At 47.5% G+C, this 70,395-nt stretch overlaps 1 protein-coding gene across 1 annotated transcript; it reads right to left on the minus strand.

Annotated features, from left to right (window-relative positions):
• Positions 1-21,183: 21,183 nt before the first annotated feature.
• On the minus strand, positions 21,184-48,710 carry LOC129551497 (solute carrier family 2, facilitated glucose transporter member 5). Its single transcript, XM_055419496.2, has 12 exons — positions 48,481-48,710; positions 37,167-37,265; positions 36,368-36,528; positions 32,122-32,246; positions 27,505-27,657; positions 24,240-24,365; positions 23,930-24,117; positions 23,702-23,812; positions 22,978-23,079; positions 22,626-22,701; positions 22,034-22,161; positions 21,184-21,943 (listed from the first exon to the last, which is right to left on the minus strand). The coding sequence occupies exons 1-12, from the start codon at positions 48,511-48,513 to the stop codon at positions 21,740-21,742; spliced, it is 1,506 nt and encodes a 501-aa protein (XP_055275471.1). The 5' UTR covers positions 48,514-48,710; the 3' UTR covers positions 21,184-21,739.
• Positions 48,711-70,395: the final 21,685 nt, after the last annotated feature.

The raw sequence follows: 70,395 nt of genomic DNA on the forward strand, positions 1-70,395 counted from the left end.
GGCCATCCTACGTATTTTCAAAAGTTTTGTAGAACACAGATAATAAATATATGCTAAGAAAATGATAAAGTGATATATTTCTTGCTTGGAAGCCCTTCTCCAGGGGATCTTCCTGACCCAGGGATTGAACCGGCGTCTCTTACATTTCCCGAGTTGGCAGGTGGGTTCTTTACCACTAGTGTCACCTGAGAAGCCCCAGTTTTATTCTTATTTTGATACTATTCCCAGTTACTCCATAGTTTCTCACTGTTTCTTTTTCCACTTCTTTCTCATCTGGGCTCCACGATATTTTTATACTAGACACTGACCTACATCTTGACACGTGGTAGGATTTCAAATAAGAGCTCTGCCCCATTTATAACCTGGGGGTTTATTTATTTATTTATTGACTGCACTGCTTGCAGTATCCTAGTTCCCTGACCAGGGATCAAACCCGGGCTCTGGTGGTGAGAGTGCCGAGTTCTAATCACTGGACCGCCAGGGAATTTCCCCTTTAAATTTTTAAAAAAATTTTTATCTATTTTTTAACCTGGGGGGTTATTTTATTTTTTAATCTTCGGCTGTGGCGGGTCTTAGTTGTGGAGTGTGCCGCGCTGCACATGCCGTGGCCGGCCAGCAGGCGGCGCCGCCGCTCCGGTCGCTCGCCAGTGCCGGCTTGCAAGGGAAGAAGAGAGGGCGGTGCTGGCACGGGGTGGGGGCGGAGGGCGCCCCGAATTCTTGGGCTTGGGCCCCCCACTCCCTCCTCAGTCCCTCCTTAAGTGCTCTCTCTCCCCTGCTGCTTTCTCGGTGGGACAGAGGCCCGTATCCCAACGTGCACTTGACGTCGGTGGCATAGACTCGGCACCCTTCCCTGCCTCTGGCATCCACAGACCGCGGATCTCAGCTCCGTGCCCCGCCCCACCGTAATTACTAAGTTTTCTAGTTTCCGCGTTTGAAGCTTTGGCGTCTGAAGGCTCGCTGACGCTGGAGGGACTGCCCTCCTACCGTTAGCCAGTTTCTAGAGACAGCAAACAACTCAACCTGTGTATGCACCTTTCACATGAAACCAGAGCACCCGCTCCGCTCCATCAGGCTCTCGCCGCCACTCCCAGCCCCAGCCAGTGCCCCCTGCCTGATACCCAGGGCAGGTGCCAGACAGCCAGGAACAGCCCAGCACTGATGCCCTGGAAATCTCTGAAATCCTTCAAACTAGCCAGTCCTAAACCTGCGTATCCTACCTTGCCCGTTCCTTGCCACGGAGTCCACCATAAAGGCTCTTGCCCAGGTGTCCACCCACTGCCTCCTGACCCCCACCCCCACCCCAGGTGCTTCTCCGTGTGGCCCTGTGTGCCCCTCTCTCCCTTGGGAGCAGTGAGCAACAAACTGTCTTTTCAGTGGCAACCATCTCACAACCCCCCCAAAATAATAAAACCTACATTTAAAAATAGCCCCCTCCTATAACCTGCAGCTTCAGTTCACACCAAAACCACCCAGAATCTGGGCTCCCAACATAAGGGTCTTATTCACTCCATGTACTTCCTTTTCCACTGCCAGGACATGCACCTCCTGCTCAGCCTATACCTTGTCGAATATTCTGAGCCTGGGCCATGCTCCAGCCTAGCAGCCTGCCTCACTTCCTTCTTGTTCTAATGCTCTTATCGTTCTACTCCATCCCCACCAGCAGCATCCAGCGCCGTCATCCGAGCATCACCATCTCCATCATCATCATCACGTCAGGTCCTGTGCTGTCACTTTGCACGTGTCCCTTCCATCCTCCCAAAAACCCTACAGACAGGGATTATCACTGCCATTCAGCAAGGGCCCAACAAGAGCAAAACAGCCATCCTGGAGGAAAACTGTATAAACAAGTTACAAGTAAGACCAGCTTCACTTCCTATGCTTAGTACCCAGACGCTGCTCCTCAGGGAGAGAGAGGGGGGTGCCCTTTCTTTCTTTCTAATTGCTTTTATTTTATTAACTTACTTATTTTGGCCTCGACTGAGGCATGTGGGATCCTTGTTCACCTGACGGGGATTGAATCAGCACCCCTTGCACTGGAAGCTGGGAGTCTTAAACACTGGACCACCAGGTAAGTACCATGCACCCTGTCTTTCTGGCTTGGGTTTCTCCAGGTGGGATGATGGGGAGAGGGTTCTAGTCATGATGTACCCTGGAGGAAGGGGGCTATGAGGACAGAGGGTGGACCCTGCCCTAAAGGCAGGAGGAGGAGGGGGTGGACATACTCCAGGAAGAGTGGAGAATTGGGCCTGGAGGTCTCCCAGCTCCTCCAGTAATCCTCCCATTTCCTGCTCTTTCCCTTCACTTGGTCCTTGCCATCAGGCTAAATATTCTGAAAGTTGATTGGGGCTTAAACTGGCTCTGGGGGAAATATAGATAAGTATCAAATAATTTTCTAAAACACCTCCAAGGTAACTCAAGAAACAGGAACCAAAATCATAGTGAGATAACCTGGAAAAGTTCTAGAGAAAGGGCCATCATGGTCACTTGACCTTGCAGATGAGCACACCTCTGTCCATTCACTTTTTTAAATACAGGCAAAAGTAGTTCAGATTTTAAATATGCAACTCTGAAATAGGAGTTTTATGCCAACAATAAATAATGCCTGTGTCAGTATGCTAGGTATTATAGTCACCATAGCCGTTGTACAAAGGAAGAAACATGAATTTCAAGGCACTTAAGTGGCCTTGTTGGGCTCCCCTGTGGCTCAGACGGTAAAGCATCCGCCTGCAATGCAGGAGACTCGGGTTCAGTCCCCAGGTCAGGAAGATCTCCTGGAGAAGAGAATGGCTACCCACTCCAGTATTCTTGCCTGGAGAATCCCATGGACAGAGGAGCCTGGCGGGCTACAGTCCATGCGGTCGCAGAGAGTCGGACATGACTGAGCAACTGTCACTTCACTTCAAGTGGCCTGGTCAAGTCAGACGAGTGGTAAGTATGCGCACATCTGAAAGTCTGTGTCCCCCTCCCCCAAGACCAGAATCTCTCAGTGGACTCTAGGGGGCTCTTGTCTGCCTCGGGGTGACTGGCTCAGAGATGCCCACTGGGAAGGACACTTTGGGGTTTCTCACCGAGATGCTGATAATCACTATGTTGACCACAGCAGCACCTACTGTTACACGCTGGGAGTGAGCAGCCTCAACACCAGTGGATGCATAGAACGTGTCCCCATAGTAGTTGACCTAAAACAAAAGCACGAGGGCTGTAAAAAGAGGCTCAAAGGCCCAGGCCATTTCCTGACTGAAACACACAGTCCTGAAAGCCCAGGGGAGCCCTTGAGCAGGAAGGAGGCAGCAGGTGGGAACACAGAGCTGGGACCTGAGGTCAGGAGACCAGGATGGAGCCTGGCTCTGCTGGAGCCCAGGTTACAGCTCCTCCCCTCTCTGGGCATCTGGTTCTGCATCTGTGAAATGGAGCTGGACTAGCTGACCCCGAGAGGTTTCCCTCTGTCGCTTTGTTAGTCTGTGATCTCAGGTCCCATCTTTATTCTGGGCCTCGCCAACCCCAAGTTCAGCTTCTCTTCTGGCCCAGCCGTAAGGACATGGGCAATGGAGCACTTCCCAAAGCAACACATGCCGTGGTTCCTGCCTGTGCTGCGTGTCACTCAGTGTCTCCTGCTGGGCATCCCTGAGTCCCCGAGGACTGGATGCCACCTCTTTCCGACACTTTCCTTGAGCACCATCTGGGTTACCTAGCCAGCCTCGGATGTTTCTGGAAGCTGCCCCTCGTCTCTGTTTTGGGAGATGTCCACTCATCCTCCCACACCATTGACAGATGCAGTCACAGCAAAAGACCCACATTCCCTGAGAGTGATGCCACCAATGGTCACGCCAGAGTAAGACTGGCAGGCTCCTGACCTGAGCTGTGTCCCCCAACTGCCTTCCCTGGGAACTGGAAATTTGTCCAGAGATCTTCAGCTCCTCTCAGAGGAGAAAGGACTAGTGGCACCTTCTTCCGTGGATGACCCTGAGAATGGGCCAGGGCTTCAGCCCTCTCTGGAGGTACCTGCATGGACTCCCAGCACCGCTCGAGAAAAGATGATCAGCCTGAAAGCTCTGGCCACTTTGCTGACTCCCATCAGGATGGCAGGGATGATGGTGAAGACACTGTTGATCTCCAGGGTCCCTGTCTGCAAGGACAGCAGAGCCCAGAGGGCAGGGGGCTGGGGTGGCAGAAGCTCTTCTGACACTAACTCCTATTCTCCAGGGCAGCTATTATACAATAGAAGTGTCGAGAATGTGCTGGAGAAGGGCTGATGGCTGGGAAGGACAGAAAGCAAAGACAGTGGTCAGAGGTCCTAGAGAGGGAGGTTTGGGGTCAGCGGGAGTTGGGTGGGGAGTGGGAGCATGCTAACAATTGGAGCTGGTTGAAAATAGTAAGGAAGGAAAGAGAATGGGCTGTTTTTAGTGGTAGGGAGTTTCCTGTCACTGGTGGTAATCAAGCAGAGATAAGACTAGACAAGGAAGAGTGTCAGGAATGTTGAAAAGGCGAGCCCCACGACAGGTGGGAGACAGAGGTGGATTAGATGATGTCTATGATTCCTCCCACAGAGAAGGCAATGGCACCCCACTCCAGTACTCTTGTCTGGAAAATCCCATGGATGGAGGAAACTGGTAGGCTGCAGTCCATGGGGTCGCGAAGAGTCGGACACAACTGAGCGCCTTCACTTTCACTTTTCACTTTCATGCATTGGAGAAGGAAATGGCAGCCCACTCCAGTGTTCTTGCCTGGAGAATCCCAGGGACGGGGGAGCCTGGTGGGCTGCCGTCTATGGGGTCACATAGAGTCGAACACGACTGAAACGACTTAGCAGCAGCAGCAGCATGACTCCTCCCAAGGCTGAATACCCATGAGTCCATGAAGGAAAGGAGGGAGTGTCTGAAAAATAGAACGATGCTGGATGTCCCCTGCTGGCCCCCCAGGACCCCGCCCTGGCTTCCCTACTGTGCTCTGTGCCTCTTGCTGACTTGTGTCAGTGGCTCCCTTGCCGCCTCACACTCACATTTGGCTTTGGTTTTGCCAAGGAAGAAGACAGCAGTGGATCAGGAAGGAAGATGGTGCCCCGCTATAGGGGTGGCCACTGGCTGCGCCACCCTTGGTGATGTCTTCATACACTGCCCACCTCTGAGGACTGTCAGGACCCTTACTGACACAGGTGCATCAGCCAGGGGGGTGGGGCTCTGATGCCAGGAGTAGGGGAGCAGAGAACTCTAAACAGAGCCCCAGACACCCCTTCTGGGGTGATGGTGGGGTTAGTTGTAAGAGTTCTACCAAAGTCCCCTGCCAGGCAACACTGATGACTCATCAGATACACAGACTGGTTTTCTCAGGCCACTTTTCTCATCCTGGGGCGGCTGTACCCCTGAGACAGCTGCCACTAGAGCTGTAATTCAGAGCAGAGGATCAGCTGGCCCAGAGACCTGAGGCCCAGAGAGGAAAAAGAGCCCACGTGAGCCCCTTCCTGATGACAGGAGGGCTTAGCTTAGCTCGGGGCTTGTCCACACCCTGCTCGGACAAGACCAGCTCCTTTACACCAGCTGGTCTCAGGGTCGTCATCTGCAGAACGAGGGCAATGATAAAGCCATCTCTGAAGTCCCAAGTTCTGTGACACTGGGTTCAGACAAGGAGGAGGGGGCCAAGCTTCTAGAACAATCCAGTCACTCCTGGTATAGCTGAGAACAGCACATTCTGAATTCCCAAAAAAGCCTGGATTATGGCATGATTGCAATATAGTGAATGCTTCCTGCATTCAAGTATACAACAAATGGAAAATTAGTTGTTGTTTTTTTTCTGTTTTATTTGTTGTTTTGGCTGTATCACGTGGCATGTGGGATCTTCATTCCCCTACCAGGGATTGAACCCATGCCCCCTGCAATGGAAGTCAGGAGTCGTAACCACTGGACTGTTAGGGAAGTCCCGAAAATTAATTGTTAATCAAGTAACTATAAGAAGAGGTAATATAAGTCCTGTTTCCATAAATGACTTTCAATTGCTAATATTTTCTCTTTGTTGTTTTTGGCCACACCTTGTCGCTTGTGGGATCTTAGTTCCCCAACCAGGGATTGAACCCTGGTCACTTGGCAGTGAGAGGAAGGAGTCTTAACCACTGGACTGCTGGGAATTCCCCGATATTTTCTTTCATGCATGAAAACTGAATTGATATGGTTCTTTAAAATCTAGTTTTCTTTAGAGGACTTCCTACCCTTCCCTTCAAAATGCCAACATGTCAACTCCAAGTGTAACTGTGAATGCCAAAGAGTGAGACCTGGTCAAATGGAATTCCATGGGACCTGACCCTGAGACCTTGGCTCACTTCCCTTCTGGGAACCTTGACCCCATGTATCCCTCCTTACCTGCTGAATCACGTCTTTGCAGCAACTGGGCTTAGGCGTAAAGATCAGTGAGTCCCTGTAAACCAAGCAAAGGTTTGCTTCATCCTCAAACAAGACACGAGTCAGGGGCATGCGGAGTGACCCAATCTGAACCCCACACCTCAGAGAACAACATGACTGAGGCTGCACAGAGAGAGGCTGCAGCTGCTATAACTTGGAGCCACGGTTCACCTGACCTTGAATTAAACCCAATCAACAAGCACTTATTGAACACCTGCTAGAAGCGCTAATGAGGCCCCTCTGCTGAGTATTGTCCAGACTTTGCTCTCAAAGGCTGAATCACCTCCACGAGGTGGACGACAGAGGGGCTGCTGTTCCTGTGCAGCTGGACAAGGGGGAGAAATCCCAAGAAATTCAAGGACTTCCTTTAAGGTTATGATATCTATGGCAAAGTGGGGGCTGGACTTCAGGCCTCCTGATTTTCAAGGTCACACAGCTCCCCACCACATGCATGATCACCAGAACATCATGGTTTACTGATGTGAATTTTGAGTGAGAGCAGCCCCTCCCCCTCAACCTACCACATTTGTCAACCAGCAGGCCAAAAACTAGTGCTGACCCCACCAAGCCACCCAGAGGAAACATAGATACAGTGCAGAACCCCTGCAGTAGCATGACTTTCCTGTCCATGAAGGCTCCATGTTGCTTGAACTAGGTTTCATTATAAAAGGACTTGAAGACCTGGAAGACATTGCCCCATCCACAGCCAAGAATACTGGGCAACTCATGAGAGACCAAGAGGTGATATTCTTAATTGCCTCCAGTCATTGTACTAAAGAATGTTTCTGCCAGTACTCTTAGGACACAGTTGATTCTTTGTTGTTTCCTGGAGATTTAAAAACCCTACTGTACAGTGGGGTGAGATGAGGAACCAGACTGCACAAAATGCTGTTAAAAATTCACTATTGCGATTTCCCTGGTGGTTCAGTGGTCAGGACTCCACTCTTCCACCGCAGGGGACCTGGATTCAGTACCTGCTGGGGAACTAAGATCCTGCAAGCTGTACATTATGGTCAAAAAAAAAAAAAATACAATGATATGTCTTGGTGTAGAGTTTATTTTTTAAAAAAACAAATTTACTGTTAAGATTCACTTCACAGAGCCTTACTGTACAAGAGGCAACATAAGAAATAGTTACTAATAGTATGACTGTGTGAGCTCTATTTTTATAAGCCTTAGTTTCCTAACTAATTATAGCAATAATATGTGTTTAATAGAGAATTTGTGAGCAATCACTGTGATATATATAGTGATGGTACATTGCTTGACTGAGAAAAAGTGTTCCTTCAATGGTAATAATATTAATATAATATATATAATCCATGAGCAACTATTGCAGTAGCTCCTATAAAGCAGAATAAACTGTAACTAGAAACTAATAACAGTGATTTTTTTTTTTTTTTTGCCATACTGAGTGGCTTACGAGATCCTAGTTCCCCAACAAAGGATAGAACTCATGCCCCCTGTACCGGAAGGACAGGGTCCTAACCACTGGACCACCAAGGAATTCCTGTAATGACAGTGATGTTTAAAGTACTGCAGGACTCATATACCCAAATGAATGGGAACAGACACTGGTTCCTGTTCTTGCCCTTTCGGGGACATATTCCCTATCTGTCCTACATCACTGGTCCATCTTTACTGCATCCTTCTCATCACAATAAGGGCGTCCCAGGTGGCTCAGTGGTAAAGAATCTGCCTGCCAATTCAAGACACTCAGGAAATGTGGATTTGATCCCTGGATTGGGAAGCTCCCCTGGAGGAGGAAATGGCAACCCAGTCTAGGATTCTGGCCTGGAAAATTCCAAGGACAGAGGAGCCTGGCAATCTCAGTCTAAAGTGTCGGCCATGACTTAGCAACTGAGTGCACACACGCATGTGCACACACACACACATCGCAATACATGCATGACCCTTGCCCTACAAAAAGCCAACATAACCCACTCCTCTCTCTTCACTAAGCTTCATTTCTTGCTCCCTTGTACAGCAGAACGCTTTCTAAAAGCTGTCTATCCTTCACCCCCCTGAATCCAGTCCAGTCAAGCTTTTGTCTCCAGGTCTCCCCTTGGCTGCTCGTGTCAAGGTCAGTCATGCCCTCCACAAGGTCAAAGCCAGTGGCCAACGCCTGGTCCTTGACCCCTCATCAGGCCCTGTCCCTCTCTCCTGACTCACACGCTTTACCAGGCCTCGGAGACGCTTTCCTCTGCTTCTTCTCACGGCAAGCCCAGCCCCTAAGGGTTTAGTCTCTGACTCCATTCTCTTTGTCATCTGCAAGTGACCTTTCCAGCAGGAAGAGCGGTGGGACTAAGGTCCAAAGCGACTGGGCGGGGAATCCATGGCCGTCCACCCCACCCCCTTCCTAATGTGTCTGTAAAGGATGACATTCCTGTGGTCGGGGGTCGGAGGGCGGAGTGGAGGTGTGTTGAGGGGGACAACTCTAGTCATCCCCTGGTCTTCAGAGGCCAGCCTCCAGGGAGTATCAGAGGAAGACAGCAGCTTCTGGAAAAAAAGAGGGCGACTTCCAGAAGGAAGACGGCAGCTTCCACAGAGCAAGATGGCAGTTTCCTCCTGCCCACCTTGTGTGGCCTGTTGACCACTCATTGTTGTAGCTGTCCCGCAAGGCGGAACCAAAGCCTGCGCCCAGTGTGTCCAGCACCAGCATGGGTTGCAGTCGCTGCCAGAGAGGAGGTTTATGGTCAGGGCCTCTGGGGTTGGTCCTGGGAACTTCCGGAAGTGGAGAGGGGGAAACTTCAGAAAAAAGGTCCACCGTGCTCTGCCCGTGTGGAGCTTACATTCTTGAGTGGGGCCCGGGGAGGCGGGGCAAAAACAAACAAAAGACTAACCTTCACCCCAACCCCCGCCTCCCCCTGGCCCTCAAACCACAAACAAATAGGAGACTTCCAAATAATCACAATGAAGACAATAAAACAGGGGACAGGGCCGAGGGGAGAGGGACAGCTCTCTGAGGAGGTGGTGTTGAACTGAGACCTGAATGAATGAAATGGGCCTGTGAGCATCTGGGGAAAGGGTATTCAGCAAACAGAGTCCCTGAAGGAGGCACATGGCTTGTCGGGAAAACCAAGGCAGTCACATTTCCATGGCTACCCCAACACCTAGGGCAGTTCCGGGGACCTGGCCCCAGGGCCAAAGTCTAAGCAGGTGGTGGCAGAACTGGGGCAGGGTTTGTGGCTGGCTCCCTGAATCATCACTGCCCAGGGCTCCAAGAAGCCAGGTAGTGCTGAGTCACTTCCCCAGACCACCCCCACCCCATGCCTCTGCGCCTCTGCTTGCTTGTTACCTCTGACCCCAACCCCCACCATCAGCTGCCTGACTGCGACAGTCCTCAACCCTGGCAGCTCATAAACAGAACTCGGGCAACTTCAGAGGCTGGGGGACAGGATCGGGACACACTTCCCAACAGCTGGACTCACCCTCCACCCCACTTCATCTTGTTTCTGAGTCAGGAAGCTGCATCTCCCTACTGCTCTCCCAGGCTGATGGCTCCCCAGGAAAGGCACGGCCAGTGTTGTCCTCATCTTCCCTCCACAGTCCCCTCACCTGGTGGCAAAGGGACAATGAGTGACAGTTTCCTAGACTTGGCACTAACCCCTTCCCTGTGTGGAGTGGGCAGAGGAGTCCCTGCCTCTTTTTTTCTCCATAGTTGTTCAGCAGAAAAACGGGTGCACTCTGCCTCCTTAGCGACACCTGGGTCCTGCTCTGTGCTGACCGCCTGGGGCCTGTGAGGTTTTTTTACTCCTTTGGTCTCTGAACTCTGCTGAGTTTCGCCAGGAGAACAATTTTCCTTGGATGTGTTGATAAGATAAAGGGTCACAGTGTGAATTTTGTCTTTGCCTCCACCAAGCCTCAAATCAGAAACTCTCCCTTGCACTAAGGAGACGAAAAACACCACCTGCCGTGAGTCCCTTGAAACAAGGCATCTTGGAAACCAAGTCAGGCCAGATTTTCTGGATCTTTTATGTGTCTCTTGTGTTATCTCTCCATATGTGCTTTCTCTTAGGAATTTGGACTAATTGTTCATTTTGGGGAAGTTCAGTTCAGTTCAGTTCAGTCGCTCAGTTGTGTCCGACTCTTTGCGACCCCATGAATCACAGCACATCAGGCCTCCCTGTCCATCACCAACTCCCGGAGTTCACTCAAACTCATGTCCATCGAGTCGGTGATGCCATCCAGCCATCTCATTCTCTGTCATCCCCGTCTTCTCCCACCCCCAATCCCTCCTAGCATCAGACTCTTTTCCAGTGAGTCAACTCGTCGCATGAAGTGGCCAAAGTATTGCAGTTTCAGCTTTAGCATCAGTCCTTCCAATGAACACCCAGGATTGATCTCCTTTAGAATGGACTGGTTGGATCTCCTTGCAGTCCAAGGAACTCTCAAGAGTCTTCTCCAACACCACAGTTCAAAAGCATCAATTCTTCGGCACTCAGCTTTCTTTATAGTCCAACTCTCACATCCATACATGACCACTGGAAAAACCATAGCCTTGACTAGATGGACCTTGGTTGGCAAAGTAATGTCTCTGCTTTTTAATATGCTGTCTAGCTTGGTCATAACTTTCCTTCCAAGGAGTATGCGTCTTTTAATTTCATGGCTGCAATCAGCATCCACAGTGATTTTGGAGCCCCAAAAATAAAGTCTGACACTGTTTCCACTGTTTCCCCATCTATTTCCCATGAAGTGATGGGACCAGATGCCATGATCTTAGTTTTCTGAATGTTGAGCCTTAAGCCAACTTTTTCACTCTCCTCTTTCACTTTCATCAAGAGGCTTTTTAGTTCCTCTTCACTTTCTGCCATAAGGGTGGTATCACCTGCATATCTGAGGTTATTAATATTTCTCCCAGCGATCTTGATTCCAGCTGGTGTTTCTTCCAGCCCAGCGTTCCTCATGATGTACTCTGCATATAAGTTAAATAAGCAGGGTAACAATATACAGCCTTGACGTACTCCTTTTCCTATTTGGAACCAGTCTGTTGTTCCATGTCCAGTTTAGGGAAACTGAATAACTTATGACAAATAGACTGATTGGAATGCCAGGCTGCCGTTTCAAGGGATAATTATGAAAATTACATAGGGACATGGAGACATGTTATGAAAGCCATGTTAGGTGACTAAAGCAAAATACACTCGTATGCCTGGGTAAAAACATGTTGGCACATGGAAAGTAGCGTGATGGCCATAGGGAGAGGAGAATGTGGGGTCCTTATTTCTCTTAAAGGTCTGCTCATGACAGTTTAGGTATTCTCCCAAGTGCTATTAAATCTAAATGTTTTGTCTGCTGTGCCCTTCATCCGTTCTCAGGCCTCCCTGGCAGAGTGTTAACTCTTGGGACAGGCCTGGGCCTGGGACACATCCTGCCAAGATGTGAAGGGCCTACACAGCCTGTGCTGGGCTTTTCACCCTGGGAGGGAGTATCTTTTCAGCTTAAGCTCAGAATGTGCTCCTGGGTTCTGCTTTAAGCACATGCGGCAGTGACCCAGAGGCAGGCCCCCAGCTTCTGTATTTGAGCCCCCATGGGGGAAGAGGTGGGATCCTCCCACACAGCACAGAGTGGGGTCTGTGCAGCCACACCACCCTCCAGGGGGGTGGACACCTTGCCAGGGGCTGCATCTGGCATACTCCCTCTCTCCTGTCTTGCAGTAAGTCGACGCTGTACCATTTGTGTTTGGTGTGAGAGGTTTGTCCTCAGTGACCTTGAATCTTACATTCATCTCCCCCCTGGGGGGGCACTTCCCTGCCATAAAAAAATTATTTATTTATATATTTGTCTGTACTGGTCTTCATTGCTGCATGCATGCAGGCTTTCTCTAGTTGTGGTGAGTGGGGGGCTACTCTCTAGTGTGGTGATGGGCTTCTTATTGCGGTGGCTTCTCTTGTTGCAGCTCCTGGCTCAGTAGTTGTGGCACCCAGACTTACTTGCCCCATGGCACACGGAATCTTCCTGTACCAGGGATCGAACCCAAGTCCCCTGCACTGGCAGGTGGATTCTTAATCACTGAGCCACCAGGGGAACCCTTACCTACCTTTTAACGTTGGTGGCACAGCCTGGTCTCTCAATGAGCAGTGAAATCTTAACATTTCTATTTCTACAAGGTCTGTCCAAGGCAATCTAGGCTTTTTCTGTCACAGTCCTGAGAGCACTTCCAGCTTCTTTATACTGCCCAAGGCCAAAGCCATTTCCACGTTTTTCGGTATTTGTTATACTTTCCCCCACTTGTCAGTACTGTATCAAGATCTACTGAAGGCAGGAGAAGGGGATAACAGAGGATGAGATGGTTGGATGGCATCACTGACTTGATGGACATGAGTTTGAGCAAGCTTCAGGAGCTGGTGATAGACAGGGAAGCCTGGCGTGCTGCAGTCCATGGGATTGCAAAGAGTCGGACATGACTGAGTGACTGAACTGAACTGAACTGATTAATTTCTGTTGCTGCTGTAACAAATTACCACAAATTTATTGGATTAAAACCACACAAATGTATTAACTTAAAATTCTGAAGGCCATGAGTCTGATAAGGGTCTCAGTGGGTTAAAATCAGGTGTCAGCAGAGCTGTATTCCTCTCTGGAGGCTATCAGGGAGAATCCGCTTCTCTGCTTTTTCCAGCTTCTAGAAGCTTTTCTCCATCCTCAAGGCCAACAGCGTCAGACTGTTTCTCATGCTGCTGTCGACTAAAAAAGATGCTCAACTTGAGAGTTGCTTGAAGTTTTATTTGGGGCAAAATAAGGACTGCAGCCCGGGAGATAGCATCTCAAATATCTGAGAGACTGCTCCAAAGCGGCAGTGGGCGGAGGTCAATACATAAGGTTTTGGTGAAGGGGGAGTTCAATACCATGAAGCACTCATTTTACAAAAGGTTTTTTGTTAGTCATGAGGATCTGATGTCACCCTGAAGGGATTTAGTGCTTCTCTCTATATATATGAGGAGATGCAAGGATTAAGATCATTAAATCTTTTCCTAAAAACATCCAACTATCTAAAGACCTGTCCCACCAGATTCCCTGGAGCACAGAGTGCCTCATTCCACCCTGAACTCCCTCTGGGGTTGTTGAAGGTCAACAGCTATAGCAGGATGGGGTTCAATCTCCGTAGAGGCAGATGGCAAATGCTTTTGTTGCTCACTCGTTTGAGATGCCCTTGGTAAGTGCCAATTTGTAGTTGACACTGCCATCTTTCTGGTTCTTCCTGTCCCTTGTGTTACATTAATTGCACTTGAATAATCCACAACAATCTCCCATCTCAGGGTTATTTGACTGGACGTGGAACAACAGACTGGTTCCAAATAGGAAAAGGAGTACGTCAAGGCTGTATATTGTTACCCTGCTTATTTAACTTATATGCAGAGTACATCATGAGAAACGCTGGGCTGGAAGAAGCACAAGCTGGAATCAAGATTGCAGGGAGAAATATTAATAACCTCAGATATGCAGATGACACTACCCTTATGGCAGAAAGAGAAGAGGAACTAAAAAGCCTCTTGATGAAAGTGAAAGAGGAGAGTGAAAAAGTTGGCTTAAGGCTCAACATTCAGAAAACTAAGATCATGGCATCTGGTCCCATCACTTCATGGGAAATAGATGGGGAAACAGTGGAAACAGTGTCAGACTTTATTTTTGGGGCTCCAAAATCACTGTGGATGCTGATTGCAGCCATGAAATTAAAAGACGCTTACTCCTTGGAAGGAAAGTTATGACCAACCTAGAAAGCATATTCAAAAGCAGAGACGTTACTTTGCCAACCAAGGTCCATCTAGTCAAGGCTATGGTCTTTCCAGTGGTCATGAATGGATGTGAGAGTTGGACTATAAAGAAAGCTGAGTGCCAAAGAATTGGTGCTTTTGAACTGTGGTGTTGGAGAAGACTCTTGAGAGTTCCTTGGACTGCAAGGAGATCCAACCAGGCTATGGTCTTTCCAGTGGTCATGAATGGATGTGAGAGTTGGACTATAAAGAAAGCTGAGTGCCAAAGAATTGGTGCTTTTGAACTGTGGTGTTGGAGAAGACTCTTGAGAGTTCCTTGGACTGCAAGGAGATCCAACCAGCCCATTCTAAAGGAGATCAGTCCTGGGTGTTCATTGGAAGGACTGATACTAAAGCTGAAACTCCAATACTTTGGCCACCTCATGTGAAGGGTTGACTCATTGGAAAAGGCTCTGATGCTGGGAGGGATTGAGGGCAGGAGGAGAAGGGGACGACAGAGAATGAGATGGCTGAATGGCATCACTGACTCGATGGACATGAGTTTGAGTGAACTCCGGGAGTTGTGATGGACAGGGAGGCCTGGCGTGCTGTGATTCATGGGGTTGCAGAGAGTCGGACACGACTGAGCGACTGACCTGACCTGATCTCTCCGTTTGTTCCTCAAATGCTAGTCTACTCGGTTTTGTTTTGTTTGTTTTGCTTTATCACCTGAATTCTGTATTCTTTGGGCAGAAATCACAATGTCTAGTCACAATGCCCCTAGTCTAATAAAATTGATTAAACACTGTAGGTTCTCCTCCTTTTCAATGAGTCAACTGCGATAGCAAGGTCAAACTGATGGCAAAACCAAGCTTCTTCCTGCTGTTTCTTCTGCTTGAAACATACCTCTCGCAGGTCTCAAGTCGAATGGCATGTCCTTGGAGAGGTCCTCACTGGGCCCACCCTTTTGAAAGGAACTGCTGCCCCTTGCCCTGCACTCTCCACCACTTTATCCTGAACACTGTCTAAAATGACCATAAGTGTTTATTTGTATTTTTTACCATTAGATCCATTACATCCACTGCTCATGGTAGGTGCTTAACAAATATTTGTTGAATGAATGAATGTCCTTGATGCATGATGCTCCCTCCTCCATGACCCTCCAAACATCTTATGCTCCCTTCCTGTACAAATCTTACCTTTTTTTTTAAAATTGGAGGATAATTGCTTTACAATATGGTGTTGGTTTCTGCCATAAATCAACATGAATCAACCATAGGTTTACATATGTCCCCTGCTTCTTGAACCTCCCTCCCACTTCCCACCCTATACCATCCTTCTAGGTTGTCACAGAGCACTGGACTTGAGCTCCCTGTGTCATACAGCAAATTTCCACTGGCTATCTAAATTTACATATGGTACTGTATATGTTTCAATGCTACTCTCTCAGTTCATCCGTCCTCTCCTTCCCCGTGTCCACAAGTCTGTTCCCTACATCCGTGTCTCTGTTGTTGCCCTGTAGACGGGTTCATCATGTGTGTGTGCTAAGTTGCTTCAGTCATATCTGACTTTGTGTGATCCCATATACTGTATGTAGCCTGCCAGGCTATTTTGTCCATGGGATTCTCCAGGCAAGAATACTGGAGTGGGTTGCCATGCCCTCTTCCAGGGGATCTATCCAACTTAGGGACTGAATCTGCATCTCTTACATCTAATGCAGAGTACATCATGAGGAATGCTGGGCTGGAAGAAGCACCAACTGGAATCAAGATTGCCGGGAGAAATATCAATAACCTCAGATATGCAGATGACACCACCCTTATGGCAGAAAGTGAAGAGGAACTCAAAAGCCTCTTGATGAAAGTGAAAGAGGAGAGTGAAAAGTTTGGCTTGAAGCTCAACATTCAGAAAATGAAGATCATGGCATCTGGTCCCATCACTTCATGGGAAATAGATGGGGAAACAGTGGAAACAGTGTCAGACTTTATTTTGGGGGGCTCCAAAATCACTGCAGATGCTGATTGCAGCCATGAAATTAAAAGACACATACTCCTTGGAAGGAAAGTTATGACCAAGCTAGATAGCATATTAAAAAGCAGAGACATTACTTTGCCAACAAAGGTCCGTCTAGTCAAGGCTATGGTTTTTCCCGTGGTCATGTATGGATGTGAGAGTTGGACTGTGAAGAAAGCTGATCACCAAAGAATTGATGTTTCTGAACTGTGGTGCTGGAGAAGACTCTTGAGAGTCCCTTGGACTGCAAGGAGATCCAACCAGTCCATTCTAAAGGAGATCAATCCTGGTGATGCTAAAGCTGAAACTCCATTCTTTGGCCACCTCATGCGACGAGTTGACTCACTGGAAAAGAGTCTGATGCTGGGAGGGATTGGGGGTGGGAGGAGAAGGGGATGACAGAGAATGAGATGGCTGGATGGCATCACCGACTTGATGGACATGAGTTTGAGTGAACTCTGGGAGTTGGTGATGGACAGGGAGGCCTGGCGTGCTGTGATTCATGGTGTCGCAAAGAGTCGGACACGACTGAGTGACTGAACTGAACTGAACTGAACTGGCAGGCATATTCTTTACTACTAGCACCACCTGGGAAGCCCTCTAGATTCCATATACATGTGTTGCTGCTGTTGCTACTAAGTCACTTCAGTCATGTTCGACTCTGTGCGACCCCATAGATGGCAGTCCACCAAGCTCCCCTGTCCCTGGGATTCTCCAGGCAAGAACACTGGAGCGGTTTGTCATTTCCTTCTCCAATGTGTGAAAGTGAAAAGTGAAAGTGAAGTCGCTCAGTCGTGTCCAACCCCTAGCAACCCCACGGACCACAGCCTACCAGGCTCCTCCATCCATGGGATTTTTCTAGGCAAGAGTACTGGAGTGGCTTGCCATTGCCTTCTCCGGTACATGTGTTGGTGTACGATATTTGTCTTTCTCTTTCTGACTTACTTCACTCTGTCTAATAGACTCTAGATTTAACCACCTCATTAGAACTGAGTCAAATGTGTTCCTTTTTATAGTTGAGTAATATTCCAATGTGTATACGTACTATAACTTCTTTATCCATTCGTCTGTTGATGGACATCTAGGTTGCCTCCATGTCCTAGCTATTGTAAATAGTGCTGTGATGAACACTGGGGTACATGTGTCTTTTTCCATTTTGGTTTCTTCAGGGTATATACCCAGTATTGGGATTGTTGGGTCATATGGTAGCTTTATTCCTAGTTTTTAAAGGAATCTCCATACCGTTCTCAATAATGGCTGTATCAATCACACATTATTTTTTTAATTATTTTTAATTGGAGGATAGTTGCTTTATAGTGTTGTGTTGGTTTTTGCCATACAGCAATGTGAATCAGCCATAATTGTACGTATATCCCTTCCCTCCTGAGGCTCTCTCCCACCCCTCCACCCCCATTCTGCCCCTCTAGATAATCACAGAGAACCAGGCTGAGCTCCCTGTTACTCAGCAACTTGCCACTAGCTAGCTGTTTTACACATGGTAGTGTATATAAGTCAATGCTGCTCTCTCAATTTGCCCCACCCTTTCTCCCCCCATGGTACATTTATATGGTACAATATTACTCAGCCGTAAAAAGGAATGAATGTGTTAGGTGGAACTGAGGTGAGTGAAACCAGAACCTGTTATACAGAGAAAAAGAAGTCAGAAAGAGAAAATATATATAGTGTATTAACACATATATGTGGAATCTAGGAAAAATCTCACCCATTCTTGGAGGCTCAGCTTAAGGCAGGAGATAGATGGGTTCCAGACATTTATAACTGGCCTCCTATTGCATTTCATGGTGCAGGAAGAAGTGGGCTTCAGGGTGGATACTTAACAATTAGCCTCCTGTTTGCATTTCCTGAGACAGGAGCTAGGTGGGCTCCAGGTAAGGCATTTACAATCAGCCTCCTGTTTGCCTTGTGAAATAGAAGTAACAACAGAAATGGGGTAAGCAGCCAGGCTTTATCTCTTGTAAACACCTTAAGATAACAGCCATGGCAGGAACAAAGAGGGGAAAAATCCTGTTTGAGTAAAGGATTAAGTGATCTTCACTCCCTCTCTCCCACTCTCCCACCCCCTACCCCCACTTTCTGGGGACACTACGCTTGTGCACAAAGGCTTCTTAGGGGTCAAAAAGTCAGCTGATAATGCCAGACCATGAGGAGTCTTGCTCCTCCCAGAAACCTTCACTTCAAGATACATCTTGGCTGAGGAGTGTACACCTCACACCTTGGGTGGGGATGTGCATGCACATCCAGGGAGGTAGAAGACCTCCTTGAGTGACAGAGGTGGCCAGCCATGAGAGAACCTGCACAAGCACCAGCCTGATGCAAACTTCCTGAAGTGAGAGAGGGCCGACCATGGTTTGGGGAGTGACGAGAGGTCGGTGGAGTCGGAGCAGAAAGGGAGAGGAAGGAGGCAGCAGGCACACAGACACGGAGCGGGCTGAGAGGCCTGGGGATTTTGTTCTGAACGTAATGGGAAGTCATTGGCTGACTTGAGTCAGACTGTTCTGGGCTAATCTGCAATTTAAAGAGTCATTACTTGAGAAAATATCAGGAGAAGGGAGGTCTTCCTTCTTGGCATCTTTCGTGTGAGATGAGCTCCCCATATCAACAGGTCCAAAAATGTTAACTGTCTTCTCCCCAAAGTTGCAACTCAGTTCCCCAAGCCACTCCCTATTGGTCCCAGTTAGAAGCCTGGCAGGGACACCAGACCGATGGTGGCCGAGTAGCTCCTAAATCCCACCAAGTCTCGCTGAATTCTTACTCACAAACGCCCCACCCCCACCCCCTGCACGGCTGGCTTGCAGAGCCCTCATTATTTCTCACCAGTAGGCCCCCCTCCCCAAGTCCCACCCGTCTTGTTACTGCCGTGGGCCTCTCTGAAACTCAACGGTCATCTAAAGCCAGATTTGTCTTGAGGACAAGGTTCAGGCTCAGTTTGGCTCACAAGGACCCACAGAATCTTGTTCAGGCTTTTAAACCAAGCAATCTAGCCGTCCCCTCAACCCCTCCGCATCCCTCTGTGCCCTTCCTCACCTGGAGCAACCACCCTTCTCCCTCCTATTGTATCTTCTCCACTGGGAGAAATCTTTATATCTTTCCTAAGTCCCCATCTTTCTTCTGTGCAGCCATAGTATCAGGCCCATACCTTTCTTCTGTTGTATTTTACTAACCCATAGAAATCCACAGATCTGTAAATATTCCTATGTGTAGCCATCTGTGTCTATATTCAGCTAAACCACATCTCCAACTCTAGTCTATTACCATGTGGATCATCCTAAACTCTCTCTTGGCTTATCTGTAATTTCCCACTGCAACAGTGAGGTAGTTCCCAGCACCTGCCATTCATTTACTTGTTAAATCCATTTATATGTATAGTGATCTCTCACTGTATTTTATCTGTGGGTTTATTTGTCTTCCAGATCAATGCTTATTCCCAAGCACTGAAAAATAACTAAATGCTTAACACAAGTCAGGCACTGGCTTCCCTAGTGGCTCAGCAGTAAAGAATATGTCTGCAAGGTAGGAGACATGTATTCAATCCCTGGGTTGGTAAGATCCCCTGGAAAAGGAAAGGGCAACCCACTCCAGTATTCTTGCCTGGAAAATCCCATGGAAGAGGAACCTGGTGGGCTATGATCCATGAGGTTGCCAAAGAGTTGGACATGATTTAGTGACTAAACTACAACTGATTTAAACACTACAAGCATATTATGTACTTCTCGCAACCAGCCGTATGAGACATTTATGATTAGCTCAACAGAACAAAGTGTTAGTTGCTCAGTCATGTCTCACTCTTTTGAGACCCCATGGATTATAGTTCGGCAGGCTCCTCTGTCCATGGGATTCTCCAGAAAGAATACAGGAATAGGTAACCATTTCCTTCTCCAGGGGATCTTCCAGACCCAGGGATCAAACCCAGATCTCCTGCATTAGACAGATTCCTTACCATCTGAGCCACCAGGATTTCCCAGGTGGCATTATTGGTAACGAACCCACCTGCCAATGCAGGAAACACAAGAGACTCCGGTTCAATCCCTGGGTTGGGAAGTTCCCTGGAGAAGGAAATGGCAACCCACTCCAGTATTCTTGCCTAGAGCATCCCATGGACAGAGAAGACTGGCAGAGTGTTGGACATGACTGAAGTGACTTAGCATGCACCAGAAGAGAATATCAAGGTACAGAAAAACCAAGGTGGTTGCCCAAGGTGCACGATTACCAAATGGCAGAACCAGGGTTGACTCCAGAGAATAGATCCACAGAATCATGAACTCCAGAGCCTCTCCTGGGTTAGGGGTCCTCCAGGAGCTGAATTAATAATGTCATAGTTCCTTAGCTTCTGACATTCCAACCTTACTGCTCCTGAGTGTTGAGAGCTGCTATCTACGGTTGTTTTCTGTGCCCCCTCACACTGTAGGTCCCTGCAGCAGAAGGTAAGGATGGTTCAATCACAGCATTGTGCTTTTTAGTTCGTTTGGGCCCTCACTACTTTTGTAAGTCATGGAACGTACCACCTGGGGAATCCCCATTTCACCCTCAAGAAAGTTGCTCCCAACTCCAAGTCTGTCCCACCCTGCCCCTGGTCTCTGCCTCCCGACTCCTGGGAGATTTCACATCCTGCCAGAGACCTTTCAGTAGGTGGCCCCTCCACTGTCCTTTCATGCCTTGGTTTTATCCACCTTTTTGTACACACCCTCTTCACACACGCACACCTCTAAGAAAAGCCTCCAGCTCTGCTGTGTTTGGGGGCACTCCCTCCTTCTCCCTACACTCTTCTCATCTTCAGGACCCCTCAGTGCTCGCTAGGCACCTGAAGACATGCAGAGGTTTCCTCAATCTTAAATTTTAAAAATCACAACTTTGTAACCACCTCATCTCTCACATTTTCCCTTCTTTCAGCAAGTATTGTTCGAGCCATGCCAGGCTCTTCAAGGCAGTGGGGATTCCAGGATAAACAAAACTGGTCAAACCCCTGCCTTCAAGGGGCTGACACTCCAGTGCAACCAAGCTACTTGGAGGAGCAGGGAATGCCCCCACCTTCTACCTGCTCACAGAAACACAGCACATCTTGGTGAAAAGTGATTATATTTGTTTTATTGAGTATACAGAGGCAATGCCGTGGTCCTGTAATAATATAATTTGGGATCAGTAATCTCTGACTTGGTTAAAGTCTCCATGGGGACCTGCTTCCTAGATTCCTAGACATTATTTGTGACATCACACTTTCCAAGACTACTGTTTCTGGAGATGGATCTGATGAGAGGAGGGATTCCACTCTGAACGCATGCCCGTGGCTCCTAGAAGACAATGGGATTGGAGGAGAGATAGCTTCTTTGGCCACATTTGATTCCTTCTGTCTTGACATTATAGTAATGATTTTTGTGATAGGAGTTGGTCTTACCAGGAGCCACACAATGGCTGAACCAGTACGGTTGAGGGACAGCTGCCCACCATGCCTCAGGGTTGGTGGTGGGTCAATCTGGAAAGAGAGAGCCTGGCTTTAAGAACTGCACAGAAGCCCTTTGGACAATCCCAGCAGTGCCTGCATTCCACACCGAACTTGTCCTTATTCTGGATTCTAAGCCTAGGAGAGAAGTTCTACACAGATCCTATTGATGGGCTCCTCCTCTCAAGTTACTGCCTTGCAGTCGAGGGTGGAATCTCCTTTAGCTCCTCCTTTTCTGGGTGCACTCCTGGCACTTTGTTCATCTTGATGAAGATCTGATTGATTTCTATGAAGGTCTTGGACTTGGTTTCAGGGATGATCAGGAAGATGAAGATGGTGGTGAGAAGACATATCACAGCAAAAATGACGAAGCTGTAAGCTCCGAGGCCCACCTGTGGGAGGGGAGAGGGTCCAATTTTTGAAAAGGTTCTCAATTTACTGCTTGAGTATCTTGTGCCTCTGGGGCCCTGGGTCACACTTACTTGGATGAATGGGAAGACCAAGCCCACAGTGAAGTTGGAGAGCCAGTGAACAGTACCTGCCACCATGTAGGCAGCTGGCCGGGAGGACTGCAGGAAGATCTCGGTGACGAGCAGTGCGGGGATGGGACCTGGGGAGGAACAGGAATAGCTGACTTCTCTGTTGGCCAAGCAAGCCCACCATGGGTCTTGGATCCCTGCCCATGTAAGGTTCCAGAGGCATCCAGCTCAAGGCAGAGCAAGTGTGTCTCCAGGTCTCCTGATCTTGTGGAGAAGCAGTGTGAGAAGGCATCTACCAAGAGTCGGGCACAACAGGTGACATCTGTGATGTCCCCAAAAGGGGTCCATGACCATCCATAAAGATCTCTGCCCACCCCATGGGCACTGTGTTCCAGCCTACACAGGGTGCCTTACTGTCCTCCCTCTTGTCATGCTCTGCCCAAACCCCTCAGCCACAAGAATGTAGCACAGAAGCCATTCAGGGCCGAATCTAGCCCTCCCTGGAGCCTCTCTAAGGAGCTCAGACCAGAAGTTTCTAGGCTGGTGGTACAGAAGAGGGGCAGTGAAACCACTGAATCAGCTCTGGGGTACATACTGGGCCCAAGGGCATGCCCTATGACGTAGGAGATGACACAGGCGATGCTGACGTAGGGCATCCAGGATATTACGTCCTGTGGAGAGGAAACAGAGTTGAATCACACCCAAAGCAGAGACAACTTGGGTTGGGACCATCAGGACTCTTGTCTCCCAGAGGGCCAGTCGCTCTGCCCTGGCACCTTCTTCAACAGGCAGTGCCACCTGCATGCCTCTGGAATATCCACTGTAAATGAACAGTGGGTTGTTGGGGCAGGTGGAGGGCTGACCCCAAGCAGCTGACTCATCATGATGATAAGCTTGCACAGGAGGGCCCAGGTGGATGGCTGCACCCCAGGCCCTGCCTTCCTCACCTGCAGAGCCAAGGCACCCGTCAGCACGCAGCAGGAGGTGAAACAGACAGAGAAGCCCAGGAGGAGTAGGAATCTCCTCCCCATAAGTTCCACCACGAAAACCTGGAGGGAAAGGGCAAGGAAAAGTGGGAGGCTCAGCAGGCTGTGGTGCCCCCCCGCCCCGCCACATCCCTGCCCAGACCCGCCTTGCTGGGCAGCCCCGGTTCCATGTTCCACACAACACCTTTCTAAAGGGGCAGCTACACTCCAGTATTCTTGCCTGGAGAATCCCATGGATAGAGGAGCCTGGTGGGCTACAGTCCATGGGGTCGCGAAGAATCAGACACGACTGAGTGAGCACAGCACAATGAGAGCTGGGTGGGCTGTGCACCCACCTTCTTGTGTGTGTGTGTGTGTGTCCTTGAATGGCCAGTCCAGGGGCCCTGTTAATTACACTGCGACCCTGGCACAGGTAGTGACTCCCAAGTATGAGACCAGAGAAGAGCCACCTCTCATGGTGGTGGTTTCCAGACTGGTGGGTGGGGTCTCCATCTTTGGGAGTCATAGGCTACCCGTCAGGAGAGACAGGCTCTCATCTGAGGATAGCCCAGAAGGTAGAGATGAAGGGACCAAGGGGCACATTGTCACCTAGATCTTGGCTCCTTCCTGGGCTGAGACCACCCGCCCCCCCAAAGTGCCCTCCATCCCTGGTGGCAGACGGGGACTTGGCTCCCAGGATACTCACAGCACAGACAGTTATCAGCACGTTGACAGCACCTGTGCCCGCCGTCACGTACTGGACATCGTCCTCATTCACCCCGGCGCTCAGGTAAATCTGGTCTGCGTAGTAGTAGATCTAGAAGGAAACTGAGGTGAGGCCTGCCAGGCCACCACCTGGACCTCTCGGAGTGTCCCCTGCACCTGCTGTTGTCCACGTCGAGCTCTGCCCCCCACCCCGACACCTGCTGCCTACCGCGTTCACTCCAGAGAGCTGCTGGCCAGCCATGAGAACGATGATGGAGATGACCTGCCACCGCAGGGACCGCATCTTGAACAGCTTCAGCACGGAGATGAAGCCCACAGCCTTCTCAGCCTTGTCCTCCTCCATGATCTCCTCTATCTCCGCGTCCACGTCGTGCCAGCCACGCAGCCTCCTCAGAGCTGCAGGGAAGGAGCAGAGGGCGAGTCGCAGGCTGGACCACGGTGACCCCCCCGCCCCCCGCCCCTCCTGAAAAGATGCTGGAACCTCAGTCCCTTTTCCTCGTCTCAAGGGAAAGCCTCACCGCGTTTGGCAGCTGCTTCATCTTTCTTCTGAATCAGCAGGTACCTGGGGCTCTCGGGGAAGAAGGGCAGGAAGAGGAGCTGCAGCACGGCAGGGATCCCGGTCAATCCGAGGAGGATGGGCCAGCCTGCAAGGAAACCAGTGTGACCTGAGAGCTGATCCCAGAGCCCCAGACCAGGCCTCGGCTCCAGCTTGCCTCTGCCTCCGGCCAGGTGGAGCCCTGTTGGCCGCTCTGGCCTTTTATCCTGATTGGGTATCTTTGGGTCTGGAACACAGTGGGTGGTGGGGGTGGGGATGGGGACAAGATCTTTGTCTTTCTCATCCCTGTGTCTGCCAACCCCTAGGATGGTACCTAATGAACAGTGGCCACTCTAAACACTTAGAGAATGGATAATGATGAATAACTACTGCCCACCTACCCTGGGGCCGCAAAGAGTCAGACACGACCTGAGCAAATGAGCACAGAGCATACCCACCAGCTGAACAGTGACAAATTCAGATGATACGGAGCTTTGGTGAGAATGCGGGCAGATGGGAAGTCTCCACATGCTGTGTGGACACGTGGCGTCGTTAGGAGATAGTCTAGCAGGAGCTAGTGATGCTGGACACCACACAGGCTCTAACCCAGCACTCGTGCTCAGGAGTGTGCCTGGGCCACCAGGATACCGGAAGGAGAATGGGCCAAGCAGCACTGATTATAGAAGGGAAACCCAGAAACAAGGCAAACCATCGTCCATAAATGATGGTTCACTCATCAGGTGGAATTTTATACTGTGATGAAAATGAAGCAGGTCAGCACAGGAGCCTGTCACACCAACGCGGTGCTTGGTGCAGCATGGATCCACACCATGTGGTTCCCCTGTATTAAATCCAGCAACAGGGATTAGCTCTATCTTCTAGAAAAGTGGTGACACCACAGGGAAGAACAGGGACACAGTGATAAGTGTTGGCACAACGGCTCCCTTTGGGGGTGAGAAGGCCATGATTGAGGGGTGCACAAGAGGCCAGCCCAGTTCTAGTTCTGGATCCACATATATGTTATATCTCACAATAAAAATGGTTAAATAGGGCTTCCCTGGTGGCTTAATGGTGGACAGTCTGCCTGCCAATGCAGGAGACACAGGTTCCCTCCCTGGATGGGCGGATTCCACATACTGTGCAGCCCGTGGGTCACAACGGCTGAGCCTGTGCTCTAGAGCCCAGGAGCTGCAACTACTGAAGCCCACGCACCCTATATAGCCCATGCTCCGCAACAAGAGAAGCCACCGCAATGAGAAGCCAGTACATCGCAACAAGAGAGGAATTTCTGCTCACTGCAACGAGAGAAAAGCCCGAGCGCAATGAAGACCCAGCACAGCCAAAAATAAATATAGAAATAAAACTAAAATAAGTGAATGAGTGGTTCAGGCTCCTTCTAGGAGCTGTGAATACCCGACTCACTCCCTTTTCTCCTAGGATTTGCAGAAGGTGATAACCGTGGAGATCTGTGTGCCAGGCACTAGTCTGATGGCTTTTCACCTGTAGCCCACTCCCTGTCAACAATGTCAGGAGGCAGGCACCAGAGTCAACCCCATTTTACACCTGCAAACACTGAGGCATGGAGAGTGCAGCTCCCTCGCCCCGAGGTCAGTTATTTGGGAGAAAAGCTGAGATAGGAACTCAGGCACGTTGAAACCTGAATCACCATCCTCCCAAGCTCCTCCCACATCTTGGCTCCGAATCCAGGGCCTAGCTGATCTGAGTTCTGCTTCCATCATCCTTGCATAGATTACAGCAAGTGTGGAAGTGCCTGCCATTCGGGCTGCTGCTGTCTGCCCTCTGGCCCCCCTCCTACCCACTACGTGAAATTCTTCTCACAAGGTCTTAGTGTCCCTAACTGCCACATCCAGACACCTGGTTCTGATCTTGACCTACCCCGGACTTCTTTGCAGCCTTTGTGCTATGGCTGCTCACCTCCTATGCCCCTCACTTCGATAAACTCTGACACTCTTCTCTTCTGGCCTTCCCTCCTTCCTTCCTTCTGCACTGAGCACCTATTATGTGCCATGAATTGTGCTGGAGATTCTAAGATGAGTCAGGCCAAGCCCTACCCTCCACGCTTTGCCGAGAGGAAGGTGCCAATGGCTGAAGGACGGAGGGACAAAGTGAGAGGTCACCAGGCTATCTGCAGCTCCCCTGGTTGCATAAAGAACTCCACACTCCTGGCCCCTCTGCTCACAACTGGAATGCTGGTCCTACTTCTCCCAGGCCAGGCCCTCTCTGAGCCCCTCTCCCTGGGTGGACCTACAGCTCTTTCCCCACATACCACAGAGTACTTGAAAGGTGCCAGGGGTTTTCTGTGGCTGGTTATGTGCCATCACTGGGAGACAGGAACCTAGCTGCTTCACTCCTGGTCCCAGATCCTTACAAGGGTGATTGTAAGGTGGGAGAGAGGATAGTTAAAACTCCAACCCAGGCCTGCACTGTCTGCATTTGTGTCCCAGTGACACCTCGGACATGTGAAACAACCTCTCCTGGCCTCAGGGTCTACAGCTGTAAAATGGGTACAGTAACAGTACATGCTCATAGATTGTTTGGAAGATTAAATGAATTAATATAAAAGGCTTTGTGTCTGACCCATGACAAGTACTTTATATGTTTTGACTGGTGCTTTATTAGTTGGTGATTTCCCTTCAGAGTTTTGAGACCTAAGACAAAGAAAGGGGAAGTCATGCAAAAACAGTGACAGTTATGAGTTACTATGCATCTACTATGTGCCAGGCCCCAGGCTCGTGGGGCAGGGGGTGCGGCTCTGGAGTCCAGGTCTGGGGTGGATGCTGGCTCTGAAACTCACCACCACCTCCACGGAGGCTGGGTCTTGTGACCCTCTTTCCTGGTCTGCAATGGGATGACCACAAGTCCCCGGGCAGCCGAGTTGCTGGGAGGCCCCAGTGCAGGGGTGCTGCAAGCCTTAAACATAAGAGTCTGGCACCCTGACTGCCTTCATTACCGAGCCCTGGGTCTAGCAGCCGCTCAGACAGCAGCTCATCCTGCTCCCTCAAAGTCCCCTCCTACGTGTCCCAAGAGGGACTAGAGAACATCGATCTATGTGTCCCCACCAACTTGTTCAGGCCTGCTCGGCACAACCACCACCTCCGCACTGTGGGGTCAGGGCTCTGCAGTGCTGAGCCCTACAGAGATCCCCTCTCCACTGCAGGGGCCTCATGGTTTACAGAAAAGACCAGCTCATAGGGTGGGCTAGTGGTCTGGAGGCATCCCGAACTCACCTTCTTCGTTTGCCAGGAAACTCCGAAGACCAAAGATCTGGGCCACAAGGATTCCGATGGTGATGAAGAGCTGGGGTACCACCCCGATGGCCCCCCTCCAGTTCTTAGGGGCCAGCTCTCCTAAGTACATGGGGACAACATTGGAAGACAGACCTGGGAGAGGGGGTGGAAGTAAAGACATGATCTGGAAACAGTAGTCTGGCAGGGACAAGCTGTGTCTTCAAACACATTTATTTTCCTTAGCAATCACATCATTGTGCTCAGTCGCTAAGTCGAGTCCGACTCTTTGCAACCCCATGGACTGCAGCTGGCCAGGCATCTCTGTCCATGGGATTTTCAAGAATACTGGAGTGGGCTGCCATTTCCTTCTCCAGGGGACCTTCCCCACCCAGGGATCAAACCCATGTCTCCTACATTGCAGGTGGATTCTTTACCAATATGCCACCTGGGAAGCCCTTAGCAATCATATTAGTTGGGCTGAAACTTTCTCAAAACTACAAAAGTAAGCAAACATCACCTTTTGCAATTCTTAGTCTTTTAGACATTAAGAGAAAATGGCCTGATAGAAGAAGTTCAGTGTCCTTGCTTCCAGACTGGTATCACCTGAGGACACAGGCCAGCAGGACCTCAAGAATTCCCTCCCTATTGGTGTGGATTCAGAGAGGAAAAGCCCAGGTGTGTTCTGGACACTGTCTCTTCTCTTGCTCCTTGTGGGGGAAAACCTGTTAATAAAAGGCCTGCCCGCCAGCTTTACATTCTTATTTATACAATAAGCTGATGCATAGACACTGAAGCACAAGCTTTATTTTTCAATAAGGGGTGATAGTGGTAAAGAATCTTCCTATCAATGCAGGAGACCTAGGTTTGATCCCTGGGTTGGGAAGATCCCCTGGAGAAGGGAATAGCAAACCACTCCATGGGGTCGCAAAGAGTCAGACACGACTGAGCATAATACTCCATTAACCATTAAAAAAAAAAATTAAATATTTATTGTGGACCAATATCTATTGTGGCTTTCTTGGTGGCTCAACGTAAAGAATCTGCCTGCAATGCAGGCGACCCAAGTTTGATCCCGGGGTGGGGAAGATCCCCTGGAGAAGGAAATGGCAACTCTCTCCAGTATTCTGGCCTGGAAAATCCCATGGACGGAGGAGCCTGGTGGGCTACAGTCCATGAGGTTGCAAAGAGCTGGACCTGAGAGCGACTAATACCCAATACCAACTGTATTTTGGGATTTGCATAAGGTCTGAACTGCTTCTGAATCCTCAGTATTTGAACTTGTCCATTTTCCTGTCTTACTACAGTTTGATTCCCTTATGAATAGGTGGAATTTAATTTTATAGACTCCAAAGTATTTTCACATGTATTACCTCATTTAATTCTCAGAGAAGCCCAATGAGAGGGTGAGGATCTGGGAAGATCAGATGGGTTGTTGTTGTTCAGTCACTAAGTCATGTCTGACTCCTGCAGCACTCCAGGCTTCCTTGCCCTTCACTATTTCCCAGAGTCTACTCAAGCTCATGTCCATTTAGTTGGTGATGCCATCTAACCATCTCATCCTCTGTTGCCCCCCTCTCCTCCTGCCCTCAATCTTTCCCAGAACCTGGGTCTTTTCCGAAGAGTCAGCTCTTCATATTAGGTGGCCAAAGTATTGGAGCTTCAGCTTGAGCATCAGTCCTTCCAATGAATATTCAGGACTGATTTCCTTTAGGAGGGACTGGTTGGATCTCCTTGGTGGGTTGTCACTGTTCCAAGTACTGCACACAGAGCCAGAGGCAAGCTCAGCAAGATGTGAGGTCTGAGAGGGAGGCTCTGACCACAGGGAGACCAAGGGAAACAGTGTGGGGTGAGGGGAGGCTAGCGCTGCTGGTGACAGGAGGGTGTTTGATAGCTCTGAGATAGGACACTGATGGCCAAATTTTCAAGCTTTGCATTCTGCCCAAGGACATCTCCGCTCACTATTTTAAAGAGGACATTGTCTTTCATTAGTTAATACCAATTCTTTCTGATTTTCAGAGCAGAGAGGGACAGTCTTCAGAGCAGTTCTTAGATGTCTTGTGGGTGGGTGGGGAGGGAATCTGCAGGCCCAGTGCCCAAAGGGCTGTGGAGGAAGTGAGGCCCTGGAAGTGCCCAGTCATCATTCAGGCCCTAGTGACCGCATCTCAAGGCCAAGAGCTTCCGAACTTAATTAAGAGCAACACTGGAGAGAAACACTGGAGGCTGTGAAGAGATCGGGTTCCCCGAATGTTGATAGAGAACAGTCTCATTTTGTCTTAAAAATGACTCCACAGGGGAACCCTGGCCTGCCTGTTCTGACAGCAGAGTCAGAGAAGTGACTTTTAAAGTTTAAATTCCATTAGTGAAAGTCTGCAGTGTTTTTACCAAAGACCTTGACTAACAGCAAACCAGCTAACTGAGCATCTGGGCATCTGAGCTGCACTAACCCTGTACCCCTTGGTCAGAGTGGCCACTTACTTCATTTTTAGGGGTGTCAAAGTACCACTGAGTTTGATGACACCCTTTCTGGATTTTTCAGGAAAAACGTGAAGAAATAAATGGCAAATGGATTAGGCTTCCTCTAGAGTTCTCCAAGTATGACCTAAGGACACAGGAGGTTCCTGACACCTGGGGTTCTGTGAGATCAAAACTATCTTCAGAACCATCCTAAGATATTATTTTTCCTTTTCATTCTCCTTCTCTGATGAGTTTTTCAGCAATCACACACCTGCTGACATCACACCAAGAGAACACAGAAGTAGGTTTGAGAGACTGGCTATCTTCTATTTAGCCAGACATTTAAGAGACTTGCAAAAATGTAAAGCAATACCGCTAAAATTTTTTGGTCTTAGAAAATAGAATTATTTTCATAAAGACATGTCATGGGCTTATTATTGCTATTTTAAAATGAATTAATTTAAATTCTTAGTTGCAATTTCTAATGTGGTAAATATTGATCAAAATAACACATGTGAGCAAAAACTCCTTAGAACCCTCAATAATTTTATGATTGTAGAGAGATGCTAAGGCCAAAAAGTTTCAGAACTGTCAACTTGAAGTCATACTCATTCAAAAGCAAAGGTTGGTTGGGAATTCCCTGGTGGTCCAGTGGCTAGGACTCTGGGCTTTCACCATCAAGGGCCAGGGTTCAATCGCTGGTTTGGGAAACTAGATCTCATATGTCTTGCAGTGGCAGCCAATAAAAAAGCAAAGGTTGGAATATCAAACTGATTTTTAGAGGCTAATTTTTTTTTTTTGGAATCAACTCTGAATTGTTGGCTGTCAATCAATAGTAATGTAACAGCGCCTACCCGCTGCCAACGACTCTAGGAATTGTCTGTGTTACATAAAGCTGAGTCCAGCTGTAGGAAAAACCCACAGGAGCGGGGCTGGGTGCCTTGAGGCTCCTGCCTAGACTGCAGATAAATGTCCAGGCACTCTCAGGCATAGCCAGAATGAGGGCGGTTTGCCAGGGGACCCATTATCCCCTCTTTGAAGTGACTTCTCTTTTTGGGAACCTTGTTTTCCTCTTTATTCCCTCGGGTCTGCAATTCCTTGCCACTTCCTTCAATACTAGGCTCCTCCTCATCTCCTCTATTGTCAGTAAACTCCAGGAAAGGGGTTTGCTAATGTCCGGGCAATTTATCCCTTCATCCCAAACCCTGTGTTTGGAAGGAGAATGAGTCACTTGATGGTGCCAGAACCTGGGGTGTGGGGGAGAGGGCAGCGAGTGGGTGCCCAGACTGCAGCATTCCCAGGGGTGCCCACCCATTGAGAGTCTTGGACAGCAAGGAGATCAGAAAAGGAAATCAACCCTGAATATTCATTGGAAGGACTGAAGCCGAAGCTCCAATACTTTGGCCACCTGATGTGAAGAGCCAACTCATTGGAAAAGACCCTGATGCTGGGAAAGATTGAGGGCAGGAGAAGGTGGGGGATACAGGATGAGACGGTTGGATGGCATCACTGACTCAACGGACGTGAGTTTGAGCAAGCTCCTGGAGTTGGTGATGGACGGGGGAGCCTGGAGTGCTGCAGCCCATGGGGTTGCAAAGAGTTGCACACGACTTAGCGACTGAACAACCACCACCACCCTTGGGGCCCCACCCCGTAATCTACGGCTCTGAGAGTGGGCACCTCTCCCTTTGATGGCCCTGGCCCTTCTGCCTACAGAAGACGCCAGTGTGAAGGGAGGCCACGGCACGGCCAGAACCATGTGTCTTCAGTCTGAGGCGTCATGGATGAGGGACATTCCTATAACCAGGGCAGCCCGGCCTGGGCAGAGTGCCTCTGAAGCGCTTACAGTCATCAACTCTGTTCTGATAGAGGAATTCTACATTAGATTGTTTCTCAAGTTTTTTGACCATAACCCATAGTGTACAATATAGAAATACATGTTAGGTCCAACTTGGTTCTCACATATGTATAAAGAATTGAAACAAAGTTTCAAAAGACAGCCCTTACCTTTCCTGCATGTAACACACATCCCCATAACACAGGGGCTTATGTGTCTATCTAGGAATAGCTTGAACCTACATGCTTTGGAGACCCCAGATAAGTTCGGCTCCCAGAGATCTGTTCTCCCCCCACTTGAATATCCCAAGTCACAGAATGGTTTACCTGCACATATTCCCACCAAAACCCTGGCCACAATTATCATCTCAAATGACTTGGCGAGCTCACTGAATCCCATTAAGAGCGCAGGCACGATGGAGAAGATGTTGTTGAACAGCAAGGTTCCTTTTCTGCAGAGGACAAAATCCCCATTAGTTTGGTCTAAGGTTTCGCTCACTCCTTTGACGAGTGTTTGCTGGGCCTCTACTCCATTACAGCACTTACTATCGTGTTATACGCTTTGTTGTTGACCTAAGACAGATACAGGTCAAGTGGATCGCCTGATTCTCAGTGGGAGGAAATGGAAATGACTCCCAGGGGGAGGACATCAGTGGGGCACACAGGGAAAGATTTCAATATTACAATACAGTAAAGGGGGAAAGGTGGAAGTACTGACAAATTTCCTCTTCTTGGGCTCTAAAATCACTGCAGATGGTGACTGCAGCCATGAAATCAGAAGATGATTGCTTCTAGGCAGGGAAGCTATGACAAACCTAGACAGTGTGTTGAAAAATAGACATTACTCGGCAGACAAAGGTCCATATAGCCAAGGCTATGGTCTTCTCAGCAGTCATGTTTGGTTGTGAGAGCTGGACCATAAAGAAGGCAGAACACCAAAAAATTGATGCCTTCGAACTGTGCTGCTGGAGAAGATTTCTGAAAGCCCCTTGGACAGCAAGGAGAGCAAAACAGTCAATCTCAGAGAAATCAACCCCAAATACTTGTTGGAAGGACTGATGCTGAAGCTGAAGGTCCAGTATTTTTGTCATCTGATGCGAATAGCTGACTCATTGGAAAAGTCACTGATGCTGCTAAAGATTGAGGGCAGAAGGAAAAGAGGGCCTCAGAGGATGAGATGGCTGGACAGCATCACTGATGCATGAACATGAACTTGGGCAAACTCTGGGAGATGGTAAGGGACAGGGAGGCCTGGTGTGATGCAGTCCATGGAGTCACAAAGAGTCAGACACGACTGGGTGACTGAACAATAACAACGAAAGGTTTTGAAACCATGAACTACTGTGCTTTTAGTGTAATCTTGAAATCCAGACTGGATAAGGACCTTAGAGGAAAAGTTTAAGCCAACCTCACTTATCAACATTATTAGCTGATCAAATTCAACAGTACAGATAAGAATCTTTCAGGGCTTCCTTGTTGGCGCAATGGATAAGAGCCTGCCTGCCAATGCAGGGGACTTGATCCTTGGTCCAGGCACATTCCAATGCTGAGGTGCAACTAAGCCCATGTGCCACGACCACTGGGCCTGCATGCTGCAGCTACTGAAGCCCAAGTACCTAGAGCTTGTGCTCTGCAACCAGAGAAGCCACCACAATGAGAAAGCCTCGCGCCACAGGGAAGAGTAGTGCCCGCTCACCGCAACCAGAGAAAGCCCAGGCAGAACAACAAAGATCCAGTGTGACCAAAGATAGATAAATGAAAGGAATGTTTTCCCTCGTGGCTCAGCTGGAAAAGAATCTGCCTGCAGTGCAGGAGGCCTGGGTTCAATCCCTGGGTTGGGAAGATCCCCTGGAGAAGGGAATGGCTACCCACTCTAGTATTCTGGCCTGGAGAATTCCATGGACTGTATAGTCCAAGGGGTCGCAAAGAGTCACACATGACTCTTATTTTCCCTTTTCAAGGTTAAAAACACCATATTAAACATTATACTGGGGAAAATATAGGATTATCAAGTGAAGTAGTAGAAGTCAACACTGAAGATCCCCCAAGCTGCAACTAAGACCCAGCACAGGCAAATGAATAAATTAATTCATTAAACACATAACAAAAGTAAGCTTTCAAATTACTATGTGTACAATTAAAAATAAAGCAACAGATTGAGAAGATATCTGTGCCTGAAATAACAGAGTCCAGTGTGGACATTACTTGCACATGCTTAGAGGTGCAATTTCCTCCCAGCTGTGTAATTCTGGGTAAGTCACAGCACCCCTCTTTGCCTGTTTTTCCCAAGTGTGAAAAGAGGAAGGGGCTTTTGTAAGAATTGGTGGAATTAATATCCTCTAAGCCAAAGAATTGATTCTCTTGAACTGTGGTATTTGGAGAAGACTCTTGAGAGTCCCTTGGACTGCAAGGAGATCAAACCAGTCAATCCTAAAGGAAATCGGTCCTGAGTATCATTGGAAGGACTGATGCTGAAGCTGAAGCTCCAATACTTTGACCACCTGATGTGAAGAACTGACTCATTGGAAAAGACCCTGTTGCTGGGAAGGCAGAAGGGGAAGACAGAGGATGAGATGGTTGGATGGCATCACCGACTCTATGGACATGAGTTTGAGTAAAGTCTCGGAGTTGGTGATGGACAGTGAAGTCTGGCATGCAGCACCCCATGGGATTGCAGAGTCAGATACGACTGAAGTGAACTGAATATCCCCTAAAAGCACTTAGGATAGAGCCTGGCACAGACGAACAAATCAATAAATTGTTAGCTTGCTACTTATATTTAAGGAACACAGACAAACCTTTAAGAAAACCACAAACAACTGAACAGTATTTATCACATCTTCAGTTGGACTTGTAATTGTCAGCTCCATCAGCAGACCAGACCGCTAGTCTTTCTCTCAAGGAGAAGCACTCTGCAAACCTGTGACCTGATTGATGTCCTGCCCCCTGGTGGTCCACAGGGAGAACTGTGCATCCAACACCAGACTATCAGAAAGACTTCAGGATCTTAGATCCTGATTCACAGCTTGTATGTGTCTATCCTCAGATTCTATTTTGTGTGTGTGTGTTTTAATATATATACATAATTTGACTTGTTTATTTTTGGCTGTGCTGAGTCTTCATTGCTGCGAGCATTTTTCTCTAGCTGCAGTGAGGGGACTACTCTCTGGTTGTGGCTTCTCATTTGCAGAGGCTTCTTTTGTTGGGAGGCACAGGCTCTAGCGCACGCAGGTTCAGTAGTTGTGGCTCCCAAGCTACAGAGTAACAGGCTCAATAGTTGTGTCACATGGGCTTAGCTGTTCCTCAGCCTACGGGATCTTCTCAGATCAGAGGCTGAACCTGTGTCTCCTGAGTTGGCAGGCAGATTCTTTACCCCTGAGCCTCCAGGGAAGTCCTTAGATTCTTTTGAAAAAGACTGGGGAAGGATCAAGTTGTAAAGTCGGGCCTTGACTCCTGAGCTCACTAGATCTGTGGCCGAGAACAGAGCCCTGACCTCAACCTGCCTCTGTGTGCCCATCCTCAAAGAGAGGATATTGGAGGGGAGGAACTCTTAAATATTGTTCATAACAAGACTGCTATCTCATGCCTGTGGATTTTTACTTGGGGAGTGGGGGAATCAAATACAGAATCTCTCATGTGTCTAGAGTTAGAGGCAAGATTTAAGCTCTGCTCTTGGCGTTCATGACACTCACAATGAGGGTCGCCCTGGGACCACATGGTTTCACCCGGAAGGGCTCGATATTGATCTCAGCCATTTCAGAGTTTTGCAGGAATTTAACTTGGGCTACATTTTGCATATTACTGGACCCCAATGTAAAAGAACAGAGCAGGCTAGCTTACGTTCACCTAGGAGGCAGAGTTTAGGAGCATTAGGCTACAGTCTACATTGTGCCCCACGTCGTGGCCATGCTGTCCTACACTTGACTCTTCCAAAGGCCAGAAGGAAGTTGCGGTAAGATTTCAAGGCAAGAGAGGGCAAGAGTGGGAGTGAGTCCTGATCTCTGAAGCACTCTCTGCTCTGTCCAAGCCCACCCCAGAGCCTGAGAACCGTTACCCCCACCCACCTCCCCCCTTGAGACCTTCATTGCCTAAGTCCCCAGACACTTGGTTAAGCAAGGTCTGGTCTTCTTCTTAACTCCATTAGGAAACAAAATCATCACAGTGGTCATTACCTAGTTTTACAATAATGATTTCTGCTTTAAGCTTGGCTTTTTAAATTTTTTTTTCTTTTTCTGCAACTTTTTATTTTATATTGGCGTATAGCCGATTAACAATGTTGTGACAGTTTCAGGTAGACAGCAAAGGGACTGAGCCATATATCCATTCTCTCCCAAACTCCCCTCCTATCCAGGCTGCCATGTTATGCGGCAGAGCAAAGCTCCCTGTGCTACACAGTGTGTCCTTGTTGGTTATCCATTTTAAATACAGCAGTGTGTATATATTCACCCCAGACTCCCTAACTATCCTTGCCCTGATCTTTCCCCCCGGAAACCATAAGTTTGTTAGTCTGTGAGACTTTTTTTGGTCTGGGTTTTAAACTCTGATGGAGTCTATGAGTTTCACTGTCTCTTACCTGCCTAAGTTATTCACCAAGGGGCCGACCATGAGAGAGCCGAGGAAGCCTCCGAAAGGAAACATGGACACAGTAATCGACCACAGCAAGGTCAAGTAGAACTCGTTCATGTATTCACCGACTCGGTCATAGTACGTATAGTTGTAGAAGTCTTTCATGAACTGGAGAGCAAAGCAAAGCAGAACACCAGAATCATTCGAGCTGGTTTGCAGAAAGAACAATGGAAATTGTCGGGCCACCCGATGGGATGAGCTGGGCATGTGGACATCAACATGATGAAATGGAGGAGAGGGAGTGAGGATTGAAAGCAATTAGCAGGGGGCACCCATGGGCCAGGGGCAGGAGGTAGGGGGCTGCGAGGCCTCTGATAGGCAAACCGCTCAGGATGTTTCTAACCCCAGAAAGGAATGACTCCAGCCTTCCAATCACAGAATCAATGTCGGATGATCCCTTCCCCATCTAGACCCTGCTATGGATTACCTGTCTGTACAAGATCAGAGCCCTCTCAAACCTCCCCGCACGCACCCCTGAGGCCAGCCCGCCTTGTGTCCAGCCAGGCCTGGCTCTCCACAAGAATCTGAGGCCCAGGGACCTCGTGCAGCCCCACGGCCCTGTGCCTGCAGGTTCCTTGAGTCTGTGCTGTCATCTCCTGGGTTTGACCCCTCCCTTCACTCGAGGCCCCACCATGTGTCCTCAACATGTGTGCAGTCCTACCCTAGCAGCCACCCAGACACCAGCTGCTCCAAACCCACCTCCCTGTTCCCTGGGGGGCTGTGCCTTGCCCACCACAGCGACCTACCTGTGAAGGGGAGTTAATAGCAGCCACGTTGTACCCATACTGGAAGGATGACCCAAAGGCAGCTATCAGTGTCACCAGAACAATCACAGGTGTCAGCCTCTGTGGGAGATGAGATCACAGCTTTAGGTCAGGAAGCAGCCCCAGGCTTCCAGGGAACTCAGGATTTACTCAGAGTCTCGTAGAAAGATGAACGTAATGGGACCTGAAGACCCACGGTCTTTCAACCACTCCGTGTCTGGAAACCTACCCTCCACTCACCTGGATGGAGCAGGTTTCCTTAATAGTAGCACTTAGGCTTGGACAATCCTGTGTTACGTATGGGGGGCTGTCCTATGTGCACGGTAGGGAGAGCCCTCCCCCCATCTGTGACAACCTAAATGTCTCCAGACATAGCTAAATGTCCCCAGGGGCAGGCGGGGACTCGCCCCTGGTTGAGAATCACTGGGTCAGAACAAAACTGAAGGGTCACCTGTTCCAACACTCCATCCAATGTCTGAGTTGCTTCTATGACATTTCTGCCATGGAGCTGCCTTGGCCTACTGCAGCAAATGCACTCAAGCACTGCCTCCAACTGTGTGTTTAGTCACTCAGTCGTGTGTTTGTGTGTTCAGTCACTCAGTCGTGTCCTACTCTTTGCCATCTCAAGGACTGTAGCCCGTCAGGCTCCTCTGTCCATGAGATTCTCCAAGCAAGAATACTGGAAGGGGTTGCCATTTCCTCTTCTAGGAGATCTTCCTGACTCAGGGACTGAACCCACATCTCTTATGTCTCCTGTATTTCCAAAGGGTTGCCTCCAACACAAACTCCCTTAAAAATCAGAGAGAAGAAATGTGAAAATTTTTAATTATTTAGGATCACTGATTCATTTCCTTTAAACTCTGGACTTTGCTGTAAGAAGCAGAAGACACAGTGAAAAAAATTTAAATATAGATTTCGGGGGACTCTTTACACACACACATTCTGTGATATCCCCTTTGACCCTTGGGAAACTGAAAACTCATTTAAGACAATTTTTAATGACAAGTGGAGAAGGAAATGGCAACCCACTCCAGTGTTCTTGCCTGGAGAATCCCAGGGATGGGGGAGCCTGGTGGGCTTCCATCTGTGGGGTCGCACAGAGTCGGACATGACTGAAGCGACTTCGCAGCAGCAGCAGCAGCAGGGGTTCATTAGTGAAGGAATGAAAATTGGGAGGAAGTAAAAGTGGAAGGAACACCTGGAGTAACAGGCAAATTTGGCCTTGGAGCACGGAATGAAGAAGGGCAAAGGCTAATAGAGTTTTGTCAAGAGAACACACTGGTCATAGCAAACACCCTCTTCCAACAACACAAGAGAAGACTCTACACATGGACATCACTAGATGGTCAACACCGAAATCAGACTGATTATATCCTTTGCAGCCAAAGATGGAGAAGCTCTATACAGTTAGCAAAAACAAGACCAGGAGCTGACTGTGGCTCAGATCATGAGCTCCTTATTGCCAAATTCAGACTTAAATTGAAGAAAGTAGGGAAAACTACTTGACCATTCAGATATGACCTAAATCAAATCCCTTATGATTATACAGTGGAAGTGAGAAATACATTTAAGGGACTAGATCTGATAGAGTGCCTGATGAACTCTGGACGGAGGTTCGTGACATTGTACAGGAGACAGGGACCAAGACCATCCCCATGGAAAAGAAATGCAAAAAAGCAAAATGGCTGTCTGAGGAGGCCTTACAAATAGCTGTGAAAAGAAGACAAGCAAAAAGCAAAGGAGAAAAGGAAAGATATAAGCATCTGAATGCAGAGTTCCAAAGAATAGCAAGGAGAGATAAGAAAGCCTTCCTCAGCAATCAATGCAAAGAAATAGAGGAAAACAACAGAATAGGAAAAACAAGAGATCTCTTCAAGAAAATTAGAGATTCCAAGGGAACATTTCATGCAAAGATGGGCTCGATAAAGGACAGAAATGGTATGGACCTAACAAAGCAGAAGATATTAAGAAGAGGTGGCAAGAATACACAGAACTGTACAAAAAAGATCCTCACGACCAAGATAGTCACAATAACGTGATCACTGACCTAGAGCCAGACATCTTGGAATGTGAAGTCAAGTGGGCCTTAGAAAGCATCACTATGAACAAAGCTAGTGAAGGTGATGGAATTCCAGTTGAGCTATTTCAAATCTTGAAAGAAGATGCTGTGAAAGTGCTGCACTCAATATGCCAGCAAATTTGGAAAACTCAGCAGTGGCCACAGGAATGGAAAAGGTCAGTTTTCATTCCAATCCCAAAGAAAGGCAATGCCAAAGAATGCTCAAACTACCGCACAATTGCACTCATCTCACACACTAGTAAAGTCATGCTCAAAATTCTCCAAGCCAGGCTTCAGCAATATGTGAACCGTGAACTCCCAGATGTTCAAGCAGGTTTTAGAAAAGGTAGAGGCACCAGAGATCAAATTGCCAACATCCGCTGGATCATGGAGAAAGCAAGAGAGTTCCAGAAAAACATCTATTTCTGCTTCATTGACTATGCCAAAGCCTTTGACTCTGTGCATCACAATAAACTGTGGAACATTCTGAAAGAGATGGGAATACCAGACCACCTGACCTGCCTCTTGAGAAACCTGTCTGCAGGTCAGGAAGCAACAGTTAGAACTGGATTTGGAACAACAGACTGGTCCCAAATAGGAAAAGGAGTACGTCAAGGCTGTATATTGTCACCTTGCTTATTTAACTTATATGCAGAGTACATCATGAGGAACGCTGGGTTGGAAGAAGCACAAGCTGGAATCAAGATTGCTGGGAGAAATATCAATAACCTCAGATATGCAGATGACACCACCCTTATGGCAGAAAGTGAAGAGGAACTCAAGAGCCTCTTGATGAAAGTGAAAGAGGAGAGTGAAAAGATTGGCTTGAAGCTCAACATTCAGAAAACAAAGATCATGGAATCTGGTCCCATCACTTCATGGGAAATAGATGGAAAAACAGTGGAAACAGTGTCAGACTTTATTTTTTTGGGCTCCAAAATCACTGCAGATGCTGATTGCAGCCATGAAATTAAAAGACTCTTACTCCTTGGAAGGAAAGTTATGACCAACCTTGATAGTATATTAAAAAGCAGAGACATTACTTTGCCAACAAAGGTCCGTCTAGTCAAGGTTATGGTTTTTCCTGTGGTCATGTATGGATGTGAGAGTTGGACTGTGAAGAAAGTTGATCACCGAAGAATTGATGCTTTTGAACTGTGGTGTTGGAGAAGACTCTTGAGAGTCCCTTGGACTGCAAGGAGATCCAACCAATCCATTCTAAAGGAGATCAGTCCTGGGTGTTCGTTGGAAGGACTGATGCTAAAGCTGAAACTCCAATACTTTGGCCACCTCATGCGACGAGTTGACTCACTGGAAAAGACTCTGATGCTGGGAAAGGTTGGGGGCAGCAGGAGAAGGGGATGACAGAGAATGAGATGGCTGGATGGCATCACAGACTCTGTGGACATGAGTTTGAGTGAACTCCGGGAGTTGGTGATGGACAGGGAGGCCTGGCGTGCTGTGATTCATGGGGTTGCGGAGAGTCAGACATGACTGAGCGACTGAACTGAACTGAACTGAACTGAAAAGTGGAAGGAGCTTTGCTATTAGAATTTATGGCTCTCAGTTTGAATTTGCTTACTGCCGCTTTTTGGCTTAACTTCTTTGATCTTCAGTTTCCTCATCTTTAGCATTACGATAATGACAACCCTTGGAGTTATTGCGGGGATTAATTTCATGGAAGCGTCTAGTCCTGAAGGTGAATCCTCTGACTGGGGGTGAGTCTGAGTGTGGCTCTCAGAAGCCTCTGTTGATGCACTTCATCCTGTATTCCTCCTGAGGTCCCTGGCACGTGGGACTCAGTACCTCCTGTGCCGAGCTGAGGTCCTCACATCTCCTTGAACAACATCCTGCTGATCTAAGGAGGACCTCTTGAGAGAGGCAAGTAGGAGCAGAACAGGCCGAGGAACACTGGTCACCAGGGCCTTGCCTAGTGCCCGGAAGGGGACATGCAAGGTAGCGACACCCCTCCCCCACCCCACAGAACAAGTGTAGGACCCGCAAGGGCCCTGGTTAAGAGCCGAACCCTCCCTCCACCAAATGAATTAACAAACGCTTTGTTCACAGGAAATTTCTGGTGAGGATGAGAAGAGCCACCAACAAGGAGCAGTGGGCTCAGGCCCCACCACTCCCTGGGGCCAGTAGAAGCAGTGGGTGGTGGAAGTCGGGGAGCAGGCAATGGGGCCCAGGGGGGGAAGAAGGGTTCCAGGGCAGTTGCTGCATGGTGTTTTCTAAAGATGGGGGTACAGAGGTAGGCACATCCACCACCACCCCCAAAACCCCACCCATTAGGGAGCATAGAGCCAACTGAGTTCATCTCCCAAAGTGCTCTGGGTAATCATTCTTTCAATTCATTCAACAGATTGAGCGCCCACTGTGAGTCAGGCATGGTTCTGGTCCTATGTACTAGAGAGACAGTAGAGAACAAAGCAAAGATCCCTCCCCTGTAGCTGGAGAAGGGATAGGCTACCCACTCCAGCATTCTTGGGCTTCCCTGGTGGCTCAGCTGGTAAAGAATCCGACTGCAATGTGGGAGACCTGGGTTTGATCCCTTGGTTGGGAAGATCCCCTGGAGAAGGGAAAGGCTACCCACTCCAGTATTCTGGCCTGGAGAATTCCACGGACTGTATAGTACATGGGGGTCACAAAGAGTTGGACACAATTGGACGAATTTCACTTCACTTCATAGCTGTCCTATTGCTTGACCTGATGGAAGGGAGGAAGGAAGGAAGGAAGGAAAAATGTTGATTAAAATGTCTCCTCTTCTAATTCTCTTCTCAGTAAGTGATAAACTATAAATGCACCCAGTTTCATTCATTCCGCAGGGGCAATTCCGACATTCTGCTTTGATGAGTCCTAAGATTTAAAGTCCTTAGGAAAGCTCAGCCAGGGAGCTGGGTGATGCCCTGAGCTCATACCCTAAACCGGGAGGATCTTGCCAGGCACATGACTAGACAGCTCCCTACTGCTTTTACAGGATCCTAGCAAAACTCACGGAGACGGCAATGCAACCCACTCCAGTACTCTTGCCTAGAAAATCCCATGGATGGAGGAGCCTGGTAGGCTGCAGTCCGTGGGGTCGCTAAGGGTCGGACACGACTGAGTGACTTTACTTTCACTTTTCACTTTCACATTGGAGAAGGAAATGGCAACCCACTCCAGTTTCTTGCCTGGAGAATCCCAGGGACAGGAGAGCCTGGTGGGCTGCCATCTATGGGGTCACACAGAGTCGGACACGACTGAAGTGACTTAGCAGCAGCAGCAGCAGCAAAACTCATCAGAAGGATCTCAGGCTGTCAATTCTCTAAGCCTGGAGCACATGATTCAACTTCTAGTCCTTGGCTTCTTCCTTGAATTCAAGCCACAGGCACATTTTAGGGACCCTTGGGAACCAGAGCTCACCCTTTGGGGAAAAAGCAAGGACATTCTGGTAAGTCCTCATTGACCTTGCTGGCCCAAATTCCTTCCTTTGGATGGAACAGAATTATTCTTAAGGCAGGAAAAGAAAATTTTAAGGTAAAGTTTTCTTCGCTGCTTGGGTCACTATCTCCTCCCCTTTAGGGTGCATTGTGCATCTGCACAATGCATTAACTCATTAACTAGGTTCCCTTAAAAAACACAGGAATGCCTACTCCTAAATAGATAAATAAATAATAAAAAAAAGCAATTTCCTCCTGGCCCCAGCAAGATAAAACCTTAGGAGATAACTAACATTCCTTCTTCAGTCCTATAAGAGGTCACAATAGCTCTCTACTTGCTTTGCTAGACTATGTAAACCATCACTATGTCACTTTGATGTATATAACCCTCTGACTCAGAAATTACATAATTGTGCTTTGGCTTCTAACAGGAGGAACAGTCCCCAGAGCTCTCTGAAAGGCTGTTTCCCAGGTTATAATCGTCAAGCTGGCGTGAATAAAAATTTCTATGTCTTTCTTAGATTGACTGTTGATTAATTTTTCATGGACAATGCATTAAACAAATATTTATTGACAGCCAACTATGAGCCAGGTATCACCCTACAGTCTGTTGAGCAAAATGCCTGCCCCCAAGAAGACTGTGGTCCAATGGGGAAGACTTTTTTTTTTAAGTACTTAATAATTAAACTAGAACTGTAGCAAGTTTTATGAAGAAAACCCACAGAAGTGGTTAAAAAGGGAAGTCAGGAAAGTGGCTGAGAGAGGGTGAGGGCTTGGGTAGGGGAGTGACTGAAGCAGGGCCAAGAGGTGCCAGCTTTGAGGATCATCTGAGGAACAAAATCAAAGGACTTGGTATTCTGTGAGAAAAATGAAAATCAAACCCACAGTGTGATACTGCTGCTCACTCATTAGGATGATTAAAGCCAACAAAACAGATGAGGACGTTGAGAACATTGGAGCCCTCTCACATTGCTGGGGGAATGTAAAATGGCGCAGCCGCTTTGGAAAACAGTCCAACAGTTCTTCAAAAAGTTAAACGTACAGTAAGTATGCTGCTGTTGCTGCTAAGTGTCCGACTCTGTGTGACCCCATAGACGGAAGCCCACCAGGCTCCCCCATCCCTGGGATTCTCCAGGCAAGAACACTGGAGTGGGTTGCCATTTCCTTCTCCAATGTGTGAAAGGGAAAAGGGAAAGTGAAGTCGCTCAGTCGTGTCTGACCCTTAGCGACCCCACGGACTGCAGCCCACCAGGCTCCTCCATCCATGGGATTTTCGAGGCAAGAGTACTGGAGTGGGTTGCCATTGCCTTCGCCGTAGAGTAAGTATATGACCCAGCAAATCCACTCCTAGGTTTATACCCAAGAGAATGAAAACATATGTTCACACAAACTTGATCACAAATGTTCATAGCAGCATTTTTACCATACTCAAAAAGTGGAAATAACCCAAATGTTCATGAACTGATGAACTGATAAGCAAAATGTGGAATAGTCATTCAACGAAATGTTACATGGCCATGAAAAGGAATGAAGCATTGTTTCTGCCTACAAAGTGAACAGACCTTGAAAATGGGGTACGTGAAAAAAGCCAGTCACAGAAGATCACCTGGTTCCATCTGTGTGAAATGTCCAGAATAGACAGATCCACGGAGACAGCATCGATCAGTGATTGCCCAGGGCTGGGGGAGAAGAGGAGGAGATGGGGGAAATGCAGAGTGACTGTCAATAGGTACAGAGTTTCTTTTAAAAGGTGATGAAAATATTGTAAAATTGATTGTGGTGGACTTCCCTGGTTGTCCAGTGGTTAAGAATCTGCCTGTCAATGCAGGGGACACAGGTTCGATCCCTGCTCCAGGAAGATTTCACATGCCTCAGGGCAACTGAACCCATGTGTCACAGCTACTGAAGCCTGCCGCTCCCCAGAGCTCGCGCTCTGCAACAAGAAAAGCCACTGCAATGAAAAGCCCTGTGTACCACAACTAGAGTAGTTTTGGCTCACTACACCTAGAGAAAGCCCATGCACAGCAACAAAAACCCAGTGCAGCCAAAAATAAACTTAAAAAATAAAAAATATTAAAACAATTTTTTAATTGATTGTGGTGTTAGTTATTCAACTCTGTAAATATATATTGAATTGTGTAATTTTAAAGGGGTGAAATGGTCTGGGAGTTATATTCCCAATAAAGTTATTACACTATATAAAAGAAGGGTGTAAGAGAAATTCAGAGTTTGAGCTTTCCTTTTTGTCTCTCTTCCCTTCTTCTTTTTTAAATAGTTGTGAGGAGGACAAAAGGGAGAATTTGGTACCAGGTTGGATTAGGGCATGAGAGAGAGAGGAAGGGGCCAGACAAGATGTGCAGGTCGCCCACAAGGTTGTTAAAAAGAGGGGCTTCCTTGGTGGCTCAGAGGCAAAGAATCTGCCTGCCAGTACAGGAGACACGGGTTCGATCCTTGGTCAGGAATATTCCACAGGCTACGGAGCAACTAAGCCCATGCACCACAACTATTGAGCGTGTGCTCTAGAGCCTGGGAGCTGCAACTACTGAGCCCACGTGCTGGAACTACTGAAGCCTGTGTGCCCTAGAGACTGTGCTCCGTAATGAGAAGCCCCTACAAAGAGAAGCCTGTGCATCGCAGCAAAGAGCAGCCTCTCTTGCTGCAACTAGAGAAAAACTCCACACAGCAATGAAGACCCAGCACAGCCAAAAATAAATAAAATTAATTAAAAAAAAAAAGACAAGTGGCTCAGCGGCCTCGAGACATAAGAGAGGGCTGTTGTCCGAGGCCAGGGGGAGCTGTGATTTGTGCTTTGGAGAAAAGCTAGGGGGTCACTTCCCTCGTGCCCGCAGTAAGCTGGCTTCCTGTTTTTCAAGACGGTGAGAACATTTTGAGGCTCTAGTAGAACAGCCACTCTCAGGGCAAGCCTTCTGACAGGGTGTGATTCCAGGTCTCTGGGAAGAAGGCCCCACCCAAACCATCTCTCTTAGGAATTTGTCTCCAATTTCTTTTCTACCATCAGAGAGACACTCTCAGCCTAAGACTTTTGCTTGTCAGGCATCTCCAGTCAGAACAAAAATATCCCAGGAAAATAAAGAGTGCCTATGAATTATTAACAAGGTAAGTCACTTTATCACACTATGGAATGAATCCAAAGTTTCACAAACATTCCTTGAGGTCTGAGTGCTGAGGAGAGGAGACAGACAAACTGGAGGTGCCCTGTCGCTGTGGGAGTTCACAGCTGCCTTTCTTGCTGCTGGCTGCGTGGCCTTGGGCCAGCTCCTAAACTTCTGTTCCTTCATCTGTAAAATGGGGATGATGCTGCTGCCTTCCTCACAGGATGGATGTGGGGAATAAATGAGTTCATACATGTGAAACGCTCAGACCCACAGCTGACTTGCAGTACACACTACAACGATGTTACACATTACAGAGGTTTTCTATCAATATTAATTATTAACGATGCAAATCAGAGGGAGGTTACTTGCTCAATGACACTCAACTAGTTAGTGGTGGCGGCAGCACCAAAAAACTCTGCTTTCATCTTCCAAAGCATCCTGGCATTATCTTTTTATAATCCATTTTATTTTGCCTTTCAGCCCAAGAATCTTTTTTTTTCCCCGTGGGAAGTCTTGGCGCACCAAATTTGTGTCTTTTCTCTTTACAGATGAGGAACCCAAAGGCCAGTGAGGTTGCGGTCACACACACAGCCACCAGGCAGACAGAGAGCTGGGCCCTTCCCACCAGCCTGAGCAGCACCCCCGCCCCCATCCCCGGTGATAGCCCAGACTCTATGGCCTCACTCATTGCCCACCCCACCCCCTACTTCTCCTCAGCTCCTAAATGCCCCCTCAGCTTTGCTTTGTGACTTGCAGGTTCTTTTTCACAGCCATCACCGGCATAGTTCTGTTTTGATGTCCCCCAGCACGTATTTACCAAAGGACTAGGTCTGCCCTCAGGAGCCTGGAAGAGGGGCAGCATGTATCTCCCCGGATAGATCCCTGGAGGAGGCCTCCTTCCTGGGGGGATCGCAAGAGCAGGTGACTATGATCAGCCCTTATGTTTTGTATGTAACCATTTAATCACCTCCTTTCAAAATGCATTGTTCATTTTCAGGGACCACCATGTGGGGCATTTCTGTTATTTTGCAGCCACACCTGGGGACACAGTTGGGTGGTGCATTACTCTCTGAAGAAATGGCGCAGAAAGGACCAGGGCTTCCCCTGATCCCCTAATCCCTACGTTCCTGTTATCTCACAGTCTCTTCTCCGTAGAATAGAGGAGATAACATTTGACCTAACACGGTCTTGTTACCGTGAGGTCCTCAAGACAATCCCTGTGGAGTGACGCACTGATTTCTAAAGCAGGAAATCTCATGGGCGAGGGTGAGCCTGGCATCTGGTGAGTAGACACCAGAGATGATGCTAACAACCTACAACACCCAGGGCACCCACCACCATCCCCCTCCCCGGCCCCATAGCAAAGAACCAACTGGCTCCGAATGTCAGTAGTGCCCTGCTCTAAAGGATGATCAAAAAATAATAATATGGGGACTTCCCTGGTGCGACAGTGGGTGGGAAACTGCCTGTCAATGCAGAGGACATGGATTTGATCCCTGGTCCAGGAAGATCCCCTGTGCCAAGGAGCAACTAAGCCTATGTGATGCAACTACTGAGCCCACGCACCACAATTCCTGAAGTCTGTGTGCCTAGAACCCGTGCTTCACAAGAGAAGCCACTTTAAGGAGAAGCCTGTGCACCACAACGAAGACTCAGTACAGCCAAAAATAAATTAATTTAAAGAATAACATGTATGGGAGACCTACTCGGTGCCAGGTAATTTACATGTATTATCTCATTTAGTTCCAGCAGCCCTCTGTGAGTGGTAAGGCTATCATTCCCATTTTATAGATGAGAAAACGGAGGCACAGAATAGTTAAATAACTTGCCCAAGTTCCCACAGCTAGAATAGGTTGGAGCAGAAATGAATCCCAGGAATTTCTACCTTCCAAATCCACTTTATTAACTCCAGAACATGTATCCAACCTGCCCATGGCAAGGGTCTCATATCTGTGAATAAATAGCAATTTGCACAGATATGTATCTCCTCCCATCAGTATAAGCAGATGTTGTTGCAATGAATAAAATGCAAACTTCTTATTAGTGTCAGTAATTTTATGTTATCTTTCTGTCCCTATGCATTTTCCTCAATCAAAAGATAATCAAAAGTACAGCAAGAGACAATCAAAAATAACAATAGCAATTATACAGCAGCACACTTTGAGAGAAGTCCAGAAAAATCTTTTGTCTCTAAAAAAAAGGAGTCTCATTATCTGAAAGGCAGGAAATCTCTGCTACCGAACTGAGTTACATTCAAATCCTGCAACATCCTATCATCTTCTTTGCATACTGGCTTAGCTGATTTACCTGCTGAAAAGGTTAATGAAAATGTCCAGAAGCCAAAATCAAATCAAATCAAAAAACCTCTCAGGGGCCATGGGTAAGGATATTTATTGTTGCTGATTTCAAAAGCCCTTCACCTTAAGTTCTTAGGGAAGCTGTGATAAATTAATCCGTTGAGTCCCATCAATTCTGTTCTATCTACTTTGAAAAGCTGTTCCAGAAGAATGCTTCCCAAAGAACCTCTAAACCTAAAAGTCTCTAAATCTCTCCTCTCTCTAGTTCCTGTAAAGTCCAGCTGCTGGGTGAACTCTGAGAGGGAGGTCCCCCAGTGCACACGGCTTTGAAGAGCACCCCCCAGCAATGCTGAACAGGTCCTGTGATGGGGCTGCTCCTCATTGCCTCCCTGACGGCACACTTACCCCGTCCCTCTTGACTGGATCTTGCGGCTCCATCTTTGCTCTGGAAGTGCAGAGTTCTGCTTGTTTCCTTTCAGCCAAAATACCAAATGCACTGAATGGCGAGAGAAGACATTCTGGATGTACTTTGGCCGAGCCAGGTAACAGCCAATAGCATTTTTATGGGCAGTCTAAGGCAGAATAACCCTTTCAGGAACCCAGACGTTTGCCTTGTTTTCACTTCTTCTTTTGAAAGGAGCTGTCTGGGGTCTAGCTCAGCAAGTGGGCACCCCCCAGGGACTGTAGGCACCGTGCCTTCCTGATTGGGACAGTCTGCGGTATTTTCTTACTGCGAAAGTCAGACTCATGATGAGTGACTGGAAGGGTTATTTCTGTCACAGACACATGGAAAGCAACAGGTGCCACTGACCCTACAATACTCCAGGTAACACGGGGGCAAGAGATGGGGTCATTAGTGGCTTCTCAGAATAGGTCCCTGCCAGAAATCCTGCAGCCAAATCTCTCCGCTGGAGACTCGGCTTTTGCCCAAATTACCGTGCAACACTTTTCTCGGAAAGTTTCTTCTTTTTAAGGAACTCAGAGTGGCCCAGGGATGCGATTTTCTGTGTAACCATCACTATTGCAAAAGCGGTAAATATTTCAAACCCCTTTATCTGCAGGGCAGGCAAAGTGAGTCACAGCTGCTCGTCTGGGTCCTCACTCATGGCCAGGCCATTGTTGGCCCCCTGCGCTCAGCACGTGTTCAACCGTCATGGGGCCACACCAGGTCAAGCAGCCAAAATCCAGAGCAAAACCTCACAAGGTTTTCACCCTTACAGGGCATATTCCGTTTCATTTGCTGTGGCACAAACCCCCCAGTTAATATAGGCATATGGCCTGGTTCACCTTCAAGTAACAGTTAACTGGGGGCCCACTGTGTGTCTTGGCATCAATGGCAAGCTAGGGAATTGTGCTCAGGTACCTCTGTGTGGTAGGCTGCAGAGGAAGGTGACTGTGTGTGTATGTGGTCCCTGCTTCTCCATGAACATGTGTGTGGGGTGTACTGGGGGGCAGTGGGGAAGTGGGCATTCTCTCTCTAACCTCACTTCTTGTTTTTTCCCTTCTGGGTCACTGCCCTAATACAATGATTTCCAACTAAGGTTTGGCAAGACCAGAGGTTTCCAATTATTTCAAAAGAGTTTTGAAAAATTCTCCAAAGAAAATGTACTTTAGTTGGGGGGGATGGGGAGGGGAGAGTGAAGAAAGGGGACAGGTTGGGGAAAACAGAAGCAATGTCAGAAGTTTGCCATCATGGGTCATTGCCAGGCCCAGAGGAAATCAAGAGAACCACTTCTTGGCCCAAAGCTTCCACTTGGCCCCCTGCGGAGGGACCCGCGGGGAGCTGAAAACCAAGAGAGGGGGACACAGACCTCTCTTCCTGCGGCCTTGACCTCCCACCTGGAGTGGGGGTGGAGGAGGAGACGGCGGTACAGGCCCAGGATGGGGTGGGATTGGGGGGGCCGTAGTACCAGCTCCGTAGGCCTCAGGCCGGCACCGCCGCGGCGTCACCAACGCCTCAGCGGCAGGAGCGCAGCGCGAGCGGGGAGAACGCGCGGCTAGGCCGCAGTGGGGATGCCGCGGGTATGCTGGGCGCAGAACGCGGTCCCCTCCTCACCCTTGCCCAGGGATTCCCCCACCCCTGTCTGGAGACTCTTCAGCCCAGGACCCTCGAGGGCGCCTGGGGACCCCGGAGGGCCTGGAACAGAATTATCCCCGGTCAGGTCGTCCGTGTCCCCTGCCAGGTCCTTCCCGTCCCGGGCCCAGCAGCCTGGGACCCTCAGGACCCTTTATGCCCGTGGGAGGAGGGCGGTCCTTTGGGCGTCCAGGGATAATGGGGACTCAGAACGTGGACTGGCCCCCTGGTCCGAGGCGGGGACTGTCCCCGCTGTGTGGCCTGGGCTGGCCCTCTGCAAGTGTCTGTGCTTTTCTGAACTTTCCATGTTTATTTATTACCCGCGGGAGCTGAAAACTGGAGCTGGGAGGAGGAGATGGAGGCGCGGGGTGGGGGTGGGGAGGGTGTCGGCGAGCTGGGAGGAGGGGAGTGTCCTCTTTACATCACTGGCCCTTACTCTCCCGCCCTGCTCTCCTCTCCTTCTGAACTAGGAAGGGAAACTACCGATTAAAATCCGATTTTGCCTTGGGGTTTAAAATGACAATAATAAACAGCACTGATTAACCCAAGAACATTTTGCCTATTAGCACATAGCAGACCAAGGCGTGTCCTGGGAACACGTACTAATGTTTCCAAGAAACTGACCTGTGCTTGAAACTACCTGATGAGAGCCAAAGAATCATTTTTAAAGCAAAAAGGAGATAACTATAAGAACCTATTGTATAGCACAGGCAACTTGCAGCACTCTGTAATGACCTATATGGGAAAAGAATCTAAAAAAGATGGATATATGTATATGTATAAGTGATTCACTTTGCTTTTCAGCAGAAACTAAGACAATATTGTAAATCAACCACACTCCAATAAAAATTAATTTTAAAAAATAAAGTAAAAGGGAAAAGTGGCCAGACTCAGGTTCTGCCAGAACTTTCCTGACTTTCTCTTATCCACCTTTCATACAGTTAGATTCATTACAGGGAAATTATATTAGGATTTTACCCAGAAAAGGACCCCAAAACTAATTTTGGGGTCCTTTTCTCTAGATTCAGTTCAGTTCAGTTCAGTCGCTCAGTCGTGTCCGACTCTTTGCGACCCCATGAATCACAGCACGCCAGGCCTCCCTGTCCACCATCAACTCCTGGAGTTCACCCAAACTCATGTGCATTGAGTCGGTGATGCCATCCAGCCATCTCATTCTCTGTTGTCCCCTTCTCCTCCTGCCTCCAATCCCTCCCAGCATCAGAGTCTTTTCCAGGGAGTCAACTCATCGCATGAGGTGGCCAAAGTATTGGAGTTTCATACTCTCTAATATCTCACAATGGAGAAAGCGTTTGCTAAGAATACTTGTTTGCCAAGAATTCTGACAAGAGAATTTGGGTCCCAGATTTCATTCCAAAATCATTATTATTAACATATATTATTATTATTATTATTCAGTTCAGTTCAGTGCTCAGTCGTGTCCGACTCTTTGTGACCCTGTGAATCACAGCATGCCAGGCCTCCCTGTCCATCACCAACTCCCGGAGTTCACTCAAACTCATGTCCATCGAGTCGGTGACGCCATCCAGCCATCTCATTCTCTGTCGTCCCCTTCTCCTCCCACCTTCAATCCTTCCCAGCATCTTTTCCAGTGAGTCAACTCGTCGCATGAGGTGGCCAAAGGATTGGAGTTTCAGCTGTAGCATCAGTCCTTCCAATGAATACCCAGGATTGATCTCCTTTTGAATGGACTGGTTGGATCTCCTTGCAGTCCAAGGGACTCTCAAGAGTCTTCTTCAGCACCACAGTTCAAAAGCATCAATTCTTCGGCGATCAGCTTTCTTCACAGTCCAACTCTCACATCCATACATGACCACGTGAAAAACCATAGCCTTGACTAGACGGACCTTTGTTGGCAAAGTAATGTCTCTGCTTTTTAATATGCTATCTAGGTTGGTCATAACTTTCCTTCCAAGGAGTAAGTGTCTTTTAATTTCATGGCTGCAATCAGGATCCGCAGTGATTTTGGAGCCCAAAAAAATAAAGTCTGACACTGTTTCCACTGTTTTCCCGTCTATTTCCCATGAAGTGATTATTATTAAGCATCATTAATATAAACTGTAAATATATCATGTGTCTAAGAATCTAGCAGGGAAAGCAGAATTTAGTCCGATAAAACACTTGATGAATTTGTAACTATAAAAGAGCTCTACAGAAGGGTTGGGGAGCTGGTCAGGGAAGTCTTCCCCAAAAAAGTGAGCTCGAGCTGAAATGAGAAAGAAAGATGAATAGACCAGTGCTGAAGCTGACGCACCAATATTTTGGCCACCTGATGTGAAGAGCTGACACACTGAAAAAGACCCTGATGCTGGGAAAGATTGAGGGCAGGAAAAGAAGGGGTGATAAAGGATGAGATGGTTGGATGGAATCACTGACTCAATGGACGTGAGTTTGAGCAGGCTCTGGGAAATAATGGAGGACAGGAAAGCCTGATGTGCTGCAGTCCATGAGGTCACAAAGAGTCGGACACAACTTAGTGGCTGAACAACAGCAAAGCAAAGGGGGTTGAGATGGCAATGGGGTGGTGGAGAGATCCTTCCAGATAAGGAACAGTAAATGCTAAGGGCCTGTAGTAGAAGAGAAATTGCAAGGTCAGTATAGCTGAAGAGCACCAGACAGGAAGAGTGAATGAAGAAGGAGGCTGGGGAAGTGGGTCGGGCCAGACTTATAGCCTGGGTGAGAGAGCTTGATTTTTGTTTTAGGAGAAGAGAAAAGGCATTAGAGGATGGAGGGTGATCAGAGCTGTGTTTTTAAAAGTTCACTGTGGCTGCCTAGAGGAGAAGTGATACAGAGACAAGAAATCAATGGTTTGGGGGAAGAGAAGAGAGATTCATTCTTTGCTGTTGAACAGGCAAAAGATGGGCTTCCCGGGTAGCACCAGTGATCAAGAATCCACCTGCCAGTGCAGGAGACACAAGAGATGCAGTTTCAATCCCTGGGTCAGGAAGATCCCCTAGAGGAGGAAATGGCAACCCACTCTGGTATTCTTGCCTGGAGAATTCCATGGGCTGAGAAGTCTGGCAGGCTACAGTCCAGGTTTGCAAAGAGTCAGACATGACTGAAGTGACTGAGCACAGACACAGGCAAAGATGCCAGTTGCTTGAACTGTATGGTGGCAGAGATTAGAGAAATACATGCATTTGAGAGATATTTAGGATGGAACTTCACAAAACTTAATGATTGACACCAAGGGGAATTAAGAGGATCTTTGTATTAACTGTTGTAATACAAACGAAAATAAAAATGGTCTTTCTGAAAATGAAGCTTTTCAGAAATTGAAAAGAAAAAGTTTATATGGGAAAATGTAACCAAGATGTGAGATGTTGAATTGGCATCACGCAGTAGGTTGGCAGATCCCTGGGCTGTTCTTGAAACTGAACAGGACCCTGTGCAGCTTCTGAGCACAAAAGCCTTTCTGTGTACCCCAGTTCTTGTTTGTAGTGAACCAACTCCAACCTCCATGACTTTCCCTGAGTCCCAAAGGGTAGAATTGAGCTGTTGCTAATCTGGGAAGGGAGAGAAAGTAGAGAGGAGAAACAGTCAACAAATAAAACCTTGGGGTAGGGTCCTGGTTCTGCCTCAAGGGATACACATAATATCTTTAAACTCTTTGTAGAACCCAAACTCCACAACAAATGGAAGATGTCAGCATTCTTCATTCCAGAGAAGCTCTCTAGATTAAAGGAACCACAGAAACCCATCAGATTACCAGAGACTAGTTTAAAGGAGTTTAGGCACACACCCTAATCTTATCAGCAATCCCCTCCTTGAACTATTGCTGTAAAACTCAACATCCAGTGCTCCTGGGTTGGGACACAGTTTGTGAAGGGCAGGAGTCCTCTCTGTTCCTCTTTGCCTGGTAAAGCAATAAAGCTGTTGTTTTCTACTTCACTCAAAACTCTGGCTCTGAGATTCAGCACTAGTGCAGAGGCCGAGTTTTAGGCATCATTCTGAGATCAGACAATGATACCAGGGCCTCAGATCAGTGCTGATGTCATCTCTACTAGGAATGTTCTGGAGTGTTTCAAGTTTTGTTGTGGACCTTTATTGCAGAGACTGCTGTAGGTTCCCTAGTGAAAAGTGAACACTCAGTCGTGTCTGACTCTTTGCGAGCTATGGACTGTAGCCTGCCAGGTTCATCTGTCCATAGGATTCTTCAGGCAAGAATATTTGAGTGGGTTGCAACACCTTCCTCCAAGGGATCTTCCCGATCCAGAAATCGAACCTGTGTCTCTTAGGTTTCCTGCATCGGCAAGTGGGTTCTTTACCACTAGTGCCACCTGGGAAGCCTATATTTATGTGTGTGTATGTGTCAGTCACTCAGTCATGACTGACTCTGCAACCCTATGGACTGTAGCCCACCAGGCTCCTCTGCCAAGGGATTCTCCAGGCATGAGTACTACTGTAGTGGGTTGCCACATGTATAAGCCTATATATATATATAGGCTTATACATATATACCTGTGTGTGTATATATATATATGCCTATGTATACATATATATATAAGCCTCTATATGTTTGTGTGTGTATGTGTGTAGAAACAAATGGGTTTTTGCTTTCAAGATGGCAAAGTAGAAGGACATGCGCTCGTCTCCTGTGAGAGCTCCAAAATTACAACTCGCTACTGAACAATCATCAACAGGAGAATGTTGGATCCCACCAATAAAAGATACCCCATGTCCAAGGGCAAAGGAGAAGCCCCAGCAAGACAGTAGGAGGGGTGAAATCACATTTAGAATCAAACCCCATACCCCCGAGAGACACTCGGAAAGTGAAAGTTGCTCAGTCGTGTCTGACTCTTTGCGACTCCGTGGTCTATATGGTCCGTGGAATTCTCCAGGCCAGAATACTGGAGTGGGTAGCCTTTCCCTTCTCCAGGGGATCTTCCCAACCCAGGAATGGAAACGATGTTGCCTGCATTGCAGGGGGATTCTTTACCAACTGAGCTATGAGGGAAGCTCAGATGCTAGGAAGGCTCAAACAAAACCTGCGCGCACCAGGATCCAGAGACCCCACCGAGACTGAGCCAGACATGCCTTTGAGCGTTTGAGTGTCTCCTGTGGAGGTATGGGTCAGCAGTGGCCTGCCGCAGGGGCAGGGGCTCTGGGTGCAGCAGACCTTGGTGTGACATAAATAAATCCTCTTGGAGGAGGTTGCCATTAACCCCACCATAGAGCTGCTGAGCAGACGAACTTACACAGGACTAGGGAAACAGACTCTTGTGTCTCGTATACACCAGGACCCAGGAGAAAAGAGCAGTGACCCCACGAGAGACCGACCCAGACTTGCCTGTGAGTGTCCAGGAGTCTTCGACGAAGCCATGGGTCAGCGGTGGCGTGCTGCAGGGTCGGGGCACTGAGTGCAGCAGTGCGTGCGTGGGACCTTTTGAAGGAGGTCACCGTTATCTTCATCATCTGCACCATAGTTTGGTCTCAGGTGAAACAACAGGGAGGGAGCACGGCCCCACCCACCAACAGAAAGTTTAATTAAAGATTTACTGAGCACAGCCCCACCCATCAGAACAAGACTGTTTCTCCCACAGTCAAGTCTCTCCTATCAGGAAGCTTCCATAAGCCTCTTATCCTTATCTGTCAGAGGGCAGAGAGAACGTAAACCCCAATAACAGAAAACTAATCAAACTGATCACATGGACCACAGCCTTGTCTAACTCATTGAAACTATGAGTCATGCCTTGTAGGCCCACCCAAGACTGATGGGTCATGGTGGAGAGTTCTGACAAAACTTGGTCCACTGGAGAAAGGAATGGCAAACCACTTTGGTATTCTTGCCTTGAGAACCCCATGAAAAGGCAAAAGATATGCACTGAAAGATGAACTTGCCAGGTCGGTAGGTACCCAATATGTTACTGGAGAACAGTAGAGAAATAACTCCAGAAAGAATGAAGAAACAGAGCCAAAAATAAACAACTCCCAGTTGTGGATGTGACTGGTGATGGAAATAAAGTCTGATTCTATAAAGAACAATATTGCATAGGAACCTGGAATGTTGTGTTCATGAATCAAGGCAAATTGGAAGTGGTCAAACAGGAGATGGCAAGAGTGAACATCGACATTTTAGGAATCAGTAAATTAAAATGGACTGGAAAGGGCAAATTCGATTCAGATGACCATTATATCTGAATTATAATTATTCATCATATCTGAATATACTGTGGGCAAGAATCCTTTAGAAGAAATGGAGTAGCTCTCATAGTCAACAAAAGAGTCTGAAGCGCAGTACTTGGGTGCAATCTCAAAAGAGACAGAATGATCTCTGTTTTTTCCAAGGCAAACCACTCAATATCACAGTAATCCAAGTCTATGCCCCAACTAGTAATGCTGAAGAAGCTGAAGTTGAACAGTTCTATGCAGACCTACAAGACCTTCTAGAACTAACACCCAAAAAGATGTCCTTTTCATTATAAGGGGACTGGAATGCAAAAGTAGGAAGTCAAGAGACACCTGGAGTAATAGGCAAGTTTGGCCTTGGAGTACAAAATGAAGCAGGGCAAAGGCTAACAGAGTTTTCCAAAGAGAACGTGTTGGTCATAGCAAACATTCTCTTCCAACAACACAAGAGACTAATCTACACATGGACATCACCAGTTGATCAATACCGAAATCAGATTGAATATATTCTTTGCAGATGAAGATGGAGAATCTCTATACAGTCAGCAAAAAATAAGACTGGGAGTGGATTGTGGCTCAGATCATGAACCCCTTATTGCAAAATTCAGACTTAAATTGAAGAAATTAGGGAAAACTACTAGCCCATTCAGGTATGACCTAAATCAAATCCCTCACGATTATACAGTGGAAGTGACAAATATATTCAAAGGATTAGATCTGATAGAGTGCCTGAAGAACTATGGACAGAGGTTTGTGACATTGTACAGGAGGCAGTGATCAAGACCATCCCCAAGAAAAAGAAATGCAAAAAGGCAAAATGGTTGTCTGTGGAGGCCTTACAAATAGCTGAGAAAGAAGAGAAGCTAAAGGCAAAGGAGAAATACCCATTTGAATGCAGAGTTCCAAAGAATAGCAAGGAGAGAGAAGAAAGCCTTCCTCAGTGATCAATGCAAAGAAATAGAGGAAAACAGTAGAATGGAAAAGACTAGAGATCTCTTCAAGAAAATTATAGATACCAAGGGACATTTCATGCAAAGATGGGTACAATAAAGGACAGAAATGATATGGACCTAATAGCAGCAGAAGATATTAAGAGGTGGCAAGAATACACAGAAGAACTATAGAAAAAATATCTTCATGACCCAGATAACCACGATGGTGTGATCACTGACCTAGAGCCAGACATCCTGAAGTCAAGTGGGCCTTAGGAAGCATCACTATGAACAAAGCTAGTGGAGGTGATGGAATTCCAGTTGAGCTATTTCAAATCCTAAAAGATGATGCTGTTAAAGCGTTGCACTCAATATGTCAGCAAATTTGAAAATTCAGCAGTGACAACAGGACTGGAAAAGGTCAGTGTTCATTCCAGTCCCAAAGAAAGGTAATGCCAAAGAATGTTGAAACTACTACACAACTGCACTCATCTCACACACTAGCAAAGTAATGCTCAAAATTCTGCAAGCCAGACTTCAACAGTACATGGACCGTGAACTTCCAGATGTTCATGCTGGATTTAGAACAGGCAGAGAAACCAGAGATCAAATTGCCAACATCCATTGGATCATAGAAAAAGAAAACATAAGAGATTTCCAGAAAAACATCTACTTCTTCTTCAATGACTACACCAAAGCCTTTGACTGTGTGGATCACAACAAACTGAAAAATTCTTCAAGAGATGGGAATACCAGACCACCTGACCTGCCTCCTGAGAAATCTGTATGCAGGTCAAGAAGCAACAATTAGAATCGGACATGATTCCAAACATGGTTCCAAACAACAGACTGGTTCCAAATTGGGAAAGAAGTATGTCAAGGCTGTATATTGTCACTCAGCTTATTTAACTGACATGCAGAGTACATCATGCAAAATGGATGTACTGGCTGGATGAAGGCTGGATGAAGCACAGGCTATAATCAAGATTGCCAGGAGAAATATCAATAACTTCAGATATGCAGATGACACTACCCTTATGGCAGAAAGTGAAGAGGAACTAAAAAGACTCTTGATGAAAGTGAAAGAGGAGAGTGAAAAAGCTGGTTTAAAACTCAACATTCAAAAAACAAAAGTCACGGCATCCAGTCCCATCACTTCATGGCAAATAGATGAGGAAACTATGGAAACAGTGAGAGACTTTATTTTTGGGGGCTCCAAAATCCCTGCAGATGGTGACTGCAGCCATGAAACTAAAAGACGCTTACTCCTTGGAAGAAAAGCTATGACCACCTAGACAGCATATGAAAAAGCAGAGACATTACTTTGCCAACAAAGGTCAAAGCTATGGTTTTTCCAGTAGTCATGTATGGATGTGAGTTGGACTATAAAAAAAGCTGAGTGTCGAAGAATTGATGCTTTTGAACTGTGGTGTTGGAGAAGACTCTTGAGAGTCCCCTGGGCTGCAAGGAGATCAAACCAGTCAATCCTAAAGGAAATCAGTCTTAAACATTCATTGGAAGAACTGATGCTGAAGCAGAAACTCCAATACTTTGGCCACCTGATATGAAGAACTGACTCACTGGAAAAGACCCTAATGCTGGGAAAGATAGAAGGCAGGAGGAGAAGGGGATGACAGAGGATGAGATGGTTGGATGGCATCACCGATTTGATGGACATGAATTTGAGCAAGCTCTGGGAGTTGGTGATGGACAGAGAAGCCTGGCATGCTGGAGTCCATGGGGTTGCAGAGTCGGACACGACTGAGCAACTGAACTGAACTGATATATTTGTTTGTTTGCTTTAATTGATTACAGTTAAAATCAGGTTTGTTTGACTTTTTGACTGAGCTGTGCAGCTTGTGGGATTTTAGTTCTCCAACTAGGGAGTTGAACACAGGCCCCAGGTAGTGAAAGCATCAAGTCTTAACCCCTGGACCGTCAGGGATTCTCAATCAGATTTTAAATTGTGATGGAACAGCTCTCTACTAGAAGCAAACCACCTAAGGACCCTCATTTTAAAGGAGCAAGCAAGAACCCTGTGGCCTGCTGGGTACAAACAACAGTGGAGATTTACTCAGGCCGTTGTCTTTTAGACTGCATTTGCTTTTGTTTGTGTTCAGATGTTAAATCGCCTGGTGGTCTGCCTCAACCCTGTTTTCCTCTTAAGCTCTGTACTTTATTTATATGCTATATTATAGAATGGGGGTTTCTTTAGGAACATGTGTATCGCATTAGAGTACCTGCACATGTCTCAGAGGACACAAAGCAGGCTGCTACCAGGGTGTGTGTGTACTGTTTGATTGGAAGGAGGGGCAGGAAGGCAGGAAAGAGCTCTGGGTCATCCCCATTCCAGGGTTAGATAAGGAAGGAGTAATTAACAGGTCCTGGCTTGCACCCAGCCCTCCACACAGGCAGCACTCCTGGTGCAGGGGTCTGAGAGGTTGACACAAGGCTTCCCAAGCCTGGTGCGCAGTGAGGTCAACTACACCTTGCCCAGGCCTGCTGGGTTCTGGCCATTGGATTGGAACCCAACTCTGCAACGTGGGTGGAAGGAGGAGGGAGAGAACATGCCCGATTCAAGCTTTCTCGCTCTGCAGGCCAGACTCTGCCGTCATTGAATCAGGCCCAAGATTTTATCAGATGCCCCCAAGGCAGAAAGGCTGTCAATCATGCTGACACACCTGGTGAGTAAGCTTCATAGACATTACAAGGTTCTTAAGTTTTCTTTCCAAGAACAGAATTTGATCTCATCTATTAGGGTGCCCATGGGCTAAAGGGAGTGACCCTTGGGAATCACAGAGAAGATGGGTGAAAGCCAGGGGACATGAGTGGCTTCTGTTGGTTACACGTTACCCTGGGTAGACAACTCTTTTTTTTCCCCATCGTGGTAAAAATAAAAACAAAACAGAAAACATATAATAAAATTGATCATTTTTAGGTATATGGTTCAGTAATGCTAAGTATATTCACTGTTGTACAACCAACTTCCAGCACTTTCTCATCTTGCAAACTAAAGCTCTATTTCCAACCAACACTGACATCCCCCTGCTCTGGCAACCTACATTCTACTTTTTGTTTCAGTGAACCTGACTGTTTTAGCTCTTTCATATAAGTGGAATCTTGGAGGATTTGTCTTTTTGACTGTCTTATTTCACTTAGCATAATGTCTTCAAGGTTCATCCGTGTGTGGGCAAGGATGCAGAGAAATTGGAACCATTGTAGGCTGCCAGCGGGAATGTAAAATGGGCCAACTGCTGTTGGAAAACAGTTTGGTGGTTTCTTAAGAAGTTAAAAATAGAATTACCTTATGACTCAGCAATTATACTCCTAAATATATTTTAATTCCAAAAGAATAAAAAAAAACTGGCATTCAAGCAGAGATATGAATATGCATATTCATAATAATGCTATTTACTATATCCAGAAGGTGGAAACAGCCCACGCTTCCACCAGTGGATGAATGAATAAACAGATTGTGATATATACACACAATGGATTATGCAGCTATAAAAAGAAATGAAGTACTGACACAAGCTACATCAGCCTTGAAAACATTATGCTAGGTGAAAGAAGCCAGGCACAAAAATGTCACATATTGTAGGGTTCTACTTACACTGGAAATTCAGAAAAGGTAAATCCGCAGAGACAGAGAGCAGATAGGTGGTTGCCAGGGGCTGGGGGGAGAGAAGACGGGGGAATGACTGCTTAATGGATGTGAATTTTCCTTTGAGGGTGATGAAATGCTTTGGAACTAGATAGAGTGGTGATTATACAACATTGTGAAGGTACTAAACGCAACTAAATTGTACACGTTAAAAAGGTTAATTTTATGTGAATTTCTCCTTAAACAACAACAACAAGGGGATAGGGCTTCCCTGGTGCTTCAGTGGGAAAGAATCCACTTGCCAGTGCAGGAGACAAGGGTTCTCTCCCTGATCCGAGAGGATCCCACATGCTTCGGGGCAACTGAGCCCACGTGCTGTCACAACAAGAGAAGCCACCGCAGTGAGAATCCTGCACGTCACAACTAGAGAGTAACCCCTGCTCACCGCAGCCAGAGGAGAGCCCTCGAAGCGACAAAGACCCAGCACAGCCAAGAGTGAGTAAACATACAAAATTTAAAAAAATAAAATGAAAAGCAAGGGAATAAATACTGAAATTCTCTAGAATGGTGTGCCACTGCCCATCTCTGACTCTGTGGTTTTGACCTCATCTTAATAGTGTTAAAGGATAATTTTCAGGGACTTCCCTGGCAGTACAGTGGTTAAGATTCCGTGCTTTCACTGCATCCCTGGGTGGGGAACAAAGATCCTGCATGCTGTGCAGCCAAAAAAAAAAAGGAAACTTTTCCAAAAAAGTGAAAACTATGACTTTTTTCCTTCCAGTTTTATTGAGATGTAGTTGACATACGGACAGCACTGTTTAAGGCGTACAGCATAACGATTTGACTTACACACATCATGAAACAATTATCACAACAAGTTTAGTGAACATCCATCATCTCATACAGATGCAAAATGAAAGAAAAAGAAAAAAATATTTTCCTTACGATAAGAATGCTTCAGTTCAGTTCAGTTCAGTCACTCAGTCGTGTCCGACTCTCCGCGACCCCATGAATTACAGCACGCCAGGCCTCCCTGTCCATCACCAACTCCCGGAGTACACTCAAACTCATACTTAATTAACAACCTTCACGTGTTACATACAGTGTTGTTAATTTTATTTACCTTGCTGTACTTTACTGGAGAAGGCAATGGCAAGCCACTCCGGTATTTACTATATCCAGAAGGTGGAAATAGCCCACGCTTGGAAAACCCCATGGATGGAGGAGCCTGGTAGGCTGCAGTCTGTGGGGTCGCTAAGGGTCGGACACGACTGAGCGACTTCACTTTCACTTTTCACTTTCACACATTGGAGAAGGAAATGGCAACCCACTCCAGTGTTCTTGCCTGGAGAATCCCAGGGAAGGGGGAGCCTGGTGGGCTTCCGTCTATGGGGTCACACAGAGTCGGACACGACTGAAGTGACTTAGCAGCAGCAGCAGCTGTACTTTACACCCCTAGCACTTATTTCTCTTGAAACTCATCTAATCTCTTTCCCCATGAGTTTGTTTGTTTTTGAAGTATAACTGAACTACAGCATTGTGTTTGTTCCTGGTGCACAACCCAGTGACTCTGTAGTTCTATACTTTTCAAAATGGTCTAGTTACAGTATGTCACCCTCTGAATGCATTACATAGTTATAGACTCTGCTCCACAGTGTACCTTCCATGCCAGTCATTCATTCTATTTTTACCTCTTCCTCTCCCTCACCTGTTCCTCTCTTCCTCCCACCTTTTCCCCTCTCTGGCCACTGCCTGTTTGTTCTCTGTATCTATGACGCTGATTCTCTTTTCTTATGTTTCTTCATTTGTTTCATCTTTTAGATTCCACATGTAAGTGAAATCGTAAGAGGATTTGTCTTTCTCTGTTTGACTTGTTTCACTTAGCATTAAGTGAAATTTAATTTCACGGTATTATCATCTAGTTCTATCGGCAAGATTCCATTCTTTTTTATGGCTAAGAAGTATTCCAGTGTATGTGTGTGTATGTATACCACCTCTTCTTTTTGGCATGCTGTGAGGCTTGCAGGATCTTAGTTTCCTGATCAGGAATTGAACCTAAGCCCTTGGCGGTAAAAGTGCAGTCTTAACCACTGCAACACCAGTGAATTCCCACCATTTCATCTATTCATTTATCAGTGGACACTTGGGTTGCTTCCGTATATTGGCTATTGTAAATAATGCTGCAGTGAACATGTTGTTGTTTAGTTGCTAAGTTGTGTCCGACTCTTTTGTGACCCCGTGTACTGTAGCCTGCCAGGCTCCTCTGTCCATGGGATTTCCCAAGGCAAGAATATTGGAGTGGGTGGCCATTTCCATCTCCAGGGGATCTTCCTGGACCAGAGATTGAACACCTGTCTCCTGTATTGGCAGGCAGATTCCTTACCACGAAGCCACCAGGAAATCCCACAATGAACACAGGGATTCATATATCTTTTCAAATTAGTGTTTTCATTTTTGTTGGATAAATACCCAGGAGTAGAATTGCTGGATCATATGGTAGTGCTGTTTTTAATTTTTCAAGGAACCTCCATACTGTTTTCCATAATGTTGCAGTGAAAAGGAAAAAGAGGAATGAGTTTTTTTCTTTCCCTTCCCTGAGAACAAAGAAGATAAAGAGAACAGTGAGCAGGCCCGAACATTCCTAGTTTTTTTACTTTAACTGCTCCAAGCTCTGCACGTCTGTAACTGAGTTTGCTTTTTCTGCCCCCTGACTCTGTAGGAGCTACATTTCACAGCTATTATCTCCTCCCTTTGTAGTTCTCCTTTTCTACATACCATAAAGAAGGCTCCAGAACCACCAAACTGCCAGACTTAATTACTGGGTTACTGACAGCCTAAGACTGCTTTTAAAACAATGGAAGAGGAAGGAGACCAGATCTTAAAACCTTTGTTCCTCATCACCGACCCCTAACTGTGAGCCCTCATCTTATATAAGCCCCTAGACTCCTCATGGTGGAGGGCACAGTTCTTGAGGCATGAGCCCACTGTGTTCCCCTCTCTGCCAACTGAGAATGAAAGCCACCTTTTTATTTCCCCCACACTGTATTTTTTTTTTATTCAGCTTCGATCGGCAGAGAAAACCAAAATTTCAGCCAGCAACAATAACTGTTGCACGAATTTACATTCCCACCAACAGTGCAAGGGTTCCCTTCTCCCTACATCCACATCAACACTTCTTTTTTGTCTTTTTGCTAATAGCTGCTCTGAGAGGTATAAGGTGATTTCTCATGGTGGCTTTGACTTGAATTTCCTTGATGATTAGCAACTTTGAGTATCTTTTCATGTGTCTGTTGGCCATCTGTATGTCTTGGAAATAAAATGTCTATTCAGATCCTCTGCCCATTTGAAAATTTGGTATTGGAACTTTTTTTTGTTTTGATGTTGAATTGTGTGAGTTCCAGCATCAGGTGTCTACAACTCGCAGAACTGTACGCTCAATGGTAGTATAGAGGCAGAGCCTTGTGCCAACAGGAAGTACACTGTGAGCAACGCACGACTTTACCCGGAAGCACATGGTTTTTCCTACAGCTGTTTGAAATCAACCTTGGTGGGAGCATCACAGATAAGAGTGTGAAGTGAAGATATCTCCTGCCATATCAATAAACAAGAAATGTCACAGCCATCAGTGATTTCTGGCCTCCAAACGTGAATGAGGGCTCCATGGATGCTGCCATCCCCCATGGTGATTGCTGAGGAACTGGTGGAATGCAAGAAGCAGCCATTTGCCACATCCTCACTCCTTAAGGTGAACAAGGAAATAGGATTTGGTCCCAGATAGCTGAGGTGCATATGAAAGGAATGAATTCAGTGAGCCCAGAGGCTTGCAGCTTCCCATGTATAGAACGCTAAACTCCTTAACTTAATATCTGATCTTTGATGTTCAGATTGCCTGCTCCCTCTGTTGCAAACTTGTTTGTAGCCTGACTGCCCCTCCTGCCTGCTTAGAGCATTTTTCTCAGAGCTACTGAGATGCTGTCTTCCAGGCCTGGAGTCCTAAGCATTCTCACCAAATAAAATAACTCTACTTCCAGGTTGATGGCAGCTTTTAGTCGACATCAGCAAAGGCTCTAAATCGATGCCACCCTCGCCTCCAGTGGGTCTGTGGCTGGGCAGTTTCAGCATCCCCCCAGAATCTGGTGCCACATGATGTGCCAGAACCAGATAACACGTTTTACATTTCCAACTGTTGCAGCGAAAGGAGAAAAAGAGGAATGAGTTTTTTTCTTTCCCATTCCTGAGAACAAAGAAGGTCAAGACAATGGTAAGCAGGCCTGAACATTCCTAGCTTTTTTGCTTTAACTGCTCCTCACTCTGCATGTCTGTAACTAAGCTTGCTTTTCTGCTCCCTAACTCTGCAGGAGTTACATTTCGCACCTATTATCCTTTGACTCTACGCTAAATACATCCTGTATTTGGTGTTTACCCTTATAACACCCTTCCCCTAGTAGTTACACATCAGAAAGAAGGCCGCAGAGCCACTAAACTGCCAGACTCAATTACTGGGTTACTGGCGCCAGCCTACAACTGTCTTGGAAACAATGGAAGAGAAAGAAATCAAGATCCTAACACCTTTGTTCCTCATCACCGACTCCTGACTGCAAGCCCTTATCTTATATAAACCTCTAGACTCCTCAAGCAGGGGGCACAGTTTTTGAGGCATGAACCTACTGTGTTCTCCTCTCTGCTGGCTGAGAATTAAAGCCACCTTTCTGTTTCCTCCAAACTCTGTCTCCATATTTTTTTGTTCAGCTTCAGGGGGCAGAGAAAGCCAAGATTTTGTCCAGCAACACAACTAGGATCTTGAGAAATATATTATGGAAGTCAGCAGCTCAATGGGTGCTGCCTAGCCGCTCAAGTCCCCCTGGGAGCCAAACCCTGCAAGCATCTGACCACGCTCTTGAAGACACCACAACCAGAGTTCCTCTAGGTCTCCCAGGTCTGTGGACTGGCAGCAGCCGTCTCACCTGGGAGCTTGTGAGAAGTTTCCCAGACCTGCTCAAATCAGAACCTGCATTTTAACCAGAAGCCCAGGTAGGTGGTCCTCGCTCTCAGGAAAGTCAGAAGCACCACTCCGTGCTTTGCCTGAAAGCAAGTGTGGCATCAGCGACTCTCCCCAGACACCCAGCCCCGAGTTCTCCTGGCTCTGTGCCCGGCCAGGGCAGGCTTACCCCCAGGGCTGACACAGCATCCCCAGTGCTCTCGTCGTCACTCGTGTCTCCCATCTCAGTGATCGCTGGTTCACTTCAGATGGCACCTGCCCTCCGACTCTCCACGATGCTTTCAGCCTGCTTTTCCTCCCAGGGTGGTGGGGCTGAAGACAGGGACAAGACAAAGGCTGGCCGCTGGTATTTAAGGAGCTCTCCCAGGTGCAACAGGTCCAGGCAAATCCAGGGATTTGCTGTGTTCCAGGGAGAAGAAAAGCTGCAGAAAGTTTAGAAGAAGGGAGAGTCTGCTCTCATCTCCAACATAATGGTCCTGAGAAATTCCCCAAACACTTGTTAAATAGGGACTGCTCAGCGGGAGTGAGTGTGAGATATTTGCATCTGGAGCTGGGCCTGGGGCACTGGAAGGAGGGGAGGATCCAGCTGTGGGGGTGGGGCAGGAAGTAGTGGGATCTTCTGTGGCACTTAGGGACTTAGGGAACACAGACAAGCTAACTGATCACAGTGATGGGAGGGAGGGGGCTTGCACAGCATTCCTTGGGCTCAGTCATTGTACTAAGCACTGGGTCTCGCGTTAATTTTGTGATTCTGTCCTTTTTCGATGAAAGTGAGACACAGAGAGGTCATGATTATTTGCCTAGAGTCACATAATTAGGAATGGCAGAGTCTTGTTTGACACAGTTTATCTCCGTTCGATGCTTCTTTGTTCACACCTGTCTCTCTCCTGACCCCTTTCCTTGGACCAAGGCTTGCCTGCCAAGATGTGGCTGGGTGAAGACGTGACTGGCCTCATCAGTATTGCTTTACTACGCCCAGGAGACTGGCCCAGAAAGATATAAGTTGCAAGAGTCAACTGCAAAAAAAAAAAAAGCTCAACATAAGAGCTGTAAGTTGAATTTTACTCAGTTACATACTGAGGACTATAGCCTGGGAGACAGTCTCTCAGCTAGCTCTGAGAAACTACCAGAGTTTGGAGTTGGAGGAGAATCTATATGAAATTTTTTGACTGGGAAATACATGTAGTCAAGCCTTGCTGCTGTTGTTTAGTTGCTAAATCATGTTGTTTAGTTGCTAAATCTCTTTTGCAACCCCATGAACTGTAGCCTGCCAGGCTCCTCTGTCCATGGGATTCCCCAGGCAAGAATTCTTGAGTGGGTGGCTATTTCCTTCTCCAAGGGATCTTCCCAACCCAGGGACTGAACCCCCATCTCCTGTATTGGCAGGCAAATTCTTTTACCACTGAGCCACCAGGGAAGCCTACATCTTGTAAAAGATGACTGCCAGTCACAAAAACCAGATATCTCCAGTTAATGATTTTAGTGCTTTGTTCTACATGGGAAGTGCAGAGAATCTGGGGTCATCAAAATTCTTCCTTAGATATACATCTTAACTGTCTAGAAGCCCATGTACCCAGAACACAGGGTGCTTCATCCTGAATTCCTTTCAGGGTGTGCTGTCAGTCAGGGGCTAAAGACTTGTAGAACTGGACGAGTGGGCAACATTTTTTCATTTCCACAAGTAACATCTAGTTCCCTCCAAGAACTTTCAAGAAACACTAAACATTCTTTAACAGAAAGTATCGTGACAGTTTACACCCAGAACTCTGAGAATTCTTTACCTTCAGATCCTTACCTCACTATACCCTCTAATCCAAAACTGTGATATCATAATCCTTGCCCAATCCCAAAACATTAAAAGACACACTTCAAATCACACACTTCAGAAATGTGCAACTTCCAGAGGTTAAGACTCTGTCTTTCAATGCAGGGGTGGTGGGTTTGATTCCTGGTCAGGGAACTAAGGTCTCAAATGCCCCTGCATGCAGCCAGAATTTTTAAAAAGTGCCACTGGTTGTCCAGTGGTTAGGGTTCCATGCTTCCAAGTCAGGGGGCACAGGTTTGATTCCTGGTGAGGGAACTAAGATCTCATAAGTTGGGCTGTGCAGCCAAAAAACAAAAATGTCACTAAATATCCTACTAAATGTCCCTCCCACTCTGTGAAGTGAAGTGGAAGTCGCTCAGTTATGTCCAACCCTTGGCAACCCCACGGACTATACAGTCCATGGAATTCTCTGGGCCATAATACTTGAGTGGCTAGCCATTCCCTTCTCCAGAGAATCTTCCCAACCCAGGGATCAAGTCCAAGTCTCCTGCATTGCAGGCAATTCTTTACCAGTTGAGACCTACTAAGGCCCTGTTGAGCATGCTTTTCTTTATCCTGCCAGCAATGCATGGCTTTGTCTTATCAATAGGCAGGGCTGGCTCAATGGCAGACCTGCAACCCATGCAGTAACTAGGGACTCTGATGAGAAGGGCAACCTCATTTGGCCATACTGTAATAAGATCTCAGTAAACACTAGCTATTAACTCCTATCAATGTCCTGACCCCATAACACCAGGAAAACTTTTTCTTCATGGAACCTGGATTCTGTTCTAATAAGTGATCCTGAGTTTGAGGGTTGTTTTTTGTTTGTTTGTTTGTTTTTTGAGGGGGGACCCACATGCTTCATTCAGAAAGAAATTCACCTCTTACCCCAAACTTCTAACTTTTCAGATGTGAAAGGTTTAGGCCCCAGGTACAGGCTGGGCTTGTTAGGAGCCCTAACATCTGAGTAGCCAGGATAGGCCTGAGACCTTGCTTAGGCCTAAATTTTGATTTCCTGGAGAGAGGGTGGAGGCTAAGTCCACAGAAACTCCTCCCTAAGAAGATCCCGCCAGCGCCAAAATTAAGAAACTCCTCCCTAGAAAAGTCCCCCGTGCCAAAAGTCGGGCCAATCAGAGTAAAAAGGGAAATCCCCCAGAAAAACCCAGCGCACGCTTATAAACTGGCCAATGAGCTTCCGCGCGTGCATGAACTGGCCAATGAGCTTCTGCCAGCTTGATCTTTTGAACAGAAATAGGTGCTTATGTAACCTGAGACTATAAAAACCGCTGTGACCTGGGCTCAGGGCTCTTGTCCCACTCCACTGCGCTGGAGGAGGCATGAGCCCTAGCTCGAGCTAGAAATAAACCCCATTCTTGCTTTTGCATTGCTGCGAGTGTCTTATTCTACCAGTATGGGGGGACCGGACTCAGGGCATAACAGGCTGATGCCAGGGTCTCACTCTGTGCCTAGAACCCCACTGGTTTTGGGGGAACAGGCCCAACAGAGTGGTCCATGGAACTTCTGGTCTCTATGGACACCATGGCATCTCAGAGTTCTGCTTAGAAGGCTATGGAGCAGAGGGAGGTGCTCTTCAGGTGTGGTTGAGGGCAAGAATACTTGCCAGAAGTAGGGAGTCAAGTAAGAAGAGAGAAGGAGGGCTTTCCAGGGAGAGCTATTTATAATCAGAAATCTGTATTTCATCTTTATCTGTTCCTGGCACAGAGATGCTAAAATACTTGGAATTTCCTCAGAATTGAGGGTGTCTTTGTTATGTCAATGAGGTGACTTTTGAAAAAGCACTGTGTAAACAAAGAATGGGGGTGGTTGCCAAGGGAACCAGCCCCCTGATTAGGGGGTTGGAGCTTTCAGTCCCACCTCCTCAACCTCCTGGAGGAAAGGAGGAAGGGACTGGAGGTTGAATCAACCACCAGTAGTCAATGATTTAATCAACCATGCATGATGCCTTCATTAAAAACACAAAAGGACAGGAGAACACAGAGGTTTGGGGAAAGTAGGACTCAGAGGCATGAAAGACCTATGTCCTTTCCCCATACCTGGCCCTGTACACAGCTGCCCTCGGGCTGTTCTTGAATTGTATCCTTGGTAATAAGCAGTGATCTAATAAGTAAACTGTTTCTCTGACTTTTGTGAGTTAATCTAGCAAATTGATCAGACCCAAAGAGGGGGTCTTGGAACCTCCCATCTACAGATGGTTGATCAGAAGCATAGCTGACAACCTGGACTTTGAGCTGGTGTCTGAAGTGGGGAGGCAGTCTTTGGGACTGAGCCCTTCACCTGTGGATGTGATGCTCTCCAGGTAGAGCTGAATGGTGGAACACCCAGCTGGTCCTACAGCTGGGGTCAGATAATTGCTTGTTGGGGTTGGGAAAAACTGCACACACCACTAGCATGAAAGCGTGTGCTGTCCTCTGGGGTGAGAAGGATGGAGGGAAACCTAAAGAGGTGACAGGTGCAGGTTGGCGGAGGCCTGAGAGTTTGGACTGTTGCCAGCTGCTGGAGTTCTTCAGGCCAGGCTGCCTGGCCATACTGTGCCTTGGGTGGTGCTCAGAGCCTCCCTGAGCCAGATGAGGGGGCTGGTGGGAAGATCAAAGAAAGGTGATAAAGGGTCACCAAGAGGAGGCGGGACGGACAGAGAGAGGCACACAGCATCTAATGAGGAGCAGAGGGTCTCGGAAAGGTTTCTCAGCACCAGTTGGGAAAGTTTGTTTCCATTTTCTCTCAGGTAAGTGCATATAG

This window comes from Moschus berezovskii, chromosome 17 (genome assembly GCF_049115385.1).
Source record: "Moschus berezovskii isolate FMDL1 chromosome 17, NW_MosBer_1.0, whole genome shotgun sequence".
Taxonomy (NCBI): Eukaryota; Metazoa; Chordata; class Mammalia; order Artiodactyla; family Moschidae; genus Moschus; species Moschus berezovskii.

Excerpts from the sequence above, each read along its gene's own strand:
- LOC129551497 (XM_055419496.2), bottom strand. The coding sequence starts at position 48,513 with ATGGAGCCGCAAGATCCAGTCAAGAGGGACGGG. Across the intron at positions 24,118-24,239 it reads TGAAGCAGCTGCCAAACGCG|CTCTGAGGAGGCTGCGTGGC; the intron begins GTGAGGCTTTCC and ends CCTTCCCTGCAG. Across the intron at positions 23,080-23,701 it reads TGCTGATAACTGTCTGTGCT|GTTTTCGTGGTGGAACTTAT; the intron begins GTGAGTATCCTG and ends CTTTCCCTCCAG.